The sequence below is a fragment of the Pyrus communis genome, chromosome 6, assembly GCF_041283825.1.
Source record: "Pyrus communis isolate YQ-2024b chromosome 6, ASM4128382v1, whole genome shotgun sequence".
NCBI lineage: Eukaryota > Viridiplantae > Streptophyta > Magnoliopsida > Rosales > Rosaceae > Pyrus > Pyrus communis.
The window spans coordinates 5931426-5992692 of NC_142570.1; the positions used below are offsets into that span (position 1 = coordinate 5931426).

General features: G+C 36.3%; 7 protein-coding genes across 14 annotated transcripts; 4 read left to right on the forward strand and 3 right to left on the reverse strand.

Moving 5' to 3' along the window:
* Nucleotides 1-6788: 6788 nt before the first annotated feature.
* LOC137710271 (heavy metal-associated isoprenylated plant protein 8) lies at nt 6789-9332 on the forward strand. Its single transcript, XM_068449199.2, has 5 exons — nt 6789-7205; nt 7333-7603; nt 7684-7889; nt 7998-8085; nt 8621-9332. Exons 1-5 carry the CDS (start codon nt 7197-7199, stop codon nt 9085-9087), a joined length of 1041 nt encoding a protein of 346 aa, XP_068305300.2. The 5' UTR covers nt 6789-7196; the 3' UTR covers nt 9088-9332.
* Nucleotides 9333-26541: 17209 nt separating this feature from the next.
* LOC137711702 (palmitoyl-acyl carrier protein thioesterase, chloroplastic) lies at nt 26542-29775 on the reverse strand. 2 transcript variants are annotated; one of them, XR_015963488.1, is made up of 7 exons: nt 29026-29775; nt 28718-28851; nt 28436-28549; nt 28154-28331; nt 27964-28032; nt 27042-27663; nt 26542-26895 (listed from the first exon to the last, which is right to left on the reverse strand). XR_015963488.1 is itself a non-coding variant. In XM_068450964.2 (6 exons), the coding sequence occupies exons 1-6, from the start codon at nt 29446-29448 to the stop codon at nt 27400-27402; spliced, it is 1182 nt and encodes a 393-aa protein (XP_068307065.1). In that variant the 5' UTR covers nt 29449-29607; the 3' UTR covers nt 26542-27399. The 2 variants fall into 2 exon arrangements, 1 of the variants encoding a protein (XP_068307065.1); XM_068450964.2 differs by having other exon boundaries at nt 26542-27663; nt 29026-29607.
* A 1733-nt stretch (nt 29776-31508) lies between these two features.
* Nucleotides 31509-32857, forward strand: LOC137710737 (HVA22-like protein e). Of its 2 annotated transcripts, none has more exons than XM_068449846.2 (5): nt 31509-31703; nt 31799-31825; nt 31997-32119; nt 32196-32400; nt 32622-32857. In XM_068449846.2, the coding sequence occupies exons 1-5, from the start codon at nt 31657-31659 to the stop codon at nt 32631-32633; spliced, it is 414 nt and encodes a 137-aa protein (XP_068305947.1). In that variant the 5' UTR covers nt 31509-31656; the 3' UTR covers nt 32634-32857. The 2 variants fall into 2 exon arrangements, with proteins under 2 accessions (XP_068305947.1, XP_068305946.1); XM_068449845.2 differs by having other exon boundaries at nt 31510-31703; nt 32613-32857.
* Nucleotides 32858-37315: 4458 nt separating this feature from the next.
* LOC148696171 (uncharacterized) lies at nt 37316-38325 on the forward strand. Its single transcript, XM_088696198.1, has one exon. It carries the CDS (start codon nt 37416-37418, stop codon nt 38043-38045), a length of 630 nt encoding a protein of 209 aa, XP_088552324.1. The 5' UTR covers nt 37316-37415; the 3' UTR covers nt 38046-38325.
* Nucleotides 38326-39015: 690 nt separating this feature from the next.
* LOC137710736 (SWI/SNF complex subunit SWI3A) lies at nt 39016-42079 on the reverse strand. 2 transcript variants are annotated; one of them, XM_068449844.2, is made up of 7 exons: nt 41827-42079; nt 41072-41619; nt 40481-40975; nt 40042-40211; nt 39879-39925; nt 39524-39687; nt 39016-39380 (listed from the first exon to the last, which is right to left on the reverse strand). In XM_068449844.2, the coding sequence occupies exons 1-7, from the start codon at nt 41912-41914 to the stop codon at nt 39201-39203; spliced, it is 1692 nt and encodes a 563-aa protein (XP_068305945.2). In that variant the 5' UTR covers nt 41915-42079; the 3' UTR covers nt 39016-39200. The 2 variants fall into 2 exon arrangements, with proteins under 2 accessions (XP_068305945.2, XP_088551720.1); XM_088695594.1 differs by having other exon boundaries at nt 40055-40211; nt 41827-42040.
* Nucleotides 42080-46569: 4490 nt separating this feature from the next.
* Nucleotides 46570-49401, reverse strand: LOC137710334 (large ribosomal subunit protein eL8y). The gene is made up of 7 exons (XM_068449282.2): nt 49285-49401; nt 48430-48477; nt 48119-48320; nt 47461-47630; nt 47210-47338; nt 47024-47116; nt 46570-46912 (listed from the first exon to the last, which is right to left on the reverse strand). The coding sequence occupies exons 1-7, from the start codon at nt 49285-49287 to the stop codon at nt 46781-46783; spliced, it is 777 nt and encodes a 258-aa protein (XP_068305383.1). The 5' UTR covers nt 49288-49401; the 3' UTR covers nt 46570-46780.
* Nucleotides 49402-50726: 1325 nt separating this feature from the next.
* Nucleotides 50727-55248, forward strand: LOC137710951 (DEK domain-containing chromatin-associated protein 1). 5 transcript variants are annotated; one of them, XM_068450120.2, is made up of 11 exons: nt 50727-51649; nt 51731-51764; nt 52573-52652; nt 52770-52829; nt 52956-53066; nt 53146-53226; nt 53313-53393; nt 53803-54313; nt 54463-54560; nt 54651-54681; nt 54769-55248. In XM_068450120.2, the coding sequence occupies exons 1-11, from the start codon at nt 51173-51175 to the stop codon at nt 54954-54956; spliced, it is 1752 nt and encodes a 583-aa protein (XP_068306221.2). In that variant the 5' UTR covers nt 50727-51172; the 3' UTR covers nt 54957-55248. The 5 variants fall into 5 exon arrangements, 2 of the variants coding, with proteins under 2 accessions (XP_068306221.2, XP_068306222.2); XR_015963492.1 differs by having other exon boundaries at nt 50781-51649; nt 54414-54560; XR_015963490.1 differs by having other exon boundaries at nt 50781-51649; nt 54422-54560.
* The last annotated feature ends 6019 nt before the right edge of the window (nt 55249-61267 follow it).

Sequence of the window (61267 nt, forward strand, 5' to 3'; positions counted from 1 at the left end):
TTGCAACTAAACACCTTATTCTTTCTCATCTTGCAATTGACTATGTCCCCACAACCTACTTACAAGCCTTAAAACATTTTCATTGACGCACAACAATGAAAGAGGAGTTTAATGCACTCCTTAATACTGGTACTTGGTCTCTTGTAGCTCCTTCTTTTTTTTCACAATCTTGTGGGATGTAAGTGGGTTTTTCAGCTAAAACGAAAACCAGATGACTCCATTGACAGGTATAAAGCCCAATTGGTTGCAAAAGGGTTTCACCAACAAAAGGGCTTGGACTACACTGAAACCTTCAGTCTAATGCCAAAACCTGTCACCATTAAACTCATTCTCACTCTTATAGCTCAATTTGATTGGTTCCTAAATCAATTAGATGTCAGTAATGCTTTTTTACATGGGACACTTACTGAATCAGTGTTTATGCAACAACCACATGGCTTTGAAGATCCAGATAAACCCCATCATGTTTGTCAACTTCACATATCCTTCTATGGTTTAAAACAAGCTCCTCGAGCTTGGTATGACAAGCTTCATAATGCTTTACACTCTCTTGGGTTCACAGATTCTCAAAGTGATCATTCTTCTTTTGTGAAGAGATTTCCCACTTTGGTATTCATCCTAGTTTATGTTGATGACATATTGGTAACTGGTTCATCCCTTGTAGCTTGTCAAGAAGTTATAGCACAACTCAGTGCTCTTTTTCCCATTAAGGATCTTGGAGCACTTCATTATTTTCTTGGCATTGAAGTCAAAAGATCTTCCTCAGGTTTCTTTATATCTCAAACCAAGTACGTCTTGGATCTCTTAACAAAAGCAAAAATAAAAGGAGCTAAACCTTACAACACTCCTTTTAGTACAACCAAGCTTGATCACTCATCTCATCTTCTTGAAAATGCTTTTGAATATCAATCATTAGTTGGAGCTCTTTAATATCTAACCTGGACAAGACATGATCTCAGTTTTGCAGTCAATTTGGTGTGTCAGTTCATGCACAGTCCTCGAGTTTCACATATGCAAGTTGTTAAACGCATCCTTAGATATCTCAAGGGTTCCCTTGATCTTGGTTTATGGTTCTCCAAGTGTTCCAAAGCTCATTCTATTCAAGCTTTTTCAGATGCTAATTAGGCAGGTGTTATTTGGACATAAGATCTACTAGTGGTTACTGCATATTTTTTGGGAATTCACTCATTAGTTGGAATGCTAAGAAGCAACCAACTGTTGCTAGATCATCAACCGAAGCTGAATATTGATCCCTTGCAAATACAGCTACTGAAACTACTTGGATATGCAAATTACTTGTTGATATTGCTTATCATCTGCCTTGTTCTCCACATTTATGGTGTGATAATGTCTCTGCAATCTTCTTAGCCAAGAATCCTATCTTTCATGCTCGGACCAAGCATGTTAAGATCAATTATCATTACATTCATGAAAAGGTTCTGGCCAATCAAGTCTATGTGCATTTTATTTGTAAATAGGGTCAAATAGCTGATATTTGTACCAAGTCTCTATCCAAGTCCAGGTTCTTGCTTATGAGACACAAACTTCAACTGCGAGTTCCATAGTTTCGTTTGAGGGGGGATATTAAGGACAAAAATATAATTACTCCTACAAGAGATATTACTTAAAGGATAAGGAATCTCAGTTACTTTTGGAGGTTTTATTTTTCTATTAGCTTTAACAGCTCTTGTATAAATACCCAAAGTGTAATGTTATTCATTTAATCAATGGAAAATACTTTTCCTAATAGATTCCAGATTAATTGAGTCAATGACGAGGCTAATGAATAGCCTTAGTGAAAAGAATAACCGGCATATTCCTATATATATTGAATGCCTTTTTAAAATTGTTCAATTTGTTGTTTTAATTTCTCTATTAGAACTCAATGGAGCTAGTTGGTTCTATTGTTTCACAAGTTCTTTAGATATAAGCCCGGACAAGTTGCATTTCATAAATAAAAACCCACATAAATTTAAATCTCCAAATAAAATCCAAATTTCAAATAAACTGACATGTAGGCAAATAAGTGACCTATTATTACAATATATTTACAACTTATGCATCAACTCCTTAATTAAGTCAATAAAGGTTATCATAACTCACCCTAATTATGATGAGCAACAAGCCTCTATACTATTAATATATTATACCAACAAATTAACCTATATTTTGTAGATTAAATAATAAGTATATTTATCTAAGAAATATCCATAGTGTGGGCTGTGTGGCTAATAAGTATATTTATATGAGAAATATCGATAATATGCCTACTAATAGAGGCTCGGAATGCATGATAAACATGTATGAAATATTATAATAATTTACTTATATTTTGTAGATTTTGTTTTTTAAAGGGAAGACAACTAGTGGTAAGCCAAGGTTATCCACCCTTTTCGGGGGCTGGGAAGACTCGCAGAGGCATTTTAGCCTCCTTATGGCCACAAGTTTGGCTTCCACACCAGCCGCGGGTTTCGAACCCTAGACCTCCAGTTTTTAGTAATAAAATAATATGCCTAATAAGTATATTTATATGAGAAATATCAATAATATGTGTAAGATCCCATATCGCCCAGGGGAGTGGATCTTGTTAGCCTTATATGTATATTCTCATCTCTACTTAGCACGATGCCTTTTGGGAGCTCACTGGCTTTAGGTTCCATGGGAACATCGAAGTTAAGCAAGTAGCGCGCAAAAGCACTCCCATGATGGGTGACCCACTGGGAAGTTCTTGTGTAAGTTCCCAAAAACAAAACCGTGAGGGCGTGGTCGGGGCCCAAAACGGACAATATCGTGCTACGATGGTGGAGCGGGCCCGGGATGTGGTGGACCCCGGGCCGGGATGTGACAATCATTGTAAGATCCCACATCGCCCAGGGGAGTGGATCTTGTTAGCCTTATATGTATATTCCCATCTCTACCTAGCACGAGGCCTTTTGGGAGCTCACTGGCTTCGAGTTCCATGGGAACTCCGAACTCCAAAGTTAAGTGAGTAGCGCGCGAGAGCACTCCTATGATGGGTGACCCACTGGGAAGTTCTCGTGTGAGTTCCCAGAAACAAAACCGTGAGGGCGTGGTCGGGGCCCAAAACGGACAATATCGTGCTACCGTGGTGGAGCGGGTCTGAAATGTGGTGGACTCCGGGCCGGAATGTCACAATATGTCTACTAATAGAGGCTCAGGATGCATGATAAACATGTATGAAATATTATACTAATTTACCAATATTTTGTAGATTCACTAATTTAAACGATAAATATATTTTATATGAGAAATATTAACAATATGCCACCTAATAGAGGCTCAGGATCCATGATAAACATGTATGAAATCTTATACTAATTTACCTATAGTTTCTAGCTTCAAAATTTTGATAACAGGTGCATTATTTTTCAAAATGACCAAAACTATTAGTACTAAGTAGGTACACTAATCTTTTCAAAACCAAAAAAATAGGTACATTGATGTTCAAAACCAAAAAAATAGGTGCATCATTTTTTGCCCTTTTTGTTTTAAAGAAACAAAAACATGGTTTTTATTAAATCAATAGGGTACATTAATCTGAAAATTTATTGTTGAATTCAAAACGTTTTGAATTTTTATTCATACGTCAATTAAAATTTCAAAGCCATTACACACGTTACAAGAAAATAAAAAAGCTCTCCATTTTAATTTTGATATCAACATAAAATGCTACATGACTTAATTGAGGGTAATTTGGGGAATCCAAATAATATTAAATATGATGCACAATCTTGATTAAGTAATTTACTTAGGTGGAGCCTAGTCATCGATTTTTGTTAAAAAAAATTATATTATTGTAGATTTTATGTAAAAAAAAAAATTGTTTGAAGAGGTAAAGTCATATTTTCAGTACACAAAAAGAACCAAAGCAATGTACCAAAACAACATTATCTTTTGGTTTTCCTTTTCATACGTTCTTTCTTTTATATAAAACAATTGAAGTTTGAGGTGGTGGTTAACTCATGCTTATTAAGACGCCTTTAGCTAATTCAAGAGATGTTGTTTTTGTAGCCTCTAGTTTTGCATGCTCTCAAACTTTAACAAGTGTTTGAACAGTCATGATAGTTGGTGCAATTCAAGCTCTTAGGGTTTATACCTTGCCACGTATCTACAGGTGGGCCAAATATCTCATACTGTAGGACACCTCCCTAGGCCCGGTGGTCCCAGCAAATTAACACTCAGCATGCAATGCATATGTATTTGGAAGAAAAAATGAAAAATGCAACATAACATGCAAGGCACGTTGGTTGTTGGTTTGGTTGTGGAGGAAGGGGAACCATTAACCGAAACACTTGATCTTATTCTTCAAAATAATTATGAGAAGGAGGTGTTAATTAACGTTAGGTTTATCAACTAACTTTGTTTTATAGAATTCAACGTCGTTATTATCGTTATCTCCTTATTGTCCCACCTAAATATTTCCATATATGAATTCTAAATTTAATCCTTTCAAATTAAAATTTTTAAAAACAAAAAAAATACAACTGGATTCGTACAAAACACGTCAAATATGAATTTAGCCAAGTTGACTGAAAAAATGTTCAATACTCCCTCTTTGCTACTAAATACAACTGGATTTTTGTTAATTCAGATACCTCTTTAAGTGATCACCAACAATAAGTTGTTTTAAAATTAGTTGAAAATGCATTCATTAATCTCATGCTGTAAATGCAAGTTACATTGAGCTTGACTTATGTGAAAACCTAACTAGTTACACACAATTAACATGGACTGATGGACCCATATAAAATTCCTATAATTAGATTACTTCCTCCAAATTAACATGCACATAAAGCACACTCTTGACCCATGGAATGGAGAGTCTTTTTAATGTGCCGGATCATGGGGCAAAATACCATATGCCATTATATAATTGGAGAAAATATTTTTTTTAATTTTTTATATGTATCCCTTCAATTATATAATAACATGTGGTATTCCGCATACCTTAAAATCTCTCCATGGAATTGGAGAAGTTTTTCTCTCACAAATCAAATTCATGCGACTGGATCGTTCCTGACATGATTACAATTTGTGATACCCTACTGAAACCTATAACTTGATTGGTGTACTTGGTAATGAAAATGCCGAAAAGTTAGCGGGGCTCTTCTAAAAATTATTATCTCATATATTATCAAAACTTTTGAAATTTGTTGAATGATACATACAGACTGCACTTATGATTTTTAAATGGATAATACTCAGGTACTTGTTAGTCAGTTTTTCATATACTTATTTTTTAATTTGGTCTAATTAAAAATGCCATGTTTTTCTTGTCTTTTAAAGTTCAAGAAAAACTAAATAGCATGTCTATTATTAAAATAAAAATAAATAAATTAAAAAGAAAAAAAAAAAAGAACCTTGTGTTAAAATACCATTGAACCACAACAACAAAATTGAGTATATAAGCTGCGTTTCCTGAGTACCTAAATATTATTCTTTTCTAATTTCATCAAACTTTTACATTTATAATTTTCCTAACTTGGAAGTTAGAAATCCACAGATATAAGTAATAAATATCAAATTTAAGTAGGACTTTACCAGCCTGCCATGCATTTGCCAATACAGCGCCTCACGTGCCCTGCGCACTGCCCAAGTGTTGTACAAATCATTTTCCAATTTTGACCTAGCTGGGATCAACAATGCTGCATCATATGACAAGGCTGTAATTTTACAATCTGTTCTTTACGAAATTAATAAAATTTACTATTTAGAGTAAATAAAATAGAAAATTGGTCAGAAACCAACCAATTTTTTGACCGGTTATCAGAGAAAAATAAATTAACGCTCACAATTAACATAAGTCACATAATCATCCAATAATCTAATACTAGCCGTTGGACTAAATCCAACTTTTAAGCTGGCAAACCATTGAACTAACTGTTTAAATTGAGTAATGTTATTCATACCATGTTTTTGTACTACATTTTCATACCATCTTAGGTGGCATTTGATGTGGACAGTCACATCATTTGAATTGATCAGATTTTTAAATTTAGTTATTATTTAATAAACTAATAATTAAATAAAACTAGTTAATTAAATTATGATTGTGATATACGAGGAATCTTTCTCCTTCTTTTCCCTGGATTTTGTAAAATTTTCAAATGATTTGGCTAACCACATCAGATGTCACCTAAGATGGTATAGAAATATAGTATAAAAACATGGTATAAATAACATTACTCATTTAAATTAGGAGCCTTAATTAACCAAGATAGATAAGGACTGTAGAGATTGAACGGATACTGAATTACGAAGTAACCTACTAAAAAATGAGTTGTAAAGTTAGACATTACTTGTTACCTAATCCAATCTTAATTGTTGCAACACCTAAATTTACTTGGCAGTCAACGCCAAAAAAAGGTTAGGGTGTTTTACTTTTTTCTTATGTGCATGCCTTACAAGTAGTCAAATTACGAAAAAATAAGTATTCAGAATGAACTGTAAATTTAGACGTTACTTGTTATCAAATCAAACTTTATCAGGTCAACACCCAAGCTTACTTGTACACATTGTTGTTAGTTTGTGTATACTCTAACAAATAATACCATTGTAATCATTAAAGTTATGTAAATAAGTATTAAGACGAGTTGTATACCCAGATGTTACCCAATTAAGTTTTCGTTATCTAAACCCTCGAGTTTTCTTATACGTTTGACTTGTAAGTGATTGTCAAATAATTTCTTTCATATTTTGAATTCCACTCGCTCACTCATTCATACTCGCTAACTATATGAAGTTCATCCCCACCATTCTATTAACTCCAGGTCCAGACAAATACAGTTGAGTGAAAGGAACAAGAGCACAAGAAAATTAAGCAGCAGAAGCAAGTGGTAGAAAATTCCAGAAATGCACAAAAAAATTAAAACAAATGAACAGAGGGCACACGTGGCCTTCCGAAAATGCCACGTCACGGAGGTTAGAAAATTGGGTGATGAGAGAGAGAACCGAGTGGCTTTTGGCTTCAGATTTGGTGGATCCAAATATGTAACTCAAAGTTTAATACAAAATATAAAGATGTAACTCGAAGTTTAATATAAAGTACAAAGAGAGACTGCCCTTTCATTTCTCATAAATACAGGGAAAGCTGAGCTCGCATCCCACTCGGCACTCGAGAGAGAGGAGAGAGAGGGATTAAAAACAGAGTAAAACTTGACAAGTTAACTAAACCAATGGGGGAGGTCCTACAACCTTAATAATCTTTTTTCTGATTTGATATTCTTCTTTTTGTATATGATTTATTTCTCTCAAAGTTTGCATCTTTTGTTTATTGGGTTTGTTCTTGTATTTGGGTTTGTGTTGGTTTAGGAGGAGAAGAAGCCTGAGGAGAAGAACATGGAGGAGAAGAAGCCAGAGGAGGTGCAGAAAGAGGGAGAGAAAAAGCCTGAAGCTGCAGAGGAAAAGAAGGAGGAGAAGAAAGCCGAGGAGGGAAAAGATGGGAAAGTAGAGGCCAAGGAGGGTGACGACGCCGCCGCTGCTCCTCCGCCTCCGCCGCCACCTCAAGAAATTGTGCTCAAAGTTTATATGCATTGTGAAGGGTGTGCTCGCAAGGTGAAGCGGTGCCTCAAAGGATTTCAAGGTTTGGATTTTCATTTTTGGTTTGTTTTTGTATTAATCTTATTGGGTTGATGTTTACTTAATTTTGATATTAACTTTCAGGGGTGGAAGATGTGAGCACAGATTGCAAAACTCACAAGGTGGTTGTGAAGGGAGAGAAGGCTGATCCAATTAAGGTTCTTGAAAGAGTTCAGAGGAAGAGCCACCGGCAGGTGGAGCTGCTGTCTCCAATCCCAAAACCGCCGACGGAGGAGGAGAAGAAGGCGGAGGAGAAAGAGAAACCCAAGCCAGAAGAAAAGAAAGAGGAGGTGCTCATCTCACTCAAAGATTAATTATTTTTCATAATATTTTTTTCCATTGCCATTTTAATTGAAATTTTTTTTTTATTTATTGGGTTTTTTTTTTTTTTTTTGCAGCCTCAAGTCATCACGGTGCTGCTGAAAGTTCACATGCATTGCGACGCCTGTGCACAAGAAATCAAGAAACGCATTCTAAGAATGAAAGGTGTGTTCGAATTTTTATTTTATTTTTGTTTTTTCAGAGAAAAAACAAAACCCGAAAAAGAAAAAGAAAAATGTAATTATTTCTTTGATCCCTTTTCAGATTTGGGTTCATGCATATTGCACCTTTCCACAATTAAAAAAAGGAAATCTTGGACTATGAATGCGTTGGCAATTAACGGTCCTCATCTTTTATTAGCTGTGCAATGCAATCTGCAACCTCCATAAAAAAAATAAAAAAAAAAGAGAGAAAAATATTGAAAAGAAAATCACTTTTCTATTTTTGTGAATCTCTTAAGAAAATAATTATTCTCTCACCAATGACCAATCTTTCATGTCAATACATTCTTCCTCTTCAATTAACAAAAATCAGGTCCAATTAAAGTCAATTCAATTCCTTTCCAAGACCAAATCCCACCAATCCCAACTTTTATTTATTTTCTGAATTTTCGTTGGCTTCAAAAAAATACTTTTTTTTTAGTCGAGCGATATTCTGATTAATCATATTTGTGTGCTTTTCTATTGTGTCATTTTTTCAGGAGTGGAATCTGCCGAAGCAGATCTTAAGAGCTCAGAGGTGACAGTGAAGGGTGTGTTTGATCCGGCTAAGCTAATTGATTATGTACGCAAAAGAACCGGGAAGCAAGCGGCGATCGTGAAGCAAGAACCGGAGAAGAAAGAGAAAGAAGAAGCCAAAGAAGCCAAAGATGAGAAGAAAGGTGGTGAGGAAGGTGATGACAAAGAGAAGAAAGGAAAAGATGGTGGTGGTGGTGATGAAGCAAAAGCAGAAGAGAAGAAGGAAAATAAAGCCGACAACAATGAAGCGGCAGCCGCCGCGGCCGCTGATGGTGCACCGGAAGGAGCTGCCACAGAAGAGACTAAGGTGGTGGAGCTGATGCAGAAGAATGAGTACTATTATCACCCATCAAGGTATGCCATGGAATTGTATGCCTACCCACCTCAGATCTTCAGTGATGAGAACCCTAATGCCTGCTCTATCATGTAAAAAGTAGCGATGTCAAGGGTAGAATGGGAATATGGGAAACGATGTTCAATTGTCAAGTACCATGTCCTATTCATGTGTTACTGTGTTATCTTTGTTGCTCCGGAGTGAACTATATCATCTATCTACAGAGATAAGCTGTGGAATTTTGTTAGGCTGCTGCATTTTATTTTCCCTTTTAGTTGGCAACTTGTTACGTATATAAATATGAAAAAGAATAAAATAATAACAATTATATCATAGTATAATGACATGTGTATAAATCTTTGTGCTTTTTTATATCGATCTTTTTGATCCAAAATATGAAAGAAATAGGTGTTTCTACAATTTTATAGCCCAGTCAATTATGTTCTACTTAATTGCTGTTTTATGGCCACATATCTTTTTGGCTAAAGAATGGAAAACCTTTCTCGTCATGCTAAATTTTGGAGTTGGCTAGCAACTGATTTTAACACCCTTTCTTTTAGAATTCTACACTGTGCATATAAATCGTAAAAGAGAAAATTAAAGTATGGTTCTTGAACTTGGAATTTTGATTTCTAAATTAAAATTTTGTGAGGTCGGTCTCTGAATTCATTATTGTCCTTTTGGATAACTCATTATTGTCCTTCTGGATAACTTTTACACTATTCTAAAAATCTCCGTCTAGCGCCACTTAGGTCCCGTCTAGGCACTAGGCGGCTGTCAACTGGCCCGATTAATGCCTAGGCATTTAAAAATTAAGAAATGACACCTAGACATGCTGAAGCACCTGCCTAGACCATCTAGGCACCCGCCTAGCTCACCCAGACCCACCTAGGTTGCAACTCCCTTAGGCAGAAAATAGATAACTTTCATTTTGCATTTTATTTTTTTTCAATAAATTGTAAGAGACTTGTTGAATACTTAAATGAGCACACATTATATGCTTGTTTCCCATATTTTCATTATGTTTCAATACTTCATAATATATGTGTCATTCTATTTTGTAGTTTATGATGAAATTATATATATTTTAAGTATAAACATACACTTATTTACATGAAATATAATGGATTTAGTTAAATCCGCATAGTCTACCTAGGCACCCGCCTAGACCCTGCCTATCCGTCTAGGCGCTAGGCCCCAACTCACCGCCCGACTAGCGTCTAGCGTTTTTTCAAATCTTGAACTTTTGTAGAGCAACTTCCATCTTCTATTGGTCTTTCAACATTTTTTATTTTAGAAAATTGTTATTAGCACTCCAAAAATTTCATTTCACACTTCAAATTTTCTATATTAAAAAAAAAAAATACACCTGTAAGGAATGTATAATAATTAAGATTTTTAGAGTATTGATAACAATTTCCTTATTTTAAACAGAAGTTCTAACATTGTCACTCAAAAAACCACTACTACTTTATATTGTGACGAGTTTATTGACTAATTAAGGATTTTGGAAAAAAAAAACAAAAACGGAAAGCTCACTTAAGACAGTCTAGGGACGTGTACTTCAAATTTCTCATTGTGGGACAAAACGATTTTCTTGGAATTTCTTGGGGTACATGTATTCTCATTCATTTTTTTTTTTTTGGACAAATAATATTTTTTACATTAAGGGGGGAGAGAGTGAGCTAAACCTCACAATAGACCAGCAATTACGTGGTTTAAATTTGTCTTTGGCGAACCTAAGACCTCTCACTTACCAGTGAAGAAGAAATCACTTGACCGTAATACTAAATAGCTTCTCATTCACTATTTAAACAAGTGGATTTTGGTGGTGGTTGTAGGAGGGTTGAAAGGTGATTGAAATGAATGAAGTAGAGTCTCCTAGGGTTTCCTATATTAGCACTTACAGTGGTTGTGAAATGTGCGATTCTGCATTGACCATGATTAATAAATAAAAAAAGAGAGAAAAAAATTAAGAGGGTCCATGTTAGTTGAGACAAACAGTCATTATTTGACACTGGCAATAACAATTTTTTTTAGAATTGTTATTGGCACTCTAAAAATTTCATTCTACACTCCAAACTTTCTATATTTAGAAATAAAAATACACTTGTGAGAAGTGTAGAATGAGATTTTTGGAGTGCTAATAACAATTTCCTTTTTTTTAATGCATAGGGTTGATGTTTAAGGACATGGCTAGGGTTTGTAATGATTTGGTGGTCCAAATTTGAAGTGAATCCAACGATTTTCTATAGCTCTCGAAAAATGCTGGGTTTTGAATTTAGCATAAACTACCATCCAAAATGACAAAATTGACTTCAATCTAAGTCTAATCTTATATAAATTCCATTTGCTAATCACTTGTGCTTTTCTGCGCCTTATTTGTTATGGTGAATTTCGTACGTGGTTTTTACCTTTTAGTTTTACCTATAGCCTCCTTTGTTTCAATTTATTTGGGTAGTGCTATCCACACACCTATTTTTACTTCTTATGTAATTTTCTTAATTTTTGGATTCGGATCAAATGAATTGAAAGAAAATAAATTTTTTACTGTTTCCCCTTCTTCTGCATCTACCTTTCTGTTCCATTTTTCTAAGAATTTAATTTTTACCCCTTTTCTCCTTTCTTGATCTCATCTAGTTTTCCTCAAAATCTATACAATTATTTTTCATCTAAATCTTGAAATTGCCACTTTTAGAAGACCACACTTTCCTCAAAATTTCCAATCCTAATTCCTACTTAAATTTAATTCATAGTTGGGGCAGAAGAAACCGTGTTCCAATGAGCGGTTTCTGGGTACTTTTTCCTGCCATATATTTGGCTTTCCATATTATATAGTTAAGAGGCCAAGCCAACCCACTGCTTAAACTTAGTTTGAATATAGTCAGAGAAATGAGACAATTCTCCATGGTTTTAGCACTCAAGTCTATAATCTTTAGTTTTAAACAAATGCTGCTATTTGTAGGATCTCAGCAAATCATCTAGTTTAACCATTTTTCTAATAGAGTTGAAATACCATCTTTGTAAGTTAAGCTCTTTCACAATAGATCGGAAAAAGTGAGTGTACTACAATGTATTAAATTCATGAGTGTTATTCTTATAAACTAGTAGGCTTTAAACTCACACTAGTGTAGCAGTATTGTTATATTATCAAACTCAGGGTGTTTGATTCCTATATATAAATATGTATCACTTTTACTCAAACTATTGTGGAAAGGTCAGTTAAGATGCAGTGCCGGTCTTGAGATTTTTGAGGCTCGGAACAACGTCAAAAGAAGTGCCCTAGTATAATTCCACACAAGAAAAATCATTTGTTTAATTATTCGTATATGTGCATATAGAATGTTAAAAGACACACTTCACATGTACACCCTTTATAATGTTACCATTATTGAAAAACATTTCAAACCCAATACTGTGCCACCCCATCAAGGTTCGAGTCCCGCTGTCAGTAGTTTTGTATTGGTGGGTGAATCTGTAAAAACCAACAAAGAGGACACGGACCCTTCTGTAAGTCCTCAAAGAAACTTATAGGATATCCTAACCTGAGATGGGATAGCCTCACGTCTCCCTAAACTTTTGTTAAACAAAAAAAAGGGTTTTCTTTGTAATGAGAAAAGAAGCTAAAGAAATTACCAGTACCCCAAATTAGTAATTACCGTCCTAAAATCTTACAAAGTTTGCCAATAAAAGTGAAATAAGGACATGGGTGGAGGCACATTGGACCAAATAATACAAATAGGGATTCAGTGATATGATGCATAACAATCATACCAGTACTATATATGGTGGTCGATATATAATATAAGGATATTAGCACATGCAATGCCTTTTGGTATTAGTGATAGTGAAGGTTGAAAGTAGCATGTCGAGGGGTGCACCAACACTGCTAATACAGTTTAATCATGGTTAATATTAGATTATAGGACGGTCTGCAGCTCGTCCTTTACAAAAAGTTTGTGTACATGACTGGTTTATATATTCTGCACATCAGATTCCACACCTCACATGCTAATTTCATCATTCCAGCTACAGGTTCTTTATTTTTGTTTCTTTACGTAGGGTTTTCAAAGATACCAAGAGAGAAGCTGTTGGACCTAATTGAAGTTGAGCCCACAAAAGCATGTTCCTAATCATTAGATTATAAAATACGCGTAATCATTATTAGATTATAAGATACGTAAGTATAATATTCTCGGATCATATATAATTATTGCAAATTCAAACATGAATTGATCGTTCAAATGAGACGTCAACATAATTACATAAGAACATACTCATGGTAAAACTTGAATTCTACTTCTTAGAGTAAGGTAGGTCCTTATCCCATGCTTCTTCATTTGCTCATGATAAGGAATCCATGTGTTTATTTCTTTGAAGCCCTAGTACAAACTTGTGTAATTTCACATTCCCTCAGAAATATAAGGTCCCTATTTCCCTTTCCCTAGAGTATATCATAATCTCAACATGGGAAGCACTTTGTGGTTGCTTTCTTTGTCTTTTCTTTCCCATTCCTTGCGGTGCCAAACTAGATATTCTGTATTAGAGTTCATGGACAACTCATTTCCTGGATATTATTTTGCATGCACCCAACCTAATTAAGCACACACTCGCTTTCACAAACTATCCAAGCCTTTCGGTACGCAAAAGAAATTTCAATGTAGGCACCAATTCTGGCGGTGGAAAGCTGGAAGCTAGTGGGTAAGATTAGGTAGATTATCCTACCGGTTGCCAACTGAAATCTCACTAATCACCCCTTAATTTCAACAGGTGATGATTAAACAAAAAACTTGGGATTCTGGACAACCATACCTGGTATGGCAGCAATTATGTACAAACGAAAAGTAATTATACATTCTTTTGTTCAAATAAATCTAGAAGTGAATTGGAGATGGATGAAAACTAATAGAGTATAAATTTATGAATTTTTTGATGTGATTAAAGTGTATGATTGACGTGCTCATAAAATAACTCAAGGTTCTTTAAGATTATTATAAAGTTATAAACACTTCTGATTATGTTTGATAAAGTAAACTAAAAGCATTTTTGTGTTCCGAAAGGCATTTGCTTTTTAAATAAAGTTATAGTCTTATCATAAAACTAATTTGCTATATGAGGATAATCAAATTACTTATAAGCACATGCGATTTTTCTTATTTCTCTGATGTGAGATTTACTCTCAACATGCTTCCTCTCGTGTGGTGAATTTTCAAGCCTAACACGTGAATAACACAAATTGGGTGACGTGGAACACGTATGACCGTAGGGCTCTACTCATGGGACAACTAGGCTCTGATACTATGAAGACAGTTGAGGTTCCACCATAAAACTCATTAGTTATATGAAGAGTAACTCATTTACTTATAAGCACTTGCAAAATCTCTTAGTTTCTTAATATTGGCTTCATGCTCTCAACATCAATTCCTAAGAATCAAGATGTATTTTTTCACGAAGCACTTACATTTTTATTTACTAGAATTTAGGTCTCATATTTCCAAATGGGTGTATTTTGGTTTTAATCTAGGGAACTTTAACGAAAAGCTCCTGGTATTGTTCACTTTAATGAAAAACCACATTTTTACACTAAAAAGTCAATCTTGGTACTATTCATTTTACTCTTTATTTTGTTCTTATCGTTAAAACTTAAAGTTTTCAAGTCCTTTTCATTAATTTTCCTTTTAATCTAAAACCCATGACATTTCGGACTTGTATCTCAAGTATGCAATACTACCAACCAAGGACATTAGGCCATCTCCAACCGAAGGGTCCAGAGGGCCAGAAGGCCGAAAATAACCTGAAAACCGTCTCCAACCGAGGGCTAGGCCAGAGGGCTGTGGAATCTCAGAAGGCCCCATGGAATCGGAGAGGGCTAGAGGGCTGGAGGGCTGGCTGAAAGCATTCAGCCCGGGGTTGGCCAGAAATACTAGGAATCCTGTCAGTTATAACGGACAAGAATACGTTTATATTATTTAATATAAATGTATTCCTGTCGGTTATAACCGACAGGAATTTTCAAAAATAATTTTGAAACCAACAACTAGCTGACGTCAGCTAGCCTTTGCTAGCTAGCGCCAGTTACCGTTGGATTCAAAAAAAAAAAAATTTTAAGGGACTTTTGGGCCTTTTTTTTTTTTTTTTTTTTTTAATTTCTATTTTTTTTCCTATAAATACCTAAACCATTCCTCACAAAATTTTCACCATTCCTACCATTTCAATTCTCATATTTTCCTTCCTCTTTCAAAAATCTATCCTTCAATTTTTTTAATAATTTTGAAATGGCCTCTTCTGCAATGAAAGGTCGGGCTTGGACACGAAAAGAAGATGAAGCTCTTTGCAAGGCTTATAGATGGGTTTTGGAAGATAGTGTGAGGGGGAATTGTCAAACAAATGACGGTGTTTGGACTCGTGTGTCCAAAAAATACTTAGAGTTCTATGAAGGCACCACTCCAGTGAATATTCGAAACCACGAGAGTTGTTCTTCAAGATGGAAGAAACATCTTCAGCCAAGTTTGAACAAATGACATCAAGCATTGTTAGCAGCCGCAAGTAGACATGAAAGCGGCGCTAATTAATACGACGAAGTAAGTGTTTTCACAATTTATTTTAAATATTTAATTATATTACATTTAATTTCATAAATTAATTTCCTTTAATTTTTTTTCTAGGTACGCCAAGTGGAGGAATTGTATATGGAGAGCAGCTCGAAAACCCTTCAGTTTCACAGTTGTTGGGAAATTTGTAAAGGGTGGGTGTTATTTGAAGATCCACCAAAGAGAGCTCCTACGTCGGTGTTCGAAACTGCATCCTCAGCTGTAGATATGGATGAAGATGGATCTTCAACCATTCAACAAAAAAAGGGTAGAAAATCCGTCTTCAGGTGAAGGTTCCATACCTAGGGCTATGGGACGACACAAGGCGCGAAGGTTGAATGAAAAGGGCAAGGCAAATGATAATTACGCCACTCAACATGAAGTGGCGGCCTCATTGCGATTATTGGCGGAGCAAAATGCCCTTGAGGCCGAAGAAATGAAGCGTAGGCATGAAGAACGGGCAAAACAAATACAAGAAGAGATGGATGATAAGAATATGGAAAGGAACACTTCGAATTACACTCCAATGAGTAAGGCCTATTTTGATAGGAAAAAAAAAATTATGAGCCGACGGCAGTTGTTTACCTCTGACTATACTCCTACGATAGCGGATGATGAAGATGATGTTGATTATGGGTATTAAATTTAAGTTGTTTTAGTTTTTAAATTTAAGTTAATGTTGTTTTCGAATTTAATTTGTAGTTTTTAAATTTAATTTGTCGTTTTTAAATTTTAGTTGTAATTTTTAAATATAAGTTGTAGTTTTTAAATTTAAGTTGTTGTAGTTTTTAAATTTAAATAATAAATTATGTTTGGCCCCTTGGCCCTCGGTTGAAGACGGTTTTTTGTGGTAGGGCTAAAACGAGCCTTTTGGCCCTCTGGCCCTCGGTTGGAGACGGAGGCAAATATGATCTTGTATTGTTCATTAAAATATTAATATCTTGAAGAATCTTGGAGAGTCAGAGAATTAAAACGAACCCTCTGACCAGTCATCGGTTGAAGATAACCTTAGTGGGGCACTCATAATCCTTTGCCATAACTTTTTTACACTTTATTCACTGGGTGCAGTCACTGCTAAATTTTATTTTCTTTACCAGACCTCTGAACGAAGAGAAAGGAAAGAAATAAAGATTAGATTTGATAAATTTTGTGTCAGAAAGTTTGTGGGTACCGACTGATCTGCATTGATGTGGTGAGCTCGAATATTTATTGTACTTATTTACTGAGTGATGAATCTGATGACGATGAATGATGCAGATTGATTCACATTTTGTAATTTTCACTGAACGCCGCAATTTCTTCCTCTTATCTTATTGAGAGAGATGGGAGTAAAGTGGTCAACATGGTACAACGTTCGGGGGTAGAGAGAGAGAGAGAGAGCATCAAGCATGGGCTTGGGACTCGCGTGTTGGAGTCTACGTAATAACTTTATACATTGGTATTGCTACGTATCATGTATTACTATACCTGGCGCCATGTGTATACATAATCATCATGGGTACACTTCAATTTACCGCCTCGGTTCTCTGCGTGGGAAGAAACTGTAAAACAAATGACAGAATGGACAACGAAACAATACAAACCGGCAACAAAATTGAGCATTGCATATTTATACTTCAAACTCAAATTTAGCCCTTAAGATACAATTATCTTCCCAGTTTGAGGATAGTGGAGTCACTAAACAAGCTCACTTTTGTAATGTGACATATGTACTATTTAAGTCAAATTTGATTGTTAAACTAGGTATTTCTAAGTTTTGAGGAGATTTAGAAGTTTGTTATTTTCACGTTTTGTCTTCAATTAGAATTTCTTGTAAGCCTATATAATGTTGTGGTAGGTGTTAATCTTGTTATTTGTGCATTTAGGATTGTTGTCTTTTGTATTATTTTATTATAATTTAGAGAGTTGTCTCTTACTTTTTGATAGTTTTGAGTTTTTAATTTTTAAAATTAATGTTTGATAGCCATTTAGTATTACGATTTAGTGGTATTACTTTTCACTTGTAAGTGAGAGGTCTTAGGTTCGATTATCGCCAAAGACGAATTTGAATTACATGATTGCTAGTCCATTGTGAGGCTTAGTCTACCCCATACTTTTTAGTGTAGATAATCTTTTAGTGTAAATAATATCATTTATTAAAAAAAAATTAACGTAGTCTGTGAATCACCACTCTCGATAAAATTAAAGTCTGTTTTTTTTTTAAAGGACGTCCTTAAACTTATAAAAAATTGTTAATTTATTCTTAATATTAGAAATGAAGTTATTTTATCTATTTTTTCATACAATTTAATTCATGTGACTTGCATGTGATACACTTTTTGAGAATTGTTGGTAATTTTTATAAGGACTTATTTTTCCAAAAAAAATAATGTATTTAAATTGTCCTTTAGATTTGTAATATATACAACAATCTTATGGGCGAGAAAATAATGTATTATCTTCTGAAGAGTCTTACGTGCAAAACACGTAACTTAAAATGTTAAAAAACTAGAGAGAATATCTTTGAATCTAATAATACAGATAAGATTGATAGATTTTATAAGTTGACGACTTATTTTTTTCAAGAAAAAGTAAATTAGAGACTTAATTTTCATTCATATAATAACTAAGGGACCAAATCGAGAGTTGACATGTTAATCCACTTTTCTTTGTATTTATCTTACTATAACAAGCGATGCATACGAAGAAGGGCATATCCAATCCTTTACATTCAAGTTACATAAACCTCCTCTATCTCGTTTCACATGAGGACTTTGTATATCTTCACTACAAAGTTTATAACGATGCCTTTCAACTCAAGCAATCAATCAAGACGACGACATCTGCTAAGAATCACGCATTGCAACATCGGATAACTTCACTTTCTATAAAGATTCGTGTATTTCAAGAAAGCGGATGAACATGAATTGGCTGCTAGCTAATTAACAACAAGCAGGTTTCATACTACTTGAATTTGGAACTAAATGCATGCACCTCAATTATTTGATTTGTTTAATATTTATAATTAACAGTTTGTTAAGACTTTATGGGTTGTAAATTTGTAATATTGGTTCTCAAACGTATAAATAATGTGTAGGTACAATCATTTTCAACTTTGGAATAGTAAGTCAGAAATTTCAACGTAAATATTATATGGACAATAATGTTTTAATCATCCGTGATGAAAACTATTTAAGAATATTGTTGATTAGACATCCATAATATTTTACGTATGTCAAGTAATTATTTAATATAAAAAATGTATAATGCAATTAAATAATTGATTATCTTTGCATGCGATTCAATATCCTAGTGAATAATGTGTTAGGTATTTATCTATATATTTTGGGTTGGAAATTATCCATTTTTCTAAATTATTGTAATAGTTTCAAACTCTTCCCTTGTAAAAATTTAATAAAATAAATAAATTTAATAGGATTTTGTTTTTCAACTTGTTGTCCCCAAGTTGAAATTATCATTTTTCTGTTTGTGTAGTTTAGACTAATAATGTTATATAAAACAGGAATCCATCTTAAAATTTAAACTATAATTGACTTGTAGTTCAATTTCTTAAAAGTATTGCATTTGCACACGAAGTCTCGTGTTCAAATTTTCTTCTTTGTAGTTTAAATATATTTAGAGGAAATTAACTTATCGTTTAAAAAAAATTTAAAATTTAAGTGATAATATTCTTTTATCAAATTAGAACCAAAATCAAATTAAAATAATTGCTCCATTAAAAAAAAATTTCATATGTAATGCACATAAAGTAATTGGAGCTAGGGGGGGCCACCGCTCTTGTTCATACGAAGCAGCCCATAACCTGAAACTCTTGTTCTGCAGCTGCAGCCCTCACTGTGACGTCGTTGGAATATTCCGTTATTAGGTTATTACATCCCCAATTCGAACCCAGGCGTACGCTAAGCGCGTGGTGTAGCGCTTTGTCTTATTCGCATGAATGGATTGGGAACTTGGAGCATGATGGATTGGTAAGGGGTCCACTTGGTGGGCCCAACATTTTACTGGCCAGCCCACGTGACACCGAAAAGTTTGTACACTTCTGTTTTTTGTTTTTGTTTTTTTTTCTATTTATTTTTTGTGGTCCTCTTTGTCGTCTTATTTCACTCGTAGACTGTTTATCTATATATATAAAGTGAGCACCTTAAAATGGTGAAACATTTAAAATACTATATATTGTCCTTTAAGAATTTCATAAATTACAATTGAACCAAAAGAAGCTAAAGTATTTAACCATATTTTTATTTTGAATGAATTTAATATTTAAATTTATAGAAAGAAAAAAAAAAACAAAACCTCCCACATTAGTGGGTGGTTTCACGTCTTTAATTTTCTTTTATAAATATGTAAATTAATTATTTAAATAAAAACTATATAAAAAGGCCAATTGCCACACGCGTATACGTGTGGCAAGAGGTTAGTAACCAAATTACTTTTAAGCCCTGATATGCAATGATAATTTTGATCTAATTAAATATACAATTTTAAACCTAACATCAAATACGTAGTTTATAAATTACTCCTAGACTCTAGGAGTTCAAACTAAAATAAAATTAAACAAAAAATAATATATTTAATATCTTAAATGACTTAAAATGCTAATAAAAACATAACAAGTTTTGAAAATTTGGTCAAACATTCTGAACAGCAAAGCAATGTGAATATGGTGGACTCGTGCTGCTATTATCTTTGAAACACCGAGTTATTGGCCCTAATGAGACAACAGAGCCCAAATTGTAGAGCATTTTTTTGTTGCCGATTTCTGACATACAATCTCATCTTCAATCTATTCCAAAGTAGTTTGGGATTGTAGTGCTTTTAAAATAGCAACTTTTTAAAAAATTTAGAACATCAAATGTGTTTGTAAAACAAAAACAAAAACAAAAAAGCAAAACTTTTTTAAAAGAATGTTGTCAATGACAGTAGAATAGTATAGTAAACCAAAAGTAGGATCTACCATTCTTCTAAAAAAAACTGTTTTTTTCTTTTTTTTTCAAAGCATAGTGATGAGTGTCTATTTAATGAAATTTTCTAATGGCAAATAACATACACCCACATATTTTTAAAATTACAATCTTTAGCCCAACATTATTTTCTTGGACAATTATATATCACATTAAATACCCTCTCTTTAGTCCTTTAACATATTCACACCAATTTATATAAAAGTTTACCAAATACTTAGACATTTTTTTTGTTACAAGGACTTTTACCAAAAAAATTTAAAAAAATAAAAAAAAGGGTTCACCATATACTAAACAAATTTATTTTACACCTGTTTATTCCCATAGCAGAACATAAGCAATTTAAAAAAAAAAAAAACACAGCAATATCAAACTAGCCCTCTGTCTCCTTATTTGCATCAATTTTATTTCAAACTTGACAAGTGAAGTTTTACAAGAAGTGATAGATTCTATTAAAACACGAGAGCACAATTAGAAAGATTATCGTATAAGTACATTCTTAAATGACCAATATATTGATCTAAATACAATTGCATACTAAAATGCATAAAAGTAAACTGCTAATGGAAGAGTGAGACTGAGAGTATGAGAGTAATAATAGCTACCCAGCCTTATGTGAAAGTATATACAGCTTTTTCATTGACCATCAGCTACGCAAAATAATTTTGACAATTTTGAAAATAAATAAAATGGTCATACACAATATACTACATATATGCATGAACAGTAATATATACAGAAATGTATTTTTGCTCACCACTATAAATTCTAGTGTGTGTTTACTATATACTACTAGTGTGGATTTTATAAAATTACATTATATTGTGATAGAGAACAAATTATCTCTTTACCATTTTTCAGTTAATAAATTTTTTTTGTTAATAGATATTTTTAAAATTATTATTTTTATATCAATTTAATGTATAAGCAACTATAGTTAAATAATAGACCCGTGACAATTCTATAAAATAGTGGTGAGCATCCCCCACATTCATGCCGTGAGAAAAATCTCGTGTGCCGATCACACTGAAAAATCTTTTCACAGTCTACACCCTACGTCCAACCCTTCTCTTGTTGACGTTCGCAGTTAAACAATGACGAAGAACCCATAAGAAGGGTTCCAGTGTGGCTTTCCATGGGGTCCAACAGTCGCACAATCGGTGACATTGGTCTCCACGTGGTAACGCTATTGAGAGGTGTCCCATCCACTTAGCCAACCCACTATTGTGACCATGTGATGCGATGCGATGTGATGGGCGCAATCTAATTATTACTTTTGAGGAAAATAAGATTTAATACTGACTTCACAATCTAAGGACACAAATTAGACTGCTGTGCATGCTTATGTACAGAATCTATTAACTAAAACATACTATTAATTAAGGTTGTTAAACTGCTAATGTAAAGCAACGATCATACCATATCCTCTCTGAACGGATGAACATTTTGTTTTTTTGGTCAAAAGTACTTTTTTATTACAAAAAAAAAACTTTACAACCTAAGAAGGCCCAAAGCTAACATATTAACATCCAAAAAAGGGGCCACAATAGAACAACACATCACAAAAGCTACGATACAATTAGGCCCAAAGCACAAAACACGAACACCAAACCTAGAAACTTCTACCGTCTCCTTTGCCACCAGAGGTCGTCCCAAGTCATCCAATTCCTTTGTCACAGTCAAGCAATACCTCACCAAACTCCAATCTGCTTCCCGAGCACAAACATATAGTAAAGATAGTCGACAACCAAACGAGAAAAGCCAACTGTCAAGATGAAGTCCGTGGAGATCCACGAACAACACCGTAATAAAGGCAGATAACAAGGAGAAAGTGGTGGTGTTGGAAACATCCGAGCCAGTGAAGCCACTGGAACTCGACACACAATCTCAGTAGGTTGTATGGCTGAAGATTGGATTATGGATGAACACATAGGATAGATATTGTCTGTGAAAGAGAAACCAAACATATCAGTATAACAACCAAGGCTAAAAAACAGTAGAACTAAGGAAAACAGGCAAGAAGGAGAGAGAGGGGAAGACGACGATCAACCCTGACCGAAGCGAAGGGCGGTGTCACTTATTTTGCTGAAATTTGGAGGCCTCACACGAAGGGGTAAGAAAATCTCTCAAAAAAAAAAGAACGACTCTCACTAGAGAGAGAAAAGCAAATGACGATTGTATAAACAATTTGTTTTTTTAAGTGAAAAGGATAATATTTGAAGTGAAAAGATCCCTCTTTTATCTGGTCTGAAATTTTATTTTCACTACATGTGTCTAATTTTCAAGTCTAGCACGTAAACACGAATTGAATGACGTGGAATAGGTGTGGTTGTTTGGCTTCATATATGGAACATCTTGGTCTAATACCATAAAAAATGTTAAGGTTCACCATAAAACCAATTGACAACATAATGAGTAACTTAATTATTTATAAGCAAATGCAATGTCCCTCATTTGCTCAATATAAGGTTCATACTCTCGACAATTGTAGATAATTACTTTTAAAATGGTAAATTAATAAATAGACGATTTTAGTCGTAGTGCAACATTGTAGAACGAGACCAAAATTAGTAAAATAGAAAAAGAATTGTTCAAATAAAAGATTGCTAGTATTCCTCAAATCTCAACCCTCTTGATCATTACCCAAATTATTTTCCCTAAAATTTCTCAAATTACCACACCCGGCATTTTGTTTGAATGATCTGTTGTAGTAATCATTCGGTTGCTAATTGCATTGAAGCATTCTCCGAAAAATGACTGGGACCAACGAGTTTAAAATACATTAATAGCGTAGGTAAAATGTCTTATTAGACAAAAACATGATTTGAAGGACAACATTATCTTAGCCACGTACTAATTAAGCAGGAATAATGTGTCCGTGTTCTTAGGATTCTTGTCACCACCATCATATAATTTTAATGTCATGTATCCCCGAACCTAGTTTTAGGCTTGTAGCATGTACTTTCCTATAAGTAGTAAAATGTTTAACAGCTACCACATATGCTAGATTCACTCTCACGGACTGACCATTGTTAATTTTTACAATAATTAATAATCTAAATGCGTGACAGTAAAATTACATTTGATCTTTTTTTAGAAAATGCTTATCCAAAAAACGCTTTTAGGAACAAGAAACTCTTCTAAATTTGTCGTCAAACACAAACATAAACGGTTTTGGTTGTAAAAAAATACATGTTGTGGTAAAATTGACCTCCGCAAGTGTGATGTGGTCAATAGATGAAGATACTAAGTGATTGGCAAGGAGAAGAAGATAAGTATCGAAGGACAACGACGTAGTACTGGCCAAAGAGAATTTTCGATGTTTAAATTAGCAAAGTATATTTAAATGCCACGTGGACAGTGGTTAGTGATAATTGGTGGTGATTAGTAATTAACTATTACTTGTAAAAGAGAGTAATTAGTGGCTTTCCTTATACAGAGGTGAAGTTGGAGGACTTCGTGGAGCTCGCCAATGCGGAGTTGAAGATGTTTAATGTGGTAGTGTTCTTGTTCATGATTGGCCTCCAAGCTGGAGGAAGTCTCTCATTGAGTGGCCCTCAATTTAGGGTTAGTTCAAGTATAATATTCAATAATTTCGTACTCAATCATACATGGTACAAACAAACTCGGCAAAAACATCCACGATCTAAAACTTGTGCATGAACACTTGGCCCTCTTCGATCAAGATTCCTGCTTTCCTCGTCCACTCTCCTCAAAGAAAAAGTTAACGTTTTGAGCAAAGTTGAGCATCGGTTATCAGACTACAAAAAAATCTAATGCAACAGAGAAGGTAACCCAATTAAATTAGGAGAAATTGGAATCCAGTCCCTGATTACCAATATTTTATGAATGAAACCTTGTTGAATTTTAGTTTCTGATCAAAGTCTTTGATTACTAATACTCTATGATTGAAACTTTGTGAATAGTAAAAAATGCTGATGGGTACAAAATCCAAAGATCTTAATCAGGAACGAAAATTCAACAATGTATCTGTTAAATAATTCTACCAACTCAGAACCGGATAGAAAGTTTCCATTAAATTATTTAAAAGATGAGTGGCCCTACGAATGGTGGGTCCTTTGGAGAAAAAGTGAGAAATATAAGATTGGCAAAGTACTATATTTTTTAAGTGTTTTGTTTAATATCGTAATATATGTCCGTTGTTAAAATATTTTAAACGGTTGCCGACTCCAGAACTGTCTGCCCACTTCCACGAACAACTTGCTCGAAAAAGGTTAAAAACTTGCATGTAAAATAATAATCCTGAAATCAAACCCTCCACAAATGGAATATAATGTACGATTTGATCAATTGTTTAATGTTATCGATATTCCAAACATATATATAAAGATGATGGTGGGGAACATTATTGAGGTAATATTAATTCTCTAATCATTCTTTGGTCATCACATGTTACAAAATATAGGGATATTCACATACACATGTTGCTTAGCTGCAAAAATATCAGAATTTTATTTGCTTGGCACTTATTGATTGTAAAGTTTGATCGAGTATTCTTATTGTCAACAGAAAGACTCCAGAGATTTCTGTTGACGAATCAAGAAAATTTGGTTGGAGGGTTTTTGAGGTTGGCTTGCAAAAAGGGTTTTTGTTGTGCAAAAGTTGGAGAAACATAAAAGAAAAATGGTTTTGCTCGACTGGAACTACTAATTGACCTTGTTTTTCCATCTCATGTTCCTCTTCCACCTTTCTTTTTCTTTTGAAGTTTTGGGATTGCCTGGTTGGTTGGTCTGCGTTACCCGTCATATATACTTCATCAAAGAAACCATTTTGTTTCGTCAATTGAAACAACTGCAGATTAGCGGTGTAACATAGGTTTGGTAACCCGGCCGAACCCAACACGAGCTTTAACTCGATTAGGCGAGTTGAAAATAGGTCAAAACTAGTCCCACAAAAAAAAAAAACAAAAAGAACAACCAACCAACTCAAACCCGATAATTTTCCAGGTTGAGTTAGGTTAAACTCTTGCACGCCCCAAAGATAACCAGAACAGAACTCAATTTATAGCCATATTAGGGTTAAGACAAATTTACTACAACAATAGGCTCCTTCATATGCATTCATGTCAAATTCACTTAATTTAAATTAATTACTGTAGACCATTACTCGAGTAAAAGAAAAATATACTCACCGTACATGTTCAACCCGTTTCATAGAAAAAAGAAAGAAAGAAAGTGTTTGGGAACTTTGGACTTCAAGGAATGGAAGCCCAAAAGAGCTAAAGTGAAGGAACTCGCTCGAGACCCAGCACCAGCCATCCATCTCAAGACAATATGGCAACCCCTCATTAATGAAAAGGTTATGTGCTTACAAGAGGAGTGACAACCGATGGAAATCAACCTACTCTCAGCCTAAAAACACTTTCTAATGGCAGAACATGTAAAAAAGGTGATGATTCACTGAAATGCTTTCGGGCAAAGCATGCAACAGTCAAGATAAAATGTCTATAAAAGGAGGAAGAAGCCCCAGAGACAAGGACACTCAACCAATCGAACAAACAAACATACAAACTCTGCTCTCAAGCTAGATTTGCATCTCAAAGCTGTAATCAGCCCAGATTTCAATCCTTTTCAGGATCATTCCCTACAAAAGCCATCTTTTGTCTAGTTTAAAGCTCTGCTATCGCCCCTAGTGGCGTAGTATCGATTCTCTCATGCAAACTTGTTTACCATCCATCCCTTTTAAACACACAACCCTCTGTAATCATAAAGAAAAGAGATTGCAAGATGTTCGACCTTGCCCGACAAGGTGAAATCTTGCCCGACTCTCTTTGTTTCATCTTTCAATTAGTAGATCTGGTATTATGATGTACTCTCCAGTATATATTCAAGTTATTTCCAGTCAGTTGGTGATCAAAAGTTCCATTGGTCTTCAAATCTGGTTCACTTAGTGGTTTTACTATCATAAAAGCCAAAATGAGGATCGAACTGATGACTTAGTCAGATCTGGATTCCCACCCTTTAAAGCATACAAGATAATGAACTAAAAGTCCTTGATCTCAAGGCACAGAAAATAACTTAATGTAGACTTAACTCATCTACGACAATCCTTTGATAACAAGAAGTCAAAATAACTTGGGGCGCAAATAATCGACTTAAACACACTTGTTCTACATCTGCCATACTGAGATGACAGTGGCACGCCTAAGCACTTAGTTAGTTTTAATTGTGAGCCTCAAGGCCTACACCTAATGCCCCACAAAGGCACCTTTCAGAACTAACTCTGTTCTCCTCTTGTCAGCCTCTCAACAAGCAGGAGCCCGACAAACAACCAAAGTGCCAACTCCTCGGGGAGCTGTGTGGTCGCGCCAGGGATCCTCCCCAGCGAAATTCCTGTCCGAACAGAAAGAATGTATATAATTAGGGCTATATTACTAATAGTATGTTGTTTTAGGTTTTATTTTAATCATTTGTTTTAAGTAGTCGTTTGGCTAAACCCAAACCTTGCAAGGAAGTGAGATGGGAGATTTGGGCCTTACCATTGAGTTGGTTCTGTGCTCAACTCGAATGGTTGTCCTGACTAATCAGATTCAGATTAGGGCCTTATATCCATTGATGTCCCTTCAATATTTAAGGCTTCTCATAAACATACAAACAAATATCTTACCCCATAAGGCCTATATAATTTATCAAGGCACAAAACCCTCTAAGCACTGCACCTGTCAAACATGTAGTGCACTTGTAAAATATTGTTCCAGCCTGATGAATAATAGTATAATACAACACGCCAAAGAAAAAAAGTGATAAAAATCAAGGAAACCCAGATGGGAAGCCAAAAAGCTTGAAAACAAATTGATGTGGGGGGGTAACAAACTGAAACTGCTGCAAATATTGAGGTCAATGCAGTTTATGCTTTTGTTTCCTATTCCATTCCGTTCGTGCTCGTATTATCTCCACCTTATCGGCCTGCATCCGAAGAAGGTGTGTGTATTCTAGGTCTGGTCTACGATTGATGGAGTTGTTCTTGAAGTTGGAGTCATCAGCCAAACTTGATGTTGTACTTGTTAGGGACTCTAGCAAATTTGATTGCCTACATTCACGTCTATACTCCAATGTCATGCTTGTGAGATCATAATCTCCTAACACATTGATGGGCACACTCTGCTCATGAAAACCCAAATTAAGTGTGTGTTAGTAACACTCATTATGTATGTAACAATGTAGCTAAGGTAAAGATGCAAAATGTTCTGTTGCCGGACTTTCTATCAAGACTCCATACTAGGAATCTGAACCATTGATCAAGTGGATTCTTGTCTGAATATGTGATCCAGATTCACAATCTGACAACATAAGCATTTGTTTGGCGAGGCAAGTTTCGCATGAGAACATCATCCACTAGCTTGTGTTATTTAACTTCTTTTTCGGTGCTTTCAAGATTTGTGCATTAGTCTAGTGAAATACCTCTAAAATCCATCCAATGTACTTCACATTGTTAACATGCTGGTTGGCATCCATGTCACTCCATCTTGGCTGGATTAATTGCAGGCAAAGAAGGAGTTAATTAATATAAAAAAAAACTATTATATTAACCAATTATTGTATGAAATGAAACGTAAACTCAAAAGTTTGTTGACCTAATATTTCTACTTACTGCTAAACCTGACGTGATCCTCTCTGCAGTATCGTCGTTGAGCTTGTCGATTTTCTCGCTGTCATTTTTCTCTGTAGCAATTGCAAATCTGTTTAGGTAGAATGGTAACACCTCTTGCCTCACTTGGTCAGGTATCTTGGACAGCCTTCTTGTCTCTCTGTTCATGATCACCCAGGTGCTGCATGAGGATAATGTACGAAATCAGGTGATTAGAAGATATTTAAACTTGGAATAAAACGTTAATATAATTGGTTCAATTACAGTAAGTAAAAGATCACAGACCTTGTAGCTCTGGTAATGATTTCTTGAGTTTGGTAGTCTCGGATAATCCAATCTCTTCGCATTCCGTTTTTGCCTGCTGCGTCCACCCAAGTATCGATTTCGACCACATCTCCCCTGTCACATAGCATTTTTTGCACATGGCCTGTGTGAGAGGTTTGAACTTGTACACATAAAGTTCAGTTAAGCTTAAAGTCGTATTCATATTTCTACAATACAGGCATATGAGTAACGTAGAGGAACCACTTTTTTTTTTAGTCCATTTTATCATTATTAGTCACATACCAGGAGCTATATCTATGTACTTGAATGTGGATCCGTGTGACGACCCAAATGAGCTTCCGGATGCTCATCTCACGGGTAGCCCCAAATCCATTTCCGGCAAGGCCGGAACTTGTCACATGATTTAGAGCTGTCTCCTGCCCCCATAAACCATATATATAAAGGTTACTAAGTGCAATGAAAGTACGTATAAATCCAAATAATTCATGATTAATATCTCCTAATTAAGGACAAAATTTCATTATTTGAATAATAGGTAAACTTTTTGTTCCTTTAAATCAAAAGCTTAAAAATAAAAAATAAAAAAGCACCTGAAGGAGATTCATTAGGGTTTCCATGGTGGCAGTTTTGTCAGGTCCAATCTCATAAGACCTAATAACAAAGGTCTGCCTATAAACAAACCTCTCCTCCACAAACTTTCCATGCAAAGAGGAATGAGGAGGTGAACCGCCGTCACCATTAATCAGCTCTATACTATTCTTGTTTCCAAATAATTTAGCCTCTCCCACATGAACACCATTGACCTTCCCATTGATTGTCTCCACGCTTCTAGGAGTTCCACCGGCACCGGCCCTCACCACAAAGTTTCCATTTTTTCTCGTGATCATTGCTACATGCCTTGAAGGATAACACCCTAATTTCGTCCCCGTCTCATTCTTCTTCCCCACCTTGAATACGTCCCCAGGGAGGCGTAGTGTGGCGATATTATTAGTTCTTGCTGCCATTGATGCCATAATAATCTTTAAGCGCTCATTTGGGTTATCAGATATTTTGGAAACAAATAAACCCAACAAAGTTCAAGTTTGATAAAGGAGGGTGGCGAAGCTTTTAGCACTTGTTGTCTTGTGGAAGATCAAAGAAAAAATTGCCAAATATTAGTATTAGGTGCAACCACTAATTGGAAGGAATAGGAGATCTAGTTATACAATTTAGAACAAAGAACGAAGCTAAAAGGGGAACATTTTGTGCTTGAAAGTTTTAGGTCAACCACTTCTATGGGTGGGGGAGAAATGGGGAGGTTTGCACCAGTGGCTTGCACGCTAATGTTTTGAATGGTGTTTTTGTGCATGTTTACAAGGGAGTTATTAATAATATATTAATTGGACAATAGTAATTTTGGATTAATAACTCTACCACCAATCATGTTGTTTAATTTGGTCTTGCTATCATGATATGCTAGAAAAAAGGTATGCCTCTAAATAATAAGCCTTTTAAATCGTTGTGTTGGTAATCTGTCTTCCAATTTTAGGCATGAAGAGTATCTGACTTTTATGGAGATGCTTTCGGTCAAGTAATAAAATTTTCACGTCAATAAAGCTCAATTGCAATAGTGATACAAGTTGGGCATCAAAACCCCAAATAAGAGTTAACCCAAATTATTGGGTAAGGTAAGGCTGCCATGGTGTAATTCGACATCATATGTTGGTGTCTTTTGAGAGAAGGCTTCACTAAGCTTGTTGATTGTTGGACCTCCATATGGGAATAAATGAAAGCCTTCATGTTCACGTTTCTCATTTATGCATCAAGTTCAAACTAAGCATCCTCAAGGAGAAGCGATGGGTTCGCAGGAGAATACTTTGTTGTCCTTTAATCAGCTCCCAAGTTGTTGGTTTGAAATTTTTTTTTTTAGTGTCAAATGATAAGTATGTTAGATTAGATGTTAGATTAAGAAGTTGATGGGGTTCGAATTCACGCAATGGTGCAAAAACAACACTCATCTCTACTTTTGTGGTAGAGGGTCACTTGTGTTGGTTTGATGTTTCGATCAAGTTTTTCCAACACCTCAAGATGGTTGAAGATAATGCCATGATGTTGAATAATGTCTAAAGATCATGTGAGTTTGACCCATAAATGTAGCAAATTAGAGCTTTTGGTATTAGACCTAAAATACATGGTGCTGAGTTTTAAGTTGTGTTGTTATCCGCACACTTTTTTTACTTTTTTTATATCTTTTTTAATTTTCATACGTTATATCGAATAAATTAAAAATGATCAAATAATAAAAATTAATATAAAGCATGCGAATAATAATACCTTTTAAGAAAATTTTTGTTTTAAAGTCGGAGTATGTTTTTCTATTTGAAATATATATTTCCCGATCCAATGTAAAAGGGGATTACACATTAACACTGGTATGGAACCAATTTCTCGATTGACGACCGACATCGGGATGGACCTTGGCTTCTCTATAATTCTAAGATAAATATAATCATGACCCCACCTTGGATGATCCGTCCCAAGTCTCAACCGGCCCTGAAAAAAAGGGGGGAAAATATGTCCTTTTTAACACTTGATTAGATTTGGATCCTCATCCTCCGGCACGTGTGACCGACCTCGATTAAACTACGGAAAACCCACAAAACACCACCACGTGGCTTGTGTCTGGAGCAAAGAACAAAGCCATTTGTCATTTGATGTAATGGCAGAGCCCCACGGCCTCCAGCCACGCACGCACCTGACTAACCTGACCGCACTGGACTGGGCGGCGGGAAAGAGATCTTGTTCGGATTTTTCTCTCCATAACCTAAAAAACAAGTTATTGGAGTTTTTGAAATTAAATTCAACAGTTAAAAACAGGTAAGTTAATAAAAAAATTTAAAAATTATAATAATTTTTAATCGTTAAATCAAATTTTAAAGATTTAAATTACTTAATTTTTGAGATTTGAAAGAAGAGATCCGAAAATGATCTCGGTGCACTAACTCTACACGCTTAAGGCAGGACCCGATACTAGCTCTTCTCTTGCCACGTGTCCCCTTCCTTCCATCGTATATAAATGCAGAACCAGTTGTCTTCGTTTCAACTAACTCTGGATTTCTGAACTGAATAAACCGTTTTTCTCACTGACTCGTTTTACTGCAACCAATCCAGTCAAACCCCTCTTTTGTTTTAGCTTCAGTTTTCAACTTTTTGGTGTTTTTGTTGGAACCCACAAAGAAAAAATGGGAAAAGCTTGGACCTTTCTTACCCAACTTCACACACTTGCTGGGTAAAACTTCATAATTTCTTGCTTGTGTTAATTTGTGTTTCTTCTTTTGGCACGAGCAGTTATGTGACCCGCTATTTTCTTGACAACTTCTGCAGGCCAGCGTTGACGTTGCTTTACCCTTTGTAAGCAGCTCATCTCTCTCTCTCTCTCTCTCTTGAAGTTTATTTCTTTTGATTAATTTGATGAACCCCAATAAGGGGACGAAGAAGAAGTTGTTCTTAAGTTTTGGTTTTTGTTATAACGTGCATGTATGTGTGTGTGTGTGTGTGTGCGCGTGTGTGTATGATTTGTAGATATGCATCAGTGGTAGCAATAGAGAGCACATCCAAACTAGATGATGAGCAGTGGCTTGCTTATTGGGTTATTTACTCTTTCCTCACTCTCATGGAGATGGTGCTCCGACCAGCTCTTGAGTGGTAAGAACAAATCAAGAAAGTTTAACTCAAGATTAGATACCACATATTAAGTTTGTTGGGGATGGAATTTTTGTAGGTTACCAATTTGGTATGATGTGAAGCTTGTGTTTGTGGCATGGATGGTGCTGCCACAGTTCAAGGGGGCAGCTTTCTTGTATGAGAGATATGTGAGAGATCAAGTCAGAAAGTATGGAGGGTTGAAAGACCATCCCAAATCCGGCAAGACATCCCCCACTGGCAAAGCAAAGAAGAAGTTTATGCAGTTCCTGACCCCCAAGAATGTGAGTGCTTAATTCCAAGCTTCGTAATATTTCATTCGTTGATTCTCGTTTGATTTATTCAATTTAAAAGCCCATCAAAAGATATGGAGTGAGAAAAATGAATTTTTATTTTAATTCCCAACTGTGCCTTTTTTTTCTTCTTTTTTACTCCTTTTGAGATTGATTTTTACTATTATTTATGCTAATTAATCCTTGATTTGGTTGATGGCTAGGGGGAGCAGGAGGCTTATTGAGAAAGGCAGAGAAAGCAATCTAATTTCCCTAGTTGACTGGTGTGGATGGGTGCATTGAGTGGAACTACTTCAACCTTTGCTTTCTCTTTTACTCGACTTTTTAACCCTACCCATGTTCAACTTCTGAAGTTGATGACTTTGATGCTCTTGTGTTCCTTCTTCATCTGTAATTACTGATCATTAATTAGTGTGCAATATATGATTAGTTTATGACTTTGATGAAATGGGACTCACCTATTAAGCATGTCACGTGTCCTTTCATTTAAACAGGATTAACTTGGATATAATTTTTATTGTAAAAATTTAGAAAATAAATGATACATAAACAAAAATATTAAGAAAACCAACAGCCTCAACCCAACCTCATGAAACACAGTGTCTTCGTCTCTTTCTCTCTTCGACTCAATAGCTACCACCAACCAAGGGCGAAGCTACAGATGCGCAAGGAGGGGCGGCCGTCCCTTCTCTCGCCAGAAAAGTAATCCAGAAGCGAGCAACCACCTCTTTGGTCGGTTGGATCTAGGTGGAATTAGGCGGGGATAACCTGGTTTATGTGAAGAATAGAATCTGAAGAAGTTTAGTTGCAGAACAGCGGCTGGCGAGAAGGTGAACGTGTGATATTTCTACACATTGCATCTTCATCATTTTCACGTGTTGCATCCACTGTTCTGCAACTAAGCTTTTCAAATTCCGTTCTTCATATAAACCAGTTTTACCCCGCGTAGCCCCGCGTAGCTCCGCTTAATTCCGCCTAGATTCGACCGACCAGAGAGGCCCCTCTTTGCGCCTATGTAGCTTCGGCCTTGCCCAGGCAATTTCCGACTTTGTCACTGTCACCAATCATCCCCCAACCCCAACAACGGCGACAAACACCCACCTCACCACCACCTTTCATGGATTCTTCTCTGTGGCTTAGCCTCATGACTTTCTTGTCTTTGACATTCTTTGGAATCTGTCGCATAATTCATAAAGAAAAATACATCCAAAAATTTATGCATCCAGATCATTTAATACATTTGAATCGCACCAATCAAGGCACAACTATTTCAGTGGTAGATGTGAGAGGGGGAGGAGAGAGAGAGTGCGCCTGAAGAGAATGGTTGGCCGGCGGCAAGGATATGAGGTGGTAGTCGCCGACAAATTGAGGCCAACAGGGTTGGTGTTATTAAGTTGAGTGACTGTTGGAATTTATTTATTTATTTATTTTTATTTTTTATGTTTAGTTTATTTTTTAATTTAACTCTGGTTAAGTAAGAGGCCACGTGACAGGCTGTAAGTGTGCTATGAGGAGACCAAATATTCTGTATCCAAAGTAGGTGAGCTTTTTTTGTAATCTTAATTATTGATTGACACATATTAAGTTTATGTCAACAAAGTTAAGAAAAGTTAAGTTTATAAATACGTGCCAGTTAATAATTTGGACCATAGAGAGGCCACAACTATTTTAAATGCAGAAAATTTAATCTCGTGTATGAGTAACATATACAGGAGATAGAATACGCGTAGCAAAAAATGCACCCAATACATAAAATCTTTCGGTTCTTTAGGCGCCAAGAAGTAAGAAATCCCCATATTCAAGTGTTTTTTAAGTTAGAAAGCGTTAGCATCAACTTTAAGACACCAAGTTGGACTATTAAAAAAAACTAATGCATGTACTTAATACTCTTTTATTACATATCATGTTGTTTGATAAATAATAGAATAATATTTGGCTACTCGAATGATGAGTAAGAGTTTCTACTCAAATCCGTTTATTGCCATTTATAGAACTTTATGTTTATGATCAGAACTGTTCATATTATAAATCACTCTACAAAGACTGCCTTTGCAAAAATCAACTATAAAAAATGTTGTTTAGTTATCAAATTGTACAAAAACAGATTAATGAAATCGGTAAAGTATAACGAACCGTCTATGTATTTACTACAATAGATTGATTAAATGAAACCATATTTTCAATTCATTTTTTTGTAGAGATATATTTACAGAGTTATTCATAATATGAACGATTTTGATCATAAGTACAAAGCTTTGTGATTTGAACACAAAGAATTTTGAGTAAAAGTTCTACTCATCTTTGAGTATCCAAGCATTGTTTTAAATAATATTCAGAAATGGAAGCAAAGTGGAAGGGAAAAAAGAGATCTTCAAAGGGTTTCATATCATATATCCACCAATGTAAAATGAGATATGTGCTCAATTAGCTACCTATACATTTCATATAAAATGAAACAAGATCTTCCACATACATATCTAATAAGCAGCGTGCCTCCTTCATTACCTAACAGAGTTATTTTCAATGAATAAATTCACTTTCAAACAAAAACTATTAGATTTAAATAACGTTTCTACATCCTTCCGCTAAGATTCTTGAATTTCACCGACTATATATAATTATTTATCTAAATATCTCAGGCCTGTAGTCATAAAAAATATAAGATACAGCAAAACTTGTGGCATGGCATATGTTCTCCGCTGATGGGTTGCCTTTTTGGTTCCACTCAACAATGTCCCATCTAGTTGAGGATTTATGAGAGGTAAAGCCAACAAAGCGTTTAATCCAAGTTATCCAGCATCCAGGAAAAGAAGGAAATGATACAATTATTCATATGCTTTTTACGTGGAGCTGATCTCAAAGGCCTTAAAGGTTAAACATGCAGACTCATTGCACAGAAAAAAAAACCTTAATTAAACAAGCTTTATAGCTCTTACTATTCTTGTCACATCCCAGCCCGGGGCGGACCACTTCCCGGGCCCGACTCCACCACCGTAGCACGATATTGTCCATTTTGGGCCCCGACCATGCCTTCACGGTTTTGTTTCTGGGAACTCACGAGCAACTTCCCAGTGGGTCACCCATCATGGGATTGCTCAAGCCCCCTTCTCGCTTAACTTCGGAGTTCCTACGGAACCCGCAGCCAGTGAGCTCCCAAAAGGCCTCACGCTAGGTAGGGATGGGAATATACATTTAAGGATCACTTCCCTGAACAATGTGGGATGTCACAATTCTTCTCGTGCCGTCGAGGTTTATTAATTAAAAAGTAAAAACCCGTTAATCTAGCTGCTATTGATGTCATGTTGAATTACATGAATTTGATCTCTCTGACTGACTGTGTCTGATGACAGAATAAGATTTCTTCAGTCGCAGGTTTTTCTGTATTGGGAGCATATAAATCCTCTGATAAATTGATTAACCTAAAAGAATAGTTGTAAGATTTTGTTACTTTTTAGTTTTTATTAAAAATTTGCAAGCAGGGGGAAAAGCAAAGTTAGCTTAGCCTGAAAAACAAAGGAAACCAATAAACACCAATCAACCTCCACATAACTTTTTAACAAGGTTTTTTTTGCCAAAATGGTCCCTGAGATTTGCATAACACATCACTTTGGTCCCTGAGATTGAAAATCAATAGAAATGGTCAGATTGTCCACCATCCATTATTTTGGTCATTCCGTTATAAACTCCGTTAAGTATCGGGAGCTCTTGGCCGAAAGTTTGGGCAATTTTCAAAGCTTCATAACTCAATCGTTTCTTAACCAAATTCGACCTATAATATATCAAAATGAAGATAGGAAAGTGTACAACAAGATTATACGTATTTGGAAGCCCAACGGTTTTCGGAGATGGCCGTAAAATAACCTGACAGGTGACTGGTCCGTGAGAAAACTGGAAAACTCGCCGGAAATTGGATAAATTTTAAACGTTCATAACTTCTTCAATACTCAATGAACTTGAGTGATTCAAAAACAAAAATTATACTTCTCGACGAGGCGAAGAGAATGGTACCTTTATTGATGCCTAAATCGCTGTGGTTTGACCAGAAAACGGCTCGAAAGTGGCTGACTTGGTCTCGAGTTAGCCACTTTCGAGCTGTTTTCCGGCCAAACCACTGCGAATTAGCCATCAAGAAAGGTACCATTTTCTTCTTTTTTTCGTTCAAAAGTATGATTTTCGTTTTTGAATCACTCAATTTCGTTCAGTATTGAAGAAGTTATGAACGTTTAAAGTTCACCCAGTTTCCGGTGAGTTTTTCAATTTTCCCACGGACCAGTCACTTTTCAGGCCTTCCAAATATGTATAATCTTGTTCTACACTTTCCTCATTTTGATATATTATGGGTCAAATTTTGTTAAGAAACGATCGAGTTACGAAGCTTTGAAAATTGCCCAAATTTAAGGCCAAGAGCTTCGGAACACTTTAACTAAGTTTTTAACGGAATGACCAAAATAATGGATGGTGGACAATATCAGGGACCATTTTTATTGATTTCCAATCTCATGGATCAAAGTGATTTGTTATGCAAATCTCAGGGATCGTTTTGGGTAAAAAGCCTTTTAACAATGGGATTGAGATTTTCTCTGGATTTCACACTGTAGAATCCACGGATCAAGTAATTTGAAATGTTCAAGAGATATATATATATATATATATATATATATATATATATATATATGGGCATTGAAGAGAGAAATTACGTGTAAGGTGGGCTAGTAAGATGTGCTAATCGCATAATTTAAATTGAATATTCCAGATTACTCAGTCAAAAAGATCTCAATCCTTTGAGATCCTTTATATTTTACCATATAAAGTAAGAGTACGATGAATCTAAATTACCAAATTAACCCCATCTCACCGTTATATAAACCAGTGTTTGCAAATATATTATGGTCAGGCAGATGAAAGACCTCCCTCAATTTTTCTGAGACTGGCTTTTGAGCTAGCTCTTCCTCATTAGAATTACCTCTTACTCCACCCTTGTTTTTGGTAGAATATATAACCTCCAAATGGATCCAATCAAGTTATTGAAGTTCCAAGCAACCCACAAATACAAGAAACACCATCATCATCCTTTGAGCAATTTCTTCCTTTATTTTTTGACAGCAATAACTTGCAGTTTATTTTGTTTTTGCTCTCTGTGGCTTCCCCCTGTATATTCTTCCACGAAGGTTTTTGTCTTCGTTTCCGTCCCGAAAATCAGTTCAGTGTTCTTGAGCTCCAAGTTTGTGTTCATTCTAGGGAATCTCATTGTCGTTGCCCTTGTGGGACAATCCAAAATCTTTTCCACACGGACTAGTCCATCAAATATAGGTGACCAATATGAAAGTATGAAGAGGGTCCAAAGCCACCACAGCTCTTCAGCCCACCAAGAAAGGGAAGACAATACCTTGAACACTCTTTTGGTTGCAGAAAGGGTAGTGCAAAAGCGGACTTGTGGTCCTTGTGGAGATTTATTAGAAGCTGTGGAAGAGAAAGGATTGGTTGGAGGAAGTGAGGAAGTAGTGGGGGTGAAAGAGGACATAGATGAAGATGATGAGCTCAATTTACCCGACGAAGATCAGAAATTAAACCAAAGAGCTGATGATTTCATTGCAAGGGTTAATGAGAGGAGGAGGTTTGAACTGCTTTTTTATTGATGGTCTTTAGTAGCAAAGAATAGTTGTAGGTTTATAGCAAAGTAAATGTTGGTTATGCCAGTTGGTTAGAACAGTGTGCGAATTGTTGTGACATTAAAATATGGTATGTTAAAAATACCGTTCTTTTGAGGCCGAAAGACTCTTGCCTTTTTTTCTTTAATGGTATCCATCCATCTTTCCCTCATCAAGATTTTATGTGAGAAAAGACTTGATCGACCTTGTAGTTTTAATTGCATTGCAAACATTATACTTGTTTTATGCAAGATTTAACCTTGATATATCTCACTCATTGATACGAGTTTTATGCAAGATGTCACATTTGCAAAGATTCATTCGATCTCTATACAAGATACAACCGTTGATTTTCTGGATCACTCAGTAATACGTACAATAGAAGAAAATTGCAAATATTTGCCTAGTTTCCTTTGTTCATAGACTTCTCGAGAACAAGTCGAGCGGACCACCTTTCTCGTCTTACACATTATATTTGTTTGCTGCCATATCAGTTAAGGGGTGTCGAGATAAACTCAAGTTGTTTTCTAGGGTGCCTTGAGCAATAATAACATGACAAAGGGTTTGAATGCGATTAAAATCACTCAGATCGACCTTATTAACCACATTGATGTCCTCATCATTCAAAACAGCATCTGAGGATCTCATCAAAGTGATATCCTAGTCATTCAAAATAAAATCTCTGGTATGATTTTCTGGTACTCGACTTTCCCAGCTACGACGAACACTGGACCGAACTGTAATAAAATGGAGGTTTTCAACACCAAAACCATAGGGCAGGCATAGGCATCAATGTAATACACATGACAATACATAGTTGACTTAATATCCAGTTCAACTACCGGTCAGCACTTACCGTTAAAACGCGAGCAAAAACGGGCTCGTTTGACATCTCTAACTTGAAACGTCCCGCCTATAGTCATTTCTGAAACACCACAGAAGAGGCAAGATAATGGAATTGCATTGAATCTTAGAACATTAGCATTTGAAGAAATGATAAGATCCTAATTGATACAAAGTTGTTCTGTTCCTCAACCCTAATTTGCCAACCTCATCAGCAAGAATTAGAAATCACTTAAAGATACAAAGGAAACATCCTGCTCTAATCTACTCTACTCTACATTTAATAATACAAAAAGCATTTCAAGATTTTATTGAGGGATGACCCATCCATCTAGGTACACCGGAGTCAAATGTTTTTTGCAAGACATTAATCCGTTCTTGGACGAGAAAATCTTCTACATCTTCAATTTGAGCGTGTTCCTTCTTCATGATCTGCTCGAGATCTTCGAAGTAATTCAGTTTGAAGTGCAACTTTTTCATCTACATAAACATTCATGACAAAAAAGGGGAAAGGAATAGGTTTATAAGCAGCAAGAATTGCAGCAAATGGGGAGAAAAACTACGATGAATACAGAGATAAAGTCAAGGAAGCCAAACTAGAAGAAAACAAAACTACAAAATACCTGTGTCCCAATTATGGTTGCCATCAGATATTCAATCTCTCTATCCTCCTGATCAGCCAATAATTTTGAGTGTGCGGCAGCTGCTCCAAGAGCTGTTCCAATGGCAGCTCGAAGTTGCAAACTTGGAGGTATGTCATCTTTTCTGAAGAGTGCATCCTGACTCTCTGAGAAGTATAAAAACGCAAATTCAAATAGAGATGGTTAGGACTGAAGACAACAATCACGAAATACTAACACTAGTTAAGCAAAATATGTAAAACTATTGACAGTATAAACTTCTCCATTAGTCATTATTCCAAATTGATTGTAGTAAACTGTAAAAATCATGTCGTATAATTGGCTTTACTGCAAGTACCTGATTCGGTTGCCTTTTCCTGCATTTCCGAATCCCCATCTTGGTCGCTGAAATTGATAAGAAACAGGAAATTTCAGAACTGCAATACCAAACATAATACAACAACAAAAAGAACTATATCTGGAGCATAAGTTGGAAAAGCACATTCCAGTAGATGGATAACCTCTCTGTCTCACAGTTTTTAGCAGGAGACCACAAGCCATTAGTAAGAGAATCGTCATCAGCATCAAATATCTCCCTTGAACATGAGGTTTCCTCACAAAGCACATTTATGGCAGCATCAGCTGCAGCAGCTGTAATTTGTGGACCAACCATGGTTGATATGGCAGCTACCTAATGAAACAACATTAATATTTCGTAATAGAATAAAACGCCATACTTAGCATATGATAACGATAATATGAAAGAACTGTTATAAAAAAAGGTCAAAGAAGCAAAATAATGAAATCAATCTCCACATTTCTCTTTCCTCATTGATGCGTGCATGTATAATTGTATGTACATGTTTCCAGCCAAGATATGCCGAAGCATTAGCAACTTAACCAGATCCCTCATAACCATTTTAGTCTAAACTTTATTTATTACGCTGAGAAGTTAGCTACCTGTTTAATCAGTGAACTACTAGCATCCGAAAGAGAAGCAATGCATTGTCTTTTCAAAGGGGGGCCTTCATTTAAAGTGTCTACATTCCGCTTGCTGTCATCCGTCTGCTCATGCAACTGACCGTTGGTTATTATAGTCTCTTGACACTCAGGTGAAGATAACTGAACTTGCTTTGAACAGTCCAAATTAGCACTAAAGTCACTAGAATTGCCTTTTCTATAGGCAGAACCCAACACAAGCTCCCCAAAGGGCAGATCAATGAGCTTAGCAACACAATCAAATTTGGTCTTGGTCTGAACATTTTGAGCAACAAGGTCCCAATCATCCCCATGCTTGAAAACAGATTCTAAAAGTAATAGGGTTTCTGATTCAGTCCACTCAGCTCCATGAGTACCGCTCTTCTCAACTGCCTCATGTAACGTGAAGTCATCCCTAAATCTGTTTTCCCCATAGTTTCCATTTTCAAAACACTTTGCACAAATTAGAAAATCTCCCTGCCAATATAGTAATTCAAACAGATACAGAAATTATTAAGTTTCAGAACAGAAGGCTAGGGGCAAATTTATTACAGAAAATTGAACGAAAAATACCTTGCTATACTTGTAATATCCAGAATCGCATTGCCCGCCACAGTTTCCACAAACCAACACCTCCTTCTTCACATCACCAAAAACATTAGAATATGATGCCAATGGAGGAAACCCAATTCTCCTCACACCTCCACCACCCCCAACCTCCCCAACTTTAGCTTGACCTGAAACTGGCAAAATGGGTTTAATGGAATTCGGCATTTCAGCCACTCGGATCCCATTGGGGACTCCATCCTCAACCTTCACCTTACACCTCTCCTCACCCCCGGCCACAAAACCCCCTCCGCCACCAGAATTCACACCGAAATTAATCAACCCCCACTTCTCCAAGAAATTAAACACCTTATGAAGCAAACTAACATCACCCACAAGCGACTTCCTAACCTCAGTGAATGTGAGCTTCCTAGAAGGATCCTCTCTATACTTATTAATGATAAAATCCCTGTATTCCTTGTACGTTTTCGGAGTCCTAGATATCGAGCTCCCATCAAAATACTCTTTCAATGCAATTCTCTCATTTTCATGAATCTCATCCCACAAAAACCAGCCTGACAACAAACAAATCAAAGAAAAGCTCAGACCTTTTTCTCAGTCACATACATTAAACAACAATTTCATCAAATTTAAACAGACCCAGGCGACCAAACGCGGAGATTGTTCCAACGGGAGGAGCAATTAGCAATTAGGGTTTTGAATTGGGGATAATGCTAGGGTTTTTGAAAAGAGGAAAAGTGGGGGAGCGGTGGGAGACTTACTAGAGTGGCGTGGGATGGAGTAGAGGTCGAGCTCTGGTTCGTCAGGTCGGAGCGGATTAGAACCCGGGTCGTGTGGAGCAGGTTCCATAACTTCGGACCAGGTAATTGAGCCAAGTCGTGTCGTTGAGTTGGGTCCGAATGATTTCTCTCTCTCTCTAAATCTCAAGAGTCTGTGCTTCGATCAATGGCTTGGTCAGAGATTCGCGAGGCCTTGAGGTCACGGACCAATCAGATTCTGGCTCACGGTATATCCTGCGGCTGTGGGCGTAAGTTGTGTTATGTACGGTTTATACGTGATCAGGACCTTGAGAGTCCACGTGACATCACGTGACAGATAAAACATATTAATACAAATTTAATTTACTGAAAATATAACTTTAGCCCCTAAAACTTAATTTTCGGAGGCAGAGTGTCTGCCCTTCACATCCCCTTCTATTTGTGCGGTCACGGTTAAGACACGTTAACATATTCTTATTACTTTTTGTCTTATTATCTATATAAAAAAATCAATATAAAATGTTGATGTAACTTAACTGTAACCACATAAAATAGGAGTGGATGTGAAGGGCACCCAAACAACATGGCAGACAATCTGCCTCCTTAATTTTCTTCACATAAAATCTGATATAAGTTTTTTACTCGAATAAAATTCATTTACCAAGTTCCACATCAGCAAATTCATTAATTATGTTTGACTTAACACATTTAAAAATTTTTGGATGCCTAAAATATCCCTATTTGAATGTTTGATGTACAAATTAATGACATGCGAATTATAAGGGAGAATTAATAATTTTACTAAAAAAACATTTGTTATAAATTCATTGTATAATATGTAATAACAATAAAACATGTCTAATGTATTGACATGCTTAATTAAGTCACTAAAATTATATTTTACATATTAATGTAGGTAAATTATTTCACACACACACACACACACACACACACACACACATATATATATATAAAGACTAATATATGTAAAATTTCATGCAAAATAATTTACCTATAAAAATGTTATTTGATTCAACTAGTGCACCTACTATTAAAATTTTAAAATGTTAGATTTCTCAAAATGACACATCCCGACCCAAGCCCCCATCACATTCCAAACTCTACTCCACCGTAACACGATATTGTCCAAAATTTTAAAATGTTAGATTGCTCAAAATGACACATCCCGACCCAGGCCCCCATCACATCCCAGACTCTACTCCACCGTAACATGATATTGTCCGCTTTGGGCCCCGACCACACTGACACACCCCGACCGAGATCGGAGCGTGCTGGCCGTCACACGAAGGTGACGTAGCCATGTGCACGTGCGGAAGCTAATAAAGTAATAATATAAAAGTACGAATAAATTAAAAACTAGCATACAAAGTACTAAACAAGTGATAGCGTAAGTGAAAGACAATTTCAGAGCAGGTCTACAGCAGTCCAAAAGAAAGTTGCGACATAAGTACACCCAAAGGTGACCCTACGCTGGTGAGTATCTGTCAGAAAAGCCGGGAGAATCCTCTGGGAATACCACCGAAACTGCTAATCAACTAGAACCTGGAGGGGCGCAAAACAAAAGCGTGAGTGGGCAAAAACAAAGCTCTTTGAAAACCATTTAGCAAAATACATTCTAACCCCTCGCCGTAAAACCTGTATACTTCCCAGAAAATAGTCATATATACGTACGTATAAAAATGCCAATCATGCTCAAGGGTATGCCAAACATGCTCCATAATATGCCATGTCGGAACCTCATAATGAATGCAAGTGCCCAGGTATAAATCATATCAGTAATATAACATCTGGCAGCCGGAGTCACCTAACGTGACCTGTACGGCTGCATATAGAGCTCAAATCTCAACTCAATAACTGAACCTGCCCACGAGTCGAAACCACCTAAAGTGGTCTGTACGACAGGCCTGGGTGTAATATATATATATATATATATATATATATATATATATATATACGCTCTAGTGCTACGATCACGTGAAGGCTGTGCGAATAATCGCGGGTCACCTACGAGTCGGAACCACCTAAAGTGGTCTGTACGACAAGACTGTGCACCTAACTTGGATCCAAGCTGAGCGTGTGGTGCGGGAGGTGAACATCACGTGAAGGACTGTGCCCTACACTGGGTGGGAGCACTAACACCGGGGGTGCAGGTTATGAGCTCTCTAAGCATCTCAAACTACTGCTGTATGTAAATATGAATACCACTTACCTGGCACTTACCTGTGCGTCCACAGCACCCAATATGCATATGTGTATGCATGCCACTACTAATGCATGCAATGATGCATAAACGATAATAATAAAGTGTATGGCATAACATAAATAACCTTTTTTAAATCAATTTCTGGGAATATAAATGTATATAGGTATATACGGAAAACAAAAGCCCACTCACTGGTAAGTGGAAGGGTCGTAGCCCCCTGCCTCGAGTGCGAACGCTCGTCCTCGGGGTACGTGTCACCTATATGCGAAATAACTATAAAAACGTTAACTTTAAAGCACATAACCAACTTCTCGTAATAACTTCTCATATATGGCTCAAAATGGACAAATGAATATACCAACGTGCTCTACACAACCTCAGGATCACAACCATATTTTTAGAAAAATTTTGCTCCGCCGCACGCGCCGGCCACGCGCAGGCACGTGTGGCGCACACGGACGGCGTCAACTAACGCCGTTAGGAATATTCCGTCAGTTTTGACAGATTCCGTTAACGGCGTCAGGAATATTCCGTCAGATTTGACGGAATATTCCGTCTCCAAACATGCTCAACATTATGCCACACCACACAAAACAACCCATAACGTGACGAAAACGCACTAGGGGCAAACTTGTAATTTCACACGTACGTTTCGATATTTCCGGGACGGGATGTCACACACGCCCTCACAGTTTTGTTTCTGGGAACTCACATGAGACCTTCCCAGTGGGTCACCCATCCTGGGATTGCTCTCGTGCCAACTCGCTTAACTTCGGAGTTCCTACGGAACTCAAAGCCAGTGAGCTCCTAAAAGGCCTTGTGCTAGGTAGAGATGAGAATATACATATAAGGCTTACATGTTTCGTTAAACTGCCTACGCACCCTAAACTGGGATCAAGCTATTCGTAGTTCGTACTAGTCCTCCAAAGCATTCACAGAAATTATATGAAATATTCAATTTATAAACGTTTGTGGAGATGTCAATCTTATATATATATAGATATACGATAGAAGGGAAAAGACCCACTCACCTTAGGTTTGCGCTACAACTCCCAAGCATGAATATCGAGACATCACGAACGATCCTCACCTACCACGAAGTCCAAAAGTGGATGGAAGATGGTCAATTTTACCCATGAAGTGAGCGGGTGCCTAAAGCTTCCTAGGGTCGATTCATCGTCTACGGTGGTCCAATGGGGTCAAGGTTGGTTGGGTTTTGCTCCTGGGATGATGGGCTACAAAGCCCAAGTAGTGGCATCGGCCATCGCTTTGCCATTTTGTCGGAAAAATAAAAAAGGGTAGCCAGAGCATCGTGAGAACCGTCAACTTTCGTGGCCTCGAACCGCCACAACATGGCTCAATTCGGGGTCCTAGTGGACATTTCGGGTTAGGGCGTGTCACAAAATAATTTACCCTATCTATGTAAAATACATGAAAAATAATTTACCTACATACTAAACAAACCCAATATATGAGAAATACATGCAAAATAATTTACCTACATAATAAAGCAATATTATTTTATTTAATACTAATTTACCTACAAAATCTATTATTTGCTAATCATAAATTTACAAATAGGTAAATTAATTACATATAATAATTTTTTAACATATATGTTAGTACTGCGCATATATATATATTTGAACGTATAGTAGTACCATATACATATAAGTAAATTATATGTATATTGAACTTTTAGTAGCATGATATACTTTTGAATGTATTTATGTATATAAATATATATAAATAAGGGTAATAGTATGTGCAATAATTATTTATTCATTATAATTAAAGTAAGCAATAATATTTATTGATTTGATTTGAATATTGTGCCACAAGTTGTAAATATTTTGTAATAATAGGTCAATTACTTTTCTATTTGGTAGGCTTTTCAAATTTGCATTTTATTTGTATGTTTATAATTGAGTGGGTTTTTATCTAGGAAATAAGAGTTGTAATGATTTATATCTAAAGAACCTTTTAATGTTTAAAGATGTAATTGTGGCAATGCCCCTTAATTTTAACTTCAGTTAAAGAAATTGTCTCTCGACTATAAATTTGTGATTCATTACTTTCTTAACTTATCAAAACGTGCAGTTAGGTCATTTCTTTAACTTCGTTAGAACTTCTATGAAAACGAGTCATATCATATGAAGTTGAATCAAGAGTAAATATGGAAAACCAAATTAGAGATTGTAACAATAGTCTCTCAACTTCAATCCAATTACAGAAATAGTTCCTCAACTTTTACATTATTTCTCTAATGGTCCCTTAACTTTAATCCAATTGTAACAATGATTTTGCCAATCTAACTTATTTTGACATAAGTTCTGACAAAATTAACAAAAAAAAACCATCGTTGCACATTTTCACGAGTTAATGAACCAATTATCATGAATTTTTAGTTGAATAACCATTACTTTAATTTTAAGTTAAAGTTGAAGAATCATTGTTACAATTTTCTCTAAATTGTACAACGGGTTCTTTCTCACCCGTCGCATAACACCAACTCTGGATGCTAAAGTATTAAGTCCAATAACTATTGGTCAAGGATTCAAAGGCAGACAAACAATAGATACTACAAGGTCTATCCAAAAACACATCCACACTCTAACCAGAGTGATACAAAGTTGAAGTTGATCTGTAAATGATAATAGGGGGCGAACAGAAGAGTTTCTAAAGAACAACCGACAACCAAATGACGAGCACCCTCCACGCTGGAAGATACTCTTAGTTCAACCTCTGTGCGGCTTCCTTTGCTAAGAGCTTCTCCTTCGCCTTGGTCTTGGCCTGTGATTTGGCACCCATGATACCGCCGCCCCACTTCTTTCTCAACTCCTCGTACTTATCGTTGAAGTTGGCCTAGATCACATAAAAGTAACATTCATGAGAGGTAAACAAGTATATCCACATTGTGACGGATAAATTTGTTAAACAAAGCAAAAAAAATAAAAAATCAATCTTTTAGCATGCCTTGATAGCCTCCAGAATTTTGCTGAACTCAAGCTTATCCTCATTCTTAACGGTGGTCAAACAAAGTGCAGCAGCAGTTTTCTTGTGGAGAAGCTGTCAGCAAAGAAGTAGACACATCAATGTCTTCCGCAAGACATACAATCATGTTTTTGATGAAAAATAACAGACAAAACTACAGATCTATACTGCTCCAAGACGGGATTTCCCCTTCACAATGCAGTATGGGATCTCCATCTTCCTGCACAAGGCAGGAAGCCATACAACCAACTCGATAGGGTCCACATCGTGAGCAATAACAACAAGCTGAGCCTTGTTCTGCAAGGAAGACATCAAGGACAGGAAAACATCTCATTAGTTATCATAACTTATGACGTATGTCAAGGTTCACTCATTGAAACCTAGATGGAACAAAGTAATATATATGATGTATTAACAACCTGCTCAATCAGGTAGGTGACATGGTTAAGTCCATATTTCAGAACAATAGGCTTCTTTGCCTCAACAGTTTTTCCTTCAGATTCCTCTTGAGCTCTTTTCAGAAGACGTTCCCTCTTTGCAGCTTTGTCTTCGGGCCTATACTTCAGAAGCAACTTGAAGAGACTTGTAGCTGCAAGCAGAATTGTCCGTGGTGTATGAGTTTATCCACAAAACGATATGGTTTGAAAACAGTAGTAAAAATCATTTAATACTTGAGACCTCCTCTACAACTCCACCTTCTAAGTTTCTTATTATCAGAGCATACAAAGAACACGAATGGAATAGTTATAGCGGAAGCACTAAAATCAGTAATTGTAGAGCGACGACTCAACCATCAACACTAACGTGTACTATAGTAATCAGATACGCAACAGGATGTTCACCAAGAATCATGATAAGGGGGCATACAGGTAGAAAACCGGGAGTGTTGGAAAGCATTTTTCAGTCCTAGAGGTGTAAGCAGTAGGAAGTGAAGGTATGTTCATCGACCCAACAATACATTTTATAGAAATCTTAAGAATTTACATATCTACTTACTTGATCAAACCAATCAACTAAAAAAAATCCTAGACTATTACATTACTCAAGCAACAAGCAATAATAATGGCTGGGTCATACCTAGGTTCTTGTCCAGAGTCTTGGTGAACTGGTTAAGTGCTGGTGGGACCTTCAAACGTTGCTTAAGGATCCTCTTCTTCCTCTGGATACGAACAACCTTGGGCCACTTAACAAATCGGTGCAGATCTCTCTTAGGAGGCAAAGCCCCACCAATACCAAACTGTTTGGTACGCTTCTCAAATAGTGGGTTCACAACCTTCTCCTAAAGACAGAAATTGGAGAAAATATTCAGTAACACACAAGTTACATCCAAATTTTTATAAGATACAACTTCATAAACAAATGAAAGATTGAAGAGTGATAGAACATACAGTTTTCTTCTTGGCAAGTGCTGCCGGTTTCACACCTCTCTTCGGGGCCTGCAAGACAAAAGAATATAAGTGAATTATAACAAATGATACCAAACAAAAAGTAGCAATGATTCTGATCATGTCCCAAAGTTTAATGGTGTGAAAACAAATCACATTTCGCAAATGAGACAACCCAAGTGCCATCCAAAACAAACAAATCACATTTCGCAAATGAGACAACCCAAGTGCCATCCAAAACATGCGTTCCGTGAATGATTGAAATCATTACATTTACGGATCTTTGTAACAAAAAATCGCAACAGAAAGCTGCGGAAACAAACATTTGAATTCTATTTAATTGGATGAACAAATGAATTAAAATTCATAATTCAAAAAATCTTCGAACACAGTGAGCACCTAGCAGCCTCCCACATCGTGATTAAATACACATTTCCGGGGGTCTCCCACATCGTAATTAATCCTGGTATTCCGCCTTTCGGAAAACAAATTCTCAGCAACTGGTTTCCAACATAGCCCTTAAGAAATTATTATGTCAACTACTAATCTCTTTTTTCACTGAGACACCTCACTAATCCCACTATTACTTACACACAGAGACACACATTCATCAAATATAAACATCAAAAGAGATTAGCTTAATCATACAAATTAAAACGAACAAACACTATATTTTAAATTAATTAAATCAATTTTCAAGCCCACAGATTATCTGATAATCTACATTTCACACCAACGAATGAAAAATCAGCAAATACAGGCCTCAGGCATGCATACATACATACATACAACTGAAAAATAGCCGATTAGAGCACACGATTCGAGAAGAAGGAGATGAAATTAGGGTTTGGAGTATACCATTTTCGGGTTGGTGAGATCTTCAGTGGCCTTCTGGGGTTTACGGCGAATGAAACCCTAAAACTAAACGGAAGCTCTCGGGGTGGCGCTGAGTGTGAACTACATATAAGTGGCCCAATTGCGGAACTTGGGTTTTCATCCGATTAGTATTGGATCGGGTCGGATCTACTGGGAGTGTTCGTCTCGAGTTTGTGCTGCTTTTGGGGCGGGCCGCAATCGTGGGCCTCATTTATCTTTTTGAGTTGGGCTTCTGTTTGTGTTGATCCAATCTGAGTTGACTATATGGTTTTGAGATAAAAGATATGAAATGGGGCCGTTGACCACAAAAAACTTGTGAGACAATCATAGATTCATAACTGAGACGGGTAATTTATCAGCCAAAGATTCTTCTTACGGTTAGATCCAACCTTCTAATCATTGCAAAAAGGAAAAGGAGTTTCACGTCCTTCCCTTTCGGGATGGGAGGATTAGGAAAATTGTTATGATTGCAATTTTTCACCATACTTTTAGATAAAACATGAAAAAAGAGGCTTGTATGGAACGGTTTTTCTGTTCTCGCACAATCAAAGGAGCAATCTCACAGTTCTTGGTTTGTGAAAAAATGTTGTTAGGTGATTCGTTTTATTTTTAGGAAAACTAATAAAAATGGTTTGAAAACTTTGAGTTTTAATGATAAGGACAAAATAAAGGGTAAAGTGAATAGTACCAGAATTGACTTTTGAGTGTAAAAATGTAATTTTTCGTTAAAGTGAAACCTAAATTTGTTTTCAAGAGACAAATGTCAATATAATGGTAAAGGGTACGGATGGATTCAGTTATTACCAAATTACTTGTTTTCTTTTTTAGAGACTCACTAAATACATCAACATCTTCTAAAGTAAATGGCTAAAGCCATATGAGGTTTGTCCAACTCAAATTACAACAAAAAGTTATAACTTCAAGTATGTTTTACCTAACGATGAACTTACTAGTTACAATTGTAAAAAGCGTAAAAAACATCGGCCTTGAATAACTAATGCAAAACTCCTTAACAACAGTAATTGCTAGTTTTGTTCTCCCAACCAAAGTGCTTAAAAAACCGGTTAGTTATGCATCCAAGATCCGACCGTGATCGAGAAAACACAAAATTGAAATCCAGATTAAAAAATGTGGAATCTCCAACCCACAATGACCAAATTGACCACATCACCATGGACACGTGGCAAACACCCTATGAAATTTTTTGGGAGTCTAGTGAGTAGCTTACAAGTAGGAGTGTAGTAGTAAAAAGACAGGATTTTGAAAATTCTTCAATTATATTTAATTATTGTATATTGTGCAGTTAGTTTTTGTTAGGTACTTTTTATATTTAATTTAAATAAAAAGATTTATAATAATTTTCGATCGCATGATATACGATAAACGAATATAATTAGAGGATTTTTAAAATAATCACAAAGAATATTTGGAGAAAAATCTTATTCGATTTAAATTAAAATTTACAATAATTTTCAATCGATATACGATAAACGAATGTAATTAAAAAATTTGTAAAATCTTGACGAAGAAAATCCGGAGAGAAATCTCATTCGAGACAGAGCCCCGCTGTCTCATAATTTTTGGCATGAAATTTTGAAACCCTCCCTCCCTTTACAATTCCACAGCCCGCCCAATCTGCCCCGAAAATTCCAAAATTAAAGCCCCAGATTTTTCAATTCCCCCCAAATTCCCAAACCCTAATTTGCTAAATTGCACCACCCGTCCCTCTCTCAGATTCAGATTCAGATTCACATACCCTAGTACCCCCTCCCAGCTCTGTGATTTCTAGGTTTCCAATTCCCAAACCCACGAATCTAGGGTTTTAACAATTCTCCGTCGAATCCTGATCCCTGATTTGCTGTTCGGTTCCATGGCGTCCGAAGTCCTAGAGGAGAAGAAACCCGAGGACGAAGCTCCGGTGGCGGAGAAGCCGGAGGCTGAGGCCGAGGAGGTGACGAAGGAGGAGGCTAAGGAAGAGGAGCAAGAGAAAGAGGAAGAGAAGAAGGAGAATGTTTCGGAAGCTTCCGAGAAGGTCACTGAGAAGGAGGAGAAAGTTGTTGAAGAAGGCCAAGAGGAGAAGGAGAAAGAGAGTGAGGAAACTCCGAAGAAGACTACGAGGGGTCGAAGGGCTAGCTTGAAGAAGGTGGAGAACGACCAGACCGAGTCGAAAAAAAGAGGCAGGGACTCGGCTGCGAAGAAGAGTAAAGAAGCTAAGGCGGAGAAGAAAGAGAAGGAACCGGTGACTCCGGTGAGTGAGAGGCCCACAAGGGAGAGGAAGCTAGTTGAGCGCTACTCAGCTCCAGAGAGTGGGCGGTCTTCCGGGACTAAATCCTTGAGCATTGAGAAGGTATGGTGGTGGGAAGAGTTGCGTTTTTTATTTGTTCCTTGTTGGTCTAATTTGAATTATGCTTGTTTTCTTTGATTTCAGGGTCACGGTACAGAACTTAAGAATATCCCAAATGGTACGTTTTGCTTAAGTTTTCAAAAGCTTTGATCTTGTTAAATTGTTTGTTGGTATGGTTGAATTGCTGAAATATAGTGGTACTTTTGGCTTCGATTCATCCGTCTAGTGTTATTGAATCTTAAGTTGTTGTAGTGGATCTTAGTTTTAGATTTCGGCAAAAATTTTACATGCACATTGATCCAGCAAAAAAGAAAGCAGTTTGAATTCCCTGTAGGCTTGTAGTTCATTTGTTATTTTACCTGGATTCATGTGTAATGTGACAGTGGTTCTGTTTTAGCTTCAATTTAACATTTACGTGAACTACCCAGTTCATTTAAGACATGGGAAACGTTTTAATATTCATTGTTATTAACAAGCTAAGTGGTGGTACAAAAATTTGTTTTGATGATTTTAATTGGTTTTAAATTACAAGGTGTAGTGGCTTTCTTTGATTTGAACTTCTGTTGGATGGAGAATTGAACCTAGAGTGTATACAACCAATGAAGTGATGTTCGTCTGGCTGCTATGTACTATCCATAAACAATGAACATAAATAAGTTGGAAAACAAGAATCAAAATTTTAGTGTTATGAGTTTCATCGTGCTGTTTGTTTAGTTCTTCTAGTTAGCATTGTCGCATTTTCATCGTGTTTTCCTACACCTTTTCACATGTCCAAAAAATAATTATATGTTGTGAGGTGGAAGTTACTAGCTCATGTTGTATGTGGGGAACTAATATAGTATGCATATAAATTGTTATTCACTTATCTTCAAATTTTTTGTTACCGCAGCCTGGCCTATTTTTGTCTGATATTTGAACTGTTTCAGTGGCCTTCAAGATGTCAAAGAGAAAAGCAGATGACAACCTTCAATTACTTCACACAATTCTTTTTGGAAAAAAAGCTAAGGTGACCTTTTGTTTGTGTCTGCTTTTTATTTAGTGATTTCAGGTGCTTTTTATTCATTTTGTCTATGGTAGTCTTATCATGTTCTGATGTGTTTTAATTGTTGATGTTCTTGTGCAGCCTCATAGTTTAAAGAAAAATATAAGTCAGTTTTCAGGTTATGTGTGGGTTGAGAATGAGGTATTAATGTTTTATGCTCACCCCCTTGATCAATTTTGCATATTCTGCTGGGTCTTCTTGGATATTCACGCAGTACAATATTATCGCAACGCTCACTCTTATTATTCTTTTTTTATCTGTTTGCAGCAGGAAAAACATCGGGCAAGGGTAAAGGAAAAGATTGATAAGTGTGTTAAAGAGAAGTTGATGGATTTTTGTGACTTGCTTAATATTCCGGTTAAGGGCACTACAAAGAAGGTAAATATTGCAAGAAACGTTTTTTATATTGCTTGAAAAGTTGATGGGTGATCCCTAATCTGACAGGCTGTGCTTATAGGAAGATCTTTCTGTCAAGTTATTAGAGTTCTTGGAGTCGCCACATGCTACAACTGATATTTTGCTTGCTGAAAAGGAACAGGTTCTGTTTCTTTCCCACTGTTTTTTACTTGCTCTATGTGCATTTTCACATTGCTTGTTAACTCATGGTTCATCTCTGAGTTTCAGAAAGGGCAAAAGCGGAGAAGGAAGGCTACACCGAGTAAGGCTGCAGGTTCTGGGGAAGCATCACCAGAAACATCAGCCAAGGTGTGTATTCGTTAGTCAATATTAAATTATGAATTTCTCACCAACGCCATGGATGTAGGAATATTTTTTCCTGATGCATTAGTTAATCCATTTTCTCTTTTTATTTTATTTTTTATCCCTGTGTTAAATGCATGGTTGTGCTCCGTGTTGTAGTATGGATTTATACCCAAGTATTCGACCTAGAGAAAAATAATTATTTACTTCTTGTTTGCCTGTAGTTTGCTGATTAGATTGATTTACTTGTTGAACTTTCTCCTATTCTCATTGATACTCTGATTATGATACTTTGGCAATGCACTTTGCATTTGATGATGATGTATTGCAATGCATATGGCTTTGCCACTGGGTCATGCATTTTCTTCTCATGTTGATGCTTTGTTGTCTAACTGTGTGCCTTCTTTCTTGATAGAAACAAAAAGAAACACCCAATTCTGACAAAAAGCAGGAGTCATCCAAAGCTGATGAAGAGGAGGATGATGACAAAGTTGAAACTTCAGATGTGAAGGATGGCTCCGGTGAAGATGATGACCACAATATGGTTAATGAAGAAAGTGACCCCGAAGAGAAATCTGATGAAGAGCAAAAAGAACCAAAGGACCAGGTTTCGAGTCCAAAAAGTTCATCCAAAAAGACTCTAAAAGAAGGCTCAAAGGCTAAAGCTGGTAGCAAAACAACACCTTCTAAGAAGAAAACCCCAGCAAAATCTGCAAAAACTCCTACAGAATCTGCGAAGAAATCTAGTTCTACTTTGAAAAGAGGTGCAACTGATGCTGAAGGAGCTTCTGGCTCAACAACTAAAGCAAAGAGATCAGCGAAAAAACAGAAGGCTGAGAAGGAAAGCCCAAAGGATACCAAGGAAAAAGCCACTGGCAAAAAACAGTCAAGCAAGTCCCCAGCCAAGGCTCCAGCAAAGGATCAAGGTGATTTTCTTTGTGTTTATTTGCTGTGGATTCTCCCTACTTAGTTTGATACTTCGATATCGGCTTGTGGATCTGTTCCATAAAATGCTTATGTCTTCAGAATTTTAGGAGTTTCTCTTTTGATTGTATCAAATTCGTGCATGAACTAGGAAAAGGGAAAGCTAGCAAGAAACCGAAGCCAGAGCCCACAAGAGATGATATGCATGCAGTAATTGTTGATATTCTGAAGGAAGTAGACTTCAATACTGTAAGTTTCATTATTGCAACATGACATTGAGTGGATGGTTGAAGATGCGTTAGTTCTGTTATTAAACACTTCCTCATTTACGTTGTGCAGGCAACTTTATCGGACATTCTCAGGCAACTTGGTAAGGTTCCTTTCTGTGTGCTTCATTTTTATTTTCATAACCTACTCTTTTATTTAGCTAACTGTATAATCGTGATTTACTTCCCAGGTATCCACTTCAGTGTTGATTTGATGCATAGAAAAGCAGAGGTGAAGGCAATAATTACAGATGTAATTAACAACATGACTGACGAGGAAGATGAAGGCGAAGAAGCAGAGGAGAATGCGGAAGCTGGTGATGACTCAGACAAGGATGAAGAAAAGGATGACGATGGCAAGGACAACGATGATGCTTAAATCATAGTTGGCCAGAGCTTATACATGACCGTCGCATGCTGTGCATTAACCAAGTAATTTATACTTTTCTTCAGAGGTGTGTGCCATCAGCAGTTTTTAAGAATCGATACCTTTGGGGATACCCGGGCCCTGTACCATATTATTTAACTTCTTTGTAGTGTTGAGCTGACCGCAAATTCATATGTTAGGTTTGTTTTTGTAAGTTAAACCCCTTCCTATGAGAGTTGTTTAGCTGTAATCATGACTTAGTTTTCACTTTTAAAAGAGTAGTAAGTGGGTTTCTTTTTCCTAATCTCTGCTTTCCCCCTCATTTAGTTTCTTTGACTTCGCTAATTGAGATGAGATCGGAGTTTAGAGACTTCAACGATTTCGTATTGATGGATACAGATTTCCTCATCAGCAAAGCCGGTGTCAAAAGCTTATGCTGGAAAATTTGATCAAATCCGGTTGGGGCATGAGTTAATTGGGCGGACACAGTTGAGCTCGACTAGCCCATGAAGCCGCCTTTGCGGTTCTATGCTGGACAAGCCCATGAAACCGCCTTTGCGGTTCCATGGCTCGACGGTTGCCTGCCTTATCTTAAATATGAAATTTGGCCAAGAAAGTTCAAAACGGTTCCTGGAGGGCTAATTCTATGAACCTAATCTCTCAAAACGATTTCAGACAATGGAAATGAGTGAGAAGTCAATTCTAACTAATTAATCTCTCCGGTATTTAAGAATTGACTTGGCCAAACTTCCTATACAAAGCATGGGTCAATTCTTACGTTCACTACCATATCGATTACGTTAGATTAATTTATATTTTGAGATTTGTGCAATAGATAAATTAAATCAAATTCATCTAACGATAATCCTGACCACCACTTTAGGGTGGTGGGCAAAAATATATCTAGTTTGGCTCCAAAGAAAATTTTCTTGCCTATACAAGACATGGATCTTAATAAAGTTGTAAAAGCAGCACGAGCAAAGGGTAACTAAAGCGGACAAGTCCGCACAAACAACTAAAAAACTCACAACACCAAAATTTAGCATATCTAATATTCAAAACCACATATCAAAACAACCCAAAACCCTAAATGAATCATAACTACCACCACAAATCAAAATCATGCCGCCATAGAAGCCATTGCATCTAGACAAGAAGAACATGCATAATGCATATTAGGAAATAATCAATCTCCATTGATCCAACTGCGCATAATAGCATATAAGAGTCCCATAATAGCGATTAAAGTCGTCATCATACAAAGTTGGCCAAAACACATGGACAAGCCGCAACAAAATCTTTCAAATCAGAGTAGTTTATTTATTTTCTGCTTTTTTTGTTAATTGGGCTTTGGCAATCTCCATTTTATTGGGCGAATTTGTTGATTTTCTAATGAGCCTTCCTCTTTCAATGAAATTACTTGCTTTGTTTTCGGAAAAAAACAAAAAAAATGTGGGCCAACCTTTTCTAAAACTGATGAGTTTATTGCTTTCTTTCTCGCTTGAGGTGTAACCAAGATGAAAATTTACATCCATTATTCACATCTTTCGATCACGATGAGTATTTTACATTTCACTTAAAATTGTCGATTGACGAGCTTTTTTTCGGTCAACATGAAATGTATATGTATCAGAATTACACATGTTCATGTACACCACCAACTTTCCATGGACTATTTGCATCATTTCCAGCTCGAAACAAAATTAGATGGATTTTTTTAGGAATCGACTTTTCTCCCTATAAATTTTCTTAATCCTTCAATCGTGGCCATTAGTTTCTAGCATGTGGTTTAGAAATAACAATGCCGCTATTTTTTTATTCAAGAGAAAGAGAATTCGAACTTAAGACCTCGTCGTATAAAAACGGCTACACAAAAAATTAGTATTGGTCTCAGCAATAATAATAATAACAATTAATGATTGTAGCAAACACTAAATCCATAAAATAGGCAATTTACACCACAGAAAAAAAATTTATACACACCCCAACAACATCAACCAAACCTTAAAGAGCTGCAGAGCAGATAATATGCAGCCCCGAGCGTCCTTTCCCATCTGAAATGGAATCTGCAAAATCTGAAGAAACCATTTGTCATTCACTTTAGGTGTTTTAAGTTAGTACTTACTACAAGGATGTTTGTGTGTGATAGGGGCATATTAGTGTGTTGACCTTAAAAACTACCAAGCCTACGTGGTGCGCAGACCGATTAATTAATAAATTCTGTCCTTTAGTTGTGTGCGGGGCATGCCAACTCGTTAACTGAGTAATTAATAAGCTAATTACGTCATTTGGTTGTGTGCGGGGCGTGCCAACTAGTCGGCCGAGTTCGGCCGGGAAGTAAAATATGTTGATGTGGCGTTGGGCGCAATGCTAACTTCTTGATCTTGTGACTGCGGCCGAGGAAGGAACACATATCGGCCTTCAAGTTCTAGAGCCTAAAGACAAGGCTCCTAATTCTGCGAAGTTCAATATCAAATTCGGCTTTCAATGTGCCGAATGTAGTAAAATGGTAACACCTCACTTCGCCGAGAAGGCTGATGCGGTGACCTCTATCAACAAAGACTCAAAAATCCTTGTCGATCAAGACTTGGATAGGTAATCAGTCGGCCGAGAAGCAATGTTGTTTATCCAAACTGAAGATGTCGTCGGTTGCCTTCACAGTGCTATTTATCTAAATTGAAGATGTGTTGGCGGAAAAAGAAAATAAAAATCTCAAGATTGTTGAGAGATTTTGTGTAGAGAGAGAGTTTATGTAGGGCAGTTTGTATGTTGAATTGGAGAGGCTTTTTCCATTGCCACTGCCTTTGTATTTATAAGAACGCAAAAGTTTGATGACCACATAACCAATTGTTGCCGTAAATCCACGTTCACTATAATATTCCTGAGAATATTGTATTTGAAAGCAACTATATCCACGCGGAAGCCATCTTTGTCTCTTTATTTTGTGCAAATCAATCCTAATCCAAGTATTTAATGGCCTCCAAGTGTTGGAAAGTAATTAGCATGCAATTTTATCTTCTAGCCATGCATCTCAACCAAGGCATCTTGATCTTTCTACCAAGTCTTTCATCTCACTGACCACATCATGATCCTTATCCAAACAAGAGACCACACGCAGCTGATTACTTCAAAATTAGATGGATTCCAAATCTTTTAATTAATTCCCACCAAAAAGAGTTTGATTAACTTAGCATCCCTCTGATGTCATGGTTATCATCCCAATTGCAGTCACGTACCAAGTTGGACTTCCATCTTTATCCTGTGCAATCTGGAGAGCAATCAAGACTCAGTTTAAATAATACACATAAAAATGTATATTAACCCTCATTGCAGCTCTTGGACTCCTCGCTAACCCGCCATGCAACCGATAATTCTTCAATATCGTCATGGTAATTCAACCAAGATAACATTAATCTTCAATATCAGATCCAACGGGCTCAAAATTCTACTCATTCTACGGCCTCGATTGCTTAGGCCGATAGTGTAAAATTGGGTCCAAACACAGTGACAAAGCGTTTGAGCTTACTGTAAAGAAGAAGAACCAACATTGATGTTTCCTGAATCCGAAACAGAGAACAGAAAACCTAATTCCATTCACCATCTGCATTATTTCCCTCTCGAAACATAATTAGATGGAGTTTTTCTAAGAAATTGGTTTACTCTCAACTATTTTCTCCTAAAACCTTCTTAGTCTTTCAATCTTGGTAATCCACTCCTGCATACGTGTTTCGGATATTCTTGTTTCGTTACCAGCAAGAAACGAGTTCGAACTTGAAATCTCTTAACATATGGTTAAGATGAGAAAACCAAAACATTAAGAAGTAGTTGGTCTCAGTTTTGTTGTTTTAAACTTAAACAAATATTGTGATAAGCTTGTAGCTCAACTAATTAGGGTGTTTCCCTTAAACTCGAGTCTTGGGTTCACATTATGATTGAGGATGTCCAGATTTCCTGTCCTTTTCTTTTTCACTTGTTCACTTTATCAAAATCTACAGATTAGTCAACATTATCCTTTTTAGAAATTTGATCTGCCTACTTTTAAGGTGGAGTTTATAGCTGAGCAAAGAATTGTTCCGTATTTTTAATTAACCATGTGTTATTTAAAGATTGATTGAAAAGTTCCATCCAACTAGGTATATTTTTGTGTTTAATATACTAATTCCTATAATCTAAAGCAATTTCTTGCAGAATAAACAATGAAGATGTCTTATTAGGCTACAAACTCATAGCGTCGGTGGCAGAATATTTAAGTTTGATGCAAAATTTAGAGTCGTGTGATTACGATTTATAAGAATATCATATCATTCCAAAGTAGGGCTAACTTTTTTTTTTTTTTTTGACAAGCAACAATAGAGAGATTTCATTAACACAAACCAAATTTACAAGAGGTGTCAAATGAGTACATAATCGGGCAGATCCATTAAGGGACCTGGATGGCTGTGAGGACCACCCAAGTTTGGGCATGTGGTGGAGGAGAGAGTGCAGCGTGTCGCCGGCTGAAGGTTCTGCAAATGATTAACAAAGGAGACGAAGATTTTTATATTTTATTAAAAAACTGTCAAAACGACGTCGTTTTTAGTCAAGGCATTTAAAAAAAATTGAAAGCAAGTCTTTTTACTAAGTTACTTGAGGGAGACCCTTTTTAATTAAAAGAAAAAAGCCTACTCTCTTTCTTCCTACCGAGATCTCCACTCAATCTCATTTTGCATTCACTTTCTCTAATTGAGTACGTAATTTCCAGTTTCAATTCCCTTTTACTCTAACCCCACCCAATTGGTCCCCAGACCACCACTAGCTATTCCACGCCTCCACCTATCTCCTCTCCACATCCACCACCTAGTTCACTTCTTTCCAGTCCCCACCACCAATTAATACCCTAATTTCCAAGTTTAAATAAGTTTCTCATTTTAGTCTAACTTAATCATATAGGATGTTAAACTTGATGTGTATTCTAAATTTATAATAGATTATAATTATTGTTAATTTGTTATAAAACCTCGTCGTAGATAAATTTAGTCTTTGTAGCTTGTAATGCTGTTTGTAAAAAGTAATGAATGAAAAGCTGGTATAGGGATCGGTAAGGGGGAGGCGCTAGGTGAGGGAAAGGGAGGGGGAGAAAGGCGAGGTGGGGAGAAGGGAGGCAAGGCACGAGGGTAAGGGAAGCAGAGGAGAGTGGTGGCGCGGTGTATGGGAGGGGAAGAAATAGACGACAAGGAGGCCTCAAATGAAAGGGTAGAAGGTTGCCACCGATCCTAAGTTGGAGCAAGGAGCCATTGACTGTGGTTTTCAGATCTAGGGGTATATTGGAAGAAGGGAGTTCAAAAGAGAGAGTCAGGGAGGATAAGGTTTAACTTTTTATGTGAGTTGCATTGGATGGCTTCCATCTTTTTTTTTTTTTTTTTTGGAAAATTTTATTCGAACCCATACAATCTATTGCATAATTACCATTAAGTATAAGATGAAATTAACAATATAACTAAAATTGATCAATAAACCCACACCCAATGCAATAACTTACTAACTTAGCATCACGCAATCTTAAGATCAACCCCTAAGACTTGCAGGTAAAACAGTACTGAAATTAATGAAATTGTGTTTTTGAGCATTGGAAGTATACTGGCGATATCGTAAGATTGAAATTAATGAAGTTGGGATAGGGCCTGCTGGTGAATTAAGACAACCTTCTTGCCCTACCCAGAAGCTACCTTGGCCATCTCGTGAGCTTGGAGAGTTTCAGTGCCAGAATGAGGATGAACTGGTGACCATCTTGGCTACTCAATTTGTAGTATACTTCCAATCCTGGAAAACATAATTTCATTGATTTCCTTATACTTCCGATAAATTTTATTGCAATATACTTTCAGTCCTCAAAAGCATAGTTTATTGTAGTATACTTCCAATAAACCATCATTTCATATTTCAAGGTCAGAACCTGTAAACCATTCATGAATACTGATTTTTGGTTTTTATGTTTTAAATAGGTGTAAAAATAAATTTATGTATTGAATTGAGTTTTTGAGGGTAGTTTAGATAGTAAATTTGGGTTTAAAGAGATATTGATAGCTTAATTAAAAATAATATGGGTGTAGAGAGTAAGTTGGGTATAGAAATAGGTTATATGTGTTCAAATAAAATTTCCCTTTTTTTTCTTTTCGAATATTTGATTTATCTTAATTCTAATCTTTACCGTCACAATGTGAGTTCCACTAAGATCAAATAGCAACATTGAACGAAATCCAAGATTAGTAATTGAAAAAAGTTGAGGTTATACCATAAAATTAGTTCTTCAAATGTGGAGAGTGGCCCAACTTCTTGTAAGGACA

What these genes read in the sequence shown, in the direction of transcription:
- LOC148696171 (XM_088696198.1), top strand. Translation starts at nt 37,416, where the DNA reads ATGGATCCAATCAAGTTATTGAAGTTCCAAGCAACCCACAAATACAAG.
- LOC137710951 (XM_068450120.2), top strand. Translation starts at nt 51,173, where the DNA reads ATGGCGTCCGAAGTCCTAGAGGAGAAGAAACCCGAGGACGAAGCTCCG. An exon ending in AATCCTTGAGCATTGAGAAG is followed by an intron (nt 51,650 to 51,730) that starts GTATGGTGGTGG and finishes CTTTGATTTCAG; the next exon opens with GGTCACGGTACAGAACTTAA. An exon ending in CACCAGAAACATCAGCCAAG is followed by an intron (nt 53,394 to 53,802) that starts GTGTGTATTCGT and finishes CTTTCTTGATAG; the next exon opens with AAACAAAAAGAAACACCCAA.
- LOC137710736 (XM_068449844.2), bottom strand. Translation starts at nt 41,914, where the DNA reads ATGGAACCTGCTCCACACGACCCGGGTTCTAATCCGCTCCGACCTGAC. An exon ending in CTCCATCCCACGCCACTCTA is followed by an intron (nt 41,620 to 41,826) that starts GTAAGTCTCCCA and finishes GTTTGTTGTCAG; the next exon opens with GCTGGTTTTTGTGGGATGAG. An exon ending in AAAAACTGTGAGACAGAGAG is followed by an intron (nt 39,926 to 40,041) that starts GTTATCCATCTA and finishes TATCAATTTCAG; the next exon opens with CGACCAAGATGGGGATTCGG.
- LOC137711702 (XM_068450964.2), bottom strand. Translation starts at nt 29,448, where the DNA reads ATGGCATCAATGGCAGCAAGAACTAATAATATCGCCACACTACGCCTC. An exon ending in GTACATAGATATAGCTCCTG is followed by an intron (nt 28,550 to 28,717) that starts GTATGTGACTAA and finishes GCTATGTGACAG; the next exon opens with GGGAGATGTGGTCGAAATCG. An exon ending in ACATTGGATGGATTTTAGAG is followed by an intron (nt 27,664 to 27,963) that starts GTATTTCACTAG and finishes TTTCATGAGCAG; the next exon opens with AGTGTGCCCATCAATGTGTT.
- LOC137710334 (XM_068449282.2), bottom strand. An exon ending in GACTCTGGACAAGAACCTAG is followed by an intron (nt 47,631 to 48,118) that starts GTATGACCCAGC and finishes TTCTGCTTGCAG; the next exon opens with CTACAAGTCTCTTCAAGTTG. An exon ending in TCACCTACCTGATTGAGCAG is followed by an intron (nt 47,339 to 47,460) that starts GTTGTTAATACA and finishes TCTTCCTTGCAG; the next exon opens with AACAAGGCTCAGCTTGTTGT.
- LOC137710737 (XM_068449845.2), top strand. Translation starts at nt 31,657, where the DNA reads ATGGGAAAAGCTTGGACCTTTCTTACCCAACTTCACACACTTGCTGG. An exon ending in CAACTTCACACACTTGCTGG is followed by an intron (nt 31,704 to 31,798) that starts GTAAAACTTCAT and finishes CAACTTCTGCAG; the next exon opens with GCCAGCGTTGACGTTGCTTT. An exon ending in AGTTCCTGACCCCCAAGAAT is followed by an intron (nt 32,401 to 32,612) that starts GTGAGTGCTTAA and finishes GTTGATGGCTAG; the next exon opens with GGGGAGCAGGAGGCTTATTG.
- LOC137710271 (XM_068449199.2), top strand. An exon ending in GTGCCTCAAAGGATTTCAAG is followed by an intron (nt 7,604 to 7,683) that starts GTTTGGATTTTC and finishes ATTAACTTTCAG; the next exon opens with GGGTGGAAGATGTGAGCACA. An exon ending in CAGAAGAAAAGAAAGAGGAG is followed by an intron (nt 7,890 to 7,997) that starts GTGCTCATCTCA and finishes TTTTTTTTGCAG; the next exon opens with CCTCAAGTCATCACGGTGCT.